General features: G+C 48.0%; 1 protein-coding gene across 1 annotated transcript; it reads left to right on the forward strand.

Moving 5' to 3' along the window:
* Nucleotides 1-10,131: 10,131 nt before the first annotated feature.
* Nucleotides 10,132-52,571, forward strand: SYT13 (synaptotagmin 13). Its single transcript, XM_090262280.1, has 6 exons — nt 10,132-10,379; nt 37,979-38,204; nt 41,239-41,373; nt 42,929-43,230; nt 46,829-46,958; nt 48,837-52,571. Exons 1-6 carry the CDS (start codon nt 10,197-10,199, stop codon nt 49,139-49,141), a joined length of 1,281 nt encoding a protein of 426 aa, XP_090118406.1. The 5' UTR covers nt 10,132-10,196; the 3' UTR covers nt 49,142-52,571.
* Nucleotides 52,572-60,948: the final 8,377 nt, after the last annotated feature.

Raw genomic sequence — 60,948 nt, forward strand, 5'->3', positions numbered from 1 at the left:
TTCTGAAAGAATCTACTTGTGGATAACACCAACCAACCCAAACGTTAAGAAAAACCTCACAATTGGAAAAACTGGAGTGATTATTCTGTCCATTTAATTGTAGAACAAACGTACTAGTTAAGGTCATGTTAACTACCTTAACAAACATATCCATGATATGTAAAGGATCGTATGTGATAGAATTTCATTTCTGGATCACATAAATTCCAAATAGTGGTTTCCTGATTGGTGATAACTCTCCTCTCATTGGTGACTCGGGGCTCCAGGGAGCTGCCACCTTGGGGCCCCACGGTGTTCAGCATGGGTGTCATGGCTGCTGGGCTCTCAAGCATCCAGCCAGTGGGATGGCAACAAGAGGAAGATCACTCACTGTGGTTTACACAGGTCAGACCAGCAAGTGCGCCCAGCACTCCGCTCACAGGCCATCATCCAGAGCACAGGTCCTTCCGATTGCAAAGGAGGTTGGGAGTGCAGTCCAGCTGTGTGCTTGTGGTGAGCAGCTATCACCAAAGGTTTTCTGGTATCAAAACAGAATGTCAATGCTTTATATAAACTTGGGCAAAATAAATAATAATAATAATATTCAGAGATAGGAAAGGAAGGTGGGGACATTATTAATGGTGCTAATTACCTCCTCTCTCTTGGAAGGGTATTAACCTAGTCTGCTTCAAATTAAAATATGCCGTTAAAAAAATAAATAAAAAAACACTATAATGATTCTCATTACTCCACACTCTCATTTTTCACCTGAAAAATTCTTTGAAATGAATATCTTAAAGAGAAGGGCATTTATTTGAAGTGCAGAAATTCACTGAGCATAGCCTCAATTTTTTCCTTCTGTTAAATTCAAGTGAAATTAAATATAGTACTTTAAACATTTTTCAAATGTATGCACCTCTTGCCCTCAAAGCTTACTTTGCACTTGCCAAAGCCTGGAGGTACCAGCTCAGACCTGTACCCCTGGAAAAGCCCAAGTGAGACCCTACTCTTAGCATGAAGATCCCCCAGATGTTACTTGGCTGGACGACACTGTGATCCGTATTGTAAAGAGGCTGATGAAAGTGTGGCTTCCAAGTCCAGCACCCCAAGTGTCTGCCTTGCACCCACCCAGTGTGCTGGGTTTCACTGCTCTATAGGAGCAGCAGGCAGTTAGAAAAAGGAGACATTGGGTGTGGGAGGACCTGGACCCTCTGCCTGCTTGGTTCCATGAAAGGGATGCTGGGCCAGAGTTAGGGGGTTGCCGGAATTTGCTGATATGGATTCTCTTCTTCTCAAATTTGCAGAAATGCTGGGAAGTACACTTTCTAGGGCAGAAAGTAATCACTTTTTTAAAAAAATATAAAGAACCAGAGTGCTATTGCTGGAATCAGCAGACTCCAGAGGATTTGCCCTAAGTGCTTTGCAAAGCAACCCAAGCATCACCTCCAGCCCCCACCAGGACGCCTCAGGATTGCTGACAACAAAGTTCTGGCTGGAAGGGGTGGAGGAGGGTACAGGGGGGATAAATGGTGATGGACGGAGACTTGCCTAGGGGTGGTGAACACGCAGTACACTGTACAGATGATATGTTGTAGGATTGTGCGCCTGAAACCTGTGTGCTTTTGTGAACCAATGTCACCCCAATAAATCCATTTTAAAAAGTAAGGCAAGAAAGGGAAACAGGGAATGATGGGGTGAAGGGCAGAAAGCTGGTCATTTTAGGTAAGGTGAGCAGAGAAGGCCTCATAGAGAAAGAAGGTGAAGCTGGAAGGAAAGAACTGGAGGGGAGAGGCCCCTTCCCTCTACATCCTCTAGGTGGCAGCATCCTGCCGGCCGCAGGGCACCCCAGGGGACCCGCTTCCCAGCCCTAGAGCTGCAACCCCAGGGAAGCTTGCTTGAGTCTGACCCTATGGGACCCGGGGCTCCTCAGCCTGTGTAAAAATTCTGGTTTAAATGGGGGCTCCTAGGAAACCATGCATGGAGAATTTCTGAGGTGTGAGTATTGTTCTGTTTCTTCATCTGGGTGCTGAATGGACAGTTGTGCTCACCCTGAAAATCGACTAGCTTTAGTGACGCTCTGTGTGTCCTTTTAATCTGTATGCCAGACTTCAGTGAAAAGTGTAAATTGACACACACATCATTTAAGACTTTCCTTTTAATCTAAATCAAATTTGCCATTATTCTCCCACCTCTTGTGGATTAGAGCTCTTTTCCATCTTTCTTAAAGTCCGTTAAACACAGTAGCGCAGGCAAAATGCTCTGAGCCTTGCCGGACGTGTAGGAAGCGCTTTATAAATGCTTCTCCTCCTGTACGCACCACGATGCACCATCTGTGACACACTTTCGCTTCCTTTACAGTGGAGGAAGAACTTGGGGACACTTACCTAGCCAGCACTCTGAGGGCAGAATCCTAGAGTTTTGTGATTCTTCTAGACCTTTCCCAGGTAACTTGCTCAGACCTATTTTAACAGACATCCTAACAGCAAGTGCTTCCCTTAGTTTTCATAGAACTGACTCTTCTATGTACTTCTTTTTCATTAGTGACATATTAGTTGATTAAAATATATAATTCAATAATGAGATTTCCTGGTACAAAAAAAAAATTGGGAGACAAACACAAGAAGCCTTGAATGGGTGCACAACTTAACTAGAAGGGGGAGAAAGGCTGAGGGCGAATAGGGAGAGGCCTGCTCTGCCGGCCACTGGGCTGCATCACGCTGTGGGCATCAGGTGGCAAGCTCTCCTGAAGAGTGGAAAGTGGGGACCAGTCTGGAAATGTGGGTTCAGTGGAGGTTGGGCCAGAGAGCAACTACAGTATTCTTCATAAGAGTTGAGGTTCCCAAGATTGATTCTTGTACAATAACTAATGGGCTGGTGTACCCATCAGGCATTACTGGAAATGCTGGCTAAGGCTGTCTTTGGGACTCAGAATGCTAACAAGGCCACTTATTGTGTGACTTCTTTGTACCAGGCCCACAGCACTAGGTGCCTTACAGACACCCTCAATAATCCTGTGACAGCTAGACTACCGTTTACCGTTTCATTAAAAAAAATTTTTATTATTGACTTTTTTTTGAGAGAGAGAGAAACATTGATAATAGAGAGAAACATCTATCGGTTGCCTCCCACACGCTCTTCAACCCGGATCACATCTGCAACCCAGGTACGTGTCCTGACCAGGATTGAACCTGTAACCTTTTGGTGCACAGGACGATGCTCCAATTAACTTAGCCACTCAGCCAGGTTGTATTTACCATTTAAATCTATCAGTCAGTTAGCTCTCAATATATAATAAACATTCCAAAATGTAGTGGCTTAAAATGACTCATGAGTTTAATTTAGCTCCCAATTCTGTGGTTAGCCCTTTGGAGGGCTCAGCTGGGTGGTCCTGCTTTCATCTGGGCTCAGTCATGTGCCTGTGATGTGCTGCCCATCAGCTGTGCTGCTCTGCTTCTTCTGGGGGTGGTAGCTGTGGGCTGGAGTGATGGAGACACTGGGCCACGTGATCTCTCGTTCTCTCGTTGGCCTGGCCCTCTTCACGTGGTGGTTGGGCAGGATTCCATGGCGGAATGCAAGCATCTAAGATCTCTTCAAGCCTAGGCTTAGAGTTGGCACAATGTCACTTGTGCCTCAGTCTACTAGCCAACTTGAGTCACAAGGCCAGTCAGATTAAGGGGTGAAGCAATGGAACCCCATCTCATTGCTAAATCATAATATTGCAAAGGATATGGACACAGGAAGGGGACAATTGCAGCCCTCTTTGCAAACAACAGAGTACAGCCTTTTTTTACAAATGAAGAAACTAAAACTCAGACAGGTTAAGCTGACTAATGTATCCAGGATCTCTCGGCTAATACACAACAGAGCTACTCTATTCACTAGACCAAGCTGCTGTATTAAAAAATTGAAGAGTCTGGTGCTAATGGGATTATTCTTCTTCTTAAGTTAACATTAGTTGAGCATCCACCATTATTTATATAGCACTATGCTTTATAAGTCATCCCCATAGTATCTCCATAAAGCAGAGTAGATTATCCGCATTTTACACATAAGAAATTAAGGCTCAGAAAAATTAAGATTACCTGCCAATGGATCATGCAGCCTTAAGCATATAACGTTCACTATTCTTTTGGTCATGCTAAAGACTCCTCACCTGAAGTCCACAAACTTCTAAAAGCCATCACATGGTTCTTGAACAATTTAGGGGTACATACAAATTTTCATATGTGTTGCTTTTAAGCTCTCTTCTGAAACAGGAAATAGCTTTTGTTAGCTTCTCATGGGGATCTATGCGCCCTACACCCCCTCCCTCACACACAAAGCTAAACATCACATCTGCACAAGCGTGGATCTTCCTCCCAACCTGGCAGGCGAGACCCCCCAAAGTCCTATAATCTTTGTCTGTTCCAGAAACCTGGTGATGAAGGGAGCCTTTAGACGAGTTCTAAGAGAAACTGGATGGAGTTGAGGGGCCATGCCGCTGAGAATCAGAATGATACGTCATCTCGTGCTGAGATGGAATGAGTTGGAATCAGGGATCTGAAGGATGATTGGGTTGTTGAAAAGGACCTGCCAGGGCAGGTGGCATCTAACTATAGTTTGCTTCAATTCTAGAATATTCCTCTACCTTTTACAGACTTGAATTTCTGTACCAGGGGCCCTGAACCCAATCCCTTTCTCCTCTCTGCCTTAAGGCGTGGCCTCAGAATTGCTCTGAGCCAGCGGCAGGAGTCCTGGGACTGGCCTCCCTCCTGGGCCTCATCTGAGCTCCTTACCTCCTCGCCCTTAAGCCAGTGTCTCAGCTCTCCTGGGTCTGCATCACTCTGCTGAGGACCCAGGATCTCCAACCCCTTATCCTGGGCAGCTTCCTCCTGCACATCCTGCCCATGGCAAGGCCCAGGACTTGGGGAACCTCCAGTTAGCCATGATCCAGACTACAGAGCCACAGTCATCAAACGAGAGAGTTAACGGCACAGAGCTGAAAAGTGGAGGTCAGCAGAGAAAGAGCATGGCCTGCCCACCACACTTGCCCTCTCCTCATGCCATCAGCAATTTCAGCTCCTCGTATGGCTATACACGTCTTGAGAAAAGCTTTGGTGTCTCTCTCCCAGATGCCCGCTCTGACCTCCTTTCTAGTCCACCAGCGTCCACTTTGTCTCTCTCCAATCCATTCACAATACTGCAGCCAGGGGCATCTTTTCAAAACACATATCTGATCACATCATGCACCCCTGTCTAAAAACACCCAGTGACTGTCCATTATGGCTACAGGCCCTGTCATCTGGCTCCTGCCTCTCCCTTCAGGCTCAGCTTGCACACTTTCTCCCAATTGTGCACTGGCGCTGGCTCCTAACAGCTCACAGCCAACTCGTAAGTATTCAGGAATGGGTTGCTAGCTGGAAATGGACCGCGGGTGTCAATTTATTTACACCAGAGAAATTAACAAATGCTGAAAATCAGTGGCAACCCCTTCCCCTTCCCCAGAGAGTTGGTTGACCAGCACACTGCTGCCCATGCCCACTGGGCAAGTTCCATGACAGGGTCCTTGCCCATTCTCCTTGTTGGCCTGGAACACTCTGTCTTCCTTCTTTGCTGAGTTAAGATTACTCTTTTAGACCTCAGTCCAATTGCAGCCTTCTCTGGAAAGTCTTCCCTGGTATGAGAACAAGTCAAATCCCAATCCTGAACCTGTTCTTCTTGGCTTGTATCACCATTGTAATTAATTTCGCATGTATTTGTGTGATGACTGATTGTTGTCCATCGTCGCCATGGGAATGTAAACTGCATGAGGGGGTGGTTTTGCCCAACATCTTTGTTTCCTCACTCAGCACAGTGCCTCATACGTGGTAGATACTCAAAAGGCATGTTGGATTAATGAATGAGTTAGAGGAACATGCACTAGGCAAGAAGTCCTAAGCTTTGGCTTATGTGGCGGAGACTGCTTTTGCCCATGTTTCTCTTCTGTATTTTCCAGTTTTTTTTGTTGCTAGATTTGTAATGTTATCAAATTCTGACCAATGCCATAGGGTGAAAACTATGTACTCTGTTTCCAGCATGGACCCTGAAATGTCACAGGTGGTCTTCAGTGCGCTCGCTCTTCTCCACTTGCATGGCTGGAAGCAGAGGGGACACAAGACAGAAAAAGCCCAGATTCCTGAGTCACTGGTTGGAGATGAGATGCCCATGTGAGTCACCTGACCCTCCTTAAACTGTGATAAGAGCAAGATACACTCTTTTTTGCATTAATCCCTGAGATTTGGAGGTTGTTACTGCAGCAGAATGGAATCTACCCTGACCTACAAGACCTCTACCATTCACTCCTTCTACCCTTTGGCAAACCACAGTCTCTTTGGTCCTCAGTTTCCCTATTAGTAAAATGAAAGGATTTCACAAAGTGATCTCTGAAATTCTTCCCATGTTAAAATTCAGTTCTGTTTGTATATTTTCCTCCTTCCTGCCTAGCATGATATGCAGATACCATAAATGTTTGCGAAATACGAGAACCTTCTATATTTGAAACACTTTTCCCTGAAAAAAGCATTTTAATACCTTAGAAATTCAGATTATTTAATCATACAATAAGTAAAATATCAATCAAAATAACAATGGTGATATTGTATAAAGAGGCCGGGGAACCTTCAGAGATCTTCAGCCCTCCAGAAGTTCCCCCAAGCTTTCTGCTCTGTTTGCCCTTGGCAATCTGGCAGCCCCAGCAATTCCAATTATTTTCAGGCCTCATCTTTAGACTGTCTGAACTGTTCTACTTGGCTGACTCTGTCAACTGCCGTTCTCACTAAAGACAATCTCATTTTTCAAAGGAACCCCCTAACGACTTTTCTTAGAGTGTTGTCATTAACGGCTACTGCCTGGATATCAATAACCAAGAAGCAAAAGTCACATCTTTGATGAGATGCAGCCAAAGTGACCTAGAGTCCTGGTGGCTTTGCCGGGTTTCGAATCTACCCTAGCCCTGCCATGGGTTCCCTGTCTGTGAAAGATGCAAACGGCAAGCTGTTCTTCTTGGCCTGGGGTCCCTCTTCCTGTTAAAGATGAAGGTCACTGCAGTCACTGTCATCCCAGTAACCATAGTAACAATGGACCACATGACAGGTTTCTGATCCCCATCAGAAAATGTCTGATATTGCGTTTTTCATCCTTCCTCTCACCCCCACCCTGAGTCCTGCTACATGGCATTGAGGTCTCCCAGGGGAGCAGCTCAGGCATGGGAGAGCTAGAATGACAGCATTAATTAAACCTCTTATTCCCCCAGAACATTTCATATTGCCAGGCCTGGGAGTCAAGAAAACCTCCCAGGGAAGCTCTTAGGAGGGAGAAAGCTAAGTCTACCACCAGGGACTGAAGCGCTTTGGCTCCACAGTTGACAGCAAATGGGGCTCAGGAGAAAAATGAGCCTGGCATACAGAAGGCACAAAATAAATACTTGGAAGAGCCAATTCAATCAAATGGAGCTGTTTAGCAAATGAGACTCCTTTCAAGTCACTAGAAGTCTTGCATGAGATGATCATATGAGTCATTCACCTTTTCAACCAAACTGAGTGCCTGCTGTATGCACCCATGAGTGGCTCCAAAGACACTTACTGAATGAAACCCCAGTCCCTGGGAGTGGCTGGGGCTCAAGGATATGTTGGGAATTGTGCAGAGGGGAGTCTGAAGGGATTGGTAGGGATCATGTCACAAAGGGCTTTGGATCTAACTGGAGGCTCTTGGGTTTACTGCTGGAGAATCTCTGAAGGCTTTTATGCATATGAGTGACAGTGTCAGCTTTGCATTTCAGAAACATCATTTTTAGATGTCCTGTAGGGAAAGGATTAGAGGAAAACTATTGCTTTGGTCGATGTTCTGCAACATTTGAACACAGGCCTGCTTTCTTCCACTTGGAACCTGGCTGCCATGCTGTGAGAAGCTCCAGCCACATGGGAGAAGCCAAGTGCACTGGATGACAACCCACTTGTGCTCCTGTGGCAGTCAGCACCACCTGCTCACCATGTGGGATGCCATCTTGGACATTCCAGCCCAGAGAACTGCAGTCCCGGATGACAACATGTGGAGCAGGAAAACCACCCAGCAGAGCCCAGTCAGCCCACAGAATCATGAGAAGAAACAAAATACAGTGGATCCATGAACAACCCAAGTTTCAACTGTGAGGGTCCACTTATGTGTGTACTTTTTTCAATAACTGTATTTTCTCTTCTTAATAACTTTCTTAATAACATTTTATTTTCTCTAGCTTACTTTATTGTAAGAATGTAGTATATAATTCATGTATTGGGTTGGCCAAAAAGTTCATTCGTTTTTTTCTGTATGATGGCTCTAGTAGTGCTGAATTGTCTTTAACTTCATTTGAGACAATTTTATTAGATTGTATTGTGACAGCTGTCATATCAGTGTGCATTTTTAAAAATTATCAAAATTAGTGAATTTTTGTGCAGCCATTTTAATATTGAAGATGGAAGAAAATACATTTTCCGTGTATTATTCTTTATTATTTCAAGAAAGGTAAAAACACAACTTAAATGCAAAAAAAGATTTGTGTAGTCTATGGAGAAGGTGCTGTGACTGATCAAACATGTCAAAATTGGTTTGTGAAGTTTCATGGTACTGTTGTCATTTTGGCCAAATAATTCTTTGCTGTGGGGCTGCCTTATGCATTGGAAGATGTTTAGCAGCACCCCTGGCCTCTACCCTCTAAAAGTCAATAGTGGGAGATAGCTGCATACTGAAAATATCCAAATCAATACAAAGTTATTAGTAAAAAAAAAAAAAAAAAAAAAAAGGTGTGTCTTTTATTTTATGGGGGGAAAAAAAGAAAGGACTTTTTGGCCAGCCCAGTAACATATAAAATATGTGTTAATTGATTGTTTATGTGAATGGTAAGGCTTCTAGTCAATAGTAGGCTATCAGTAAGTAGTTAAGTTTTGGGGGAGTCAAAAGTTATATGAGGATTTTTAACTGTGTGGGGGTGGGGGGTGGGCACCGCTAACCCTGACAGTGGGTTATTAGGCAGGGGCGGGTAACTGAAACGCTGGGAGGTACCAGGTGGAGGTCACTGCTGCAGCGTGGATTTGGGCGTCCTCAGCTTCGTGGGAAATTGAAAGCCCCGTTGTGGATGGAATCGCCCCCTCACACATGCCCTGCACGCCTACAGTACAGCCTAGGCACTACAAATGCTGGCTGAATTAAACACTTTGATAGCACTGAACATCACTGCTGTCTGATCTGAGACGATCCTCCTCACTCAGAATTCCAATTTCCCCTCTAAGCTCACCTCTGCTACCACCCAACCCGGCCTTTCCAACCAAGTGTGGACTCCTGGCTGCTGCGTTTGATACTCTTCGTGCTTCTAAGGCAAGTCCTTTTTCTGCGTGTGAGGTGTGGACTTGAACCTGCAAACCTGAATTTGGGTTCAGGGTGACTGGATTTTTCTAGCTGCCCCACATCCCCTCTGAACCTCAGCTTCCTCGTCAGTAAATGGACGTGAGAACTGCCACAGATCGAATTAGGTAATAATCTGAACTACCCGGTCAACGGGAAAGGAGACACAGGTGTAAATAGAACCACTGCCATCATTTTCACCAGGATGCGGGTGCAGCCTCAGCCGGACACACGGACACACGGGACCAGTTCCCTCCACCCTGCTGCCTGCCCCTCTCCCCTGGTAGCGAACACCTGGCAAGTTCAAGTATGGGAGGTGGGAAAACTCCAGCTTTGTGTGCTTGTGTTTGAAAAGCTCCTGGAGGAACAAATACTACACCCTGCCCAGCCAGAGCGTGCGAACAAAGGGGCAGTAGTCTGAGAAAGCGACCCTAGCTACCCAGAAGGGGCCGAAGACTTGGGTTCCAGTCCCGAGTTCCCCCTACAACAGTGTGACCTCCTGTCCTTCTTGGGCACAAGCGGCTTCATACATAAAGCCTGAGGAAAGGCCCGAGACAGTCCCAAGGCTCCTGCCACTTGAAAGGCTCCGGCTCCTGCTGTGGTGGGGGGTCCGGTCACGTGTTGTCTGGGAGGAGTGGTCGTTGACGCGGTACCGGGTGCGGGCCACCAGCCGGCGGGGTCCGCCCCCCCCCCCCTCTGACGTCCTCGCAGCCTTACCTCCCCGCCTCTCCGGTGGCGGGAGAGCTGCTGGCGCGGCGGGCCCGGCCGGGTAGGCGCTCGGCGGCTCGGCGGCGGGACCGAGCCCCGCGCAGAAAGCAGGCACCATGGTGCTCTCGGTGCCCGTGATCGCGCTGGGCGCCACGCTGGGCACGGCCACCAGCATCCTCGCGCTGTGCGGGGTCACCTGCCTGTGTCGGCACATGCACCCCAAGAAGGGGCTGCTGCAGCGGAACCGGGACCCCGACCCAGAGAAGGCGAGAGCAGGCGTCCTCCAGCCCGCCCAACAGGTGAGCCTGGCGGCGCCTTGGCCTCCCGGGAGAGGCGGGGTCTCCCTGGAGGTTGGGGGGCACGGGGTGTGGGAGCCGTCGTGGTTCTGCATGGCAGGGAAGGGGGACAGCGGCGGGGGTCGAGGACGTGGCGGAGGGGCCCGGAAAAACGGGGTGGGGGAGGGGGCTGTAATTAGGCGATGGTAGACTTTGGGGACGGAAGAGGAATGGGAACAGCGAGGGCTAAGGAGAGGGCATGGGAGAAAATGCGAAAGGGGACTTGGATAGGAATTAGGGCTGGGAGTGAAATGTGGGGGCTGGGAGAGGAGCCTGGGAGGCTGGGAGGAGTGGGGAGAGGAAGGCTGGGGTGCAGGGGAGAATGTGAGTCAGGCATACCAAGGGGACTATGAGAGGGCGCTGGGAGGAAGCTGGAAGGGGGGTTGTGAGCATTAGGGGAGACTGAGAGGAAAGCTGGAGAATGGGAAGCTTGAAGAATGGGGGTGGGGGGGCCGGGAGGAAGGGGACAGTGAAAGGGAAGGGAAGGTGTGGGGAAGAGGGACCACGGGCTGGTGCAGGGAACGCACTGACAAAGCTGAGAAGGGGAAGTCCACCCAAAAACGGAGGGGCTGCTGTACCGGGAGCTGAAGGGGGGCAGCTGGACAGGGAGTGCTGGGGTCTGGAGAGGCAGGAGAATATGGAGAGGACAGGAGCATGCCCCCTCCCCGCAGCCCTCCGCTGCAGCCAGCGAGGGGGGCTTGCTGTGGCCTCCCCAAATAAGTCTCTGAAGATGTCCCTGGAGGCAGGAGGGCTTTTATCCTGTGCATTGGCTTGTCTCCAGAGCCCCTTTGGGCAGGAAATGGGTGGTGTCCCCATTGAACAGTGCACCAGAAGGGCTCTGGGAAGAGGCTGGAAGGAGCTCCCTGCGGAGGCTGTGAACTCCAAGATGCATTTTCAAGGTGGGGAGAGCAAAATGTCCTCAGGAGAGCCAGAGGAGAAGAGGCTGGTGGGAGTATTTGAGGAAGGCTGCCCCCCACCCACTTGGCTGCAAGGCCATGTACTTAAGGACTTCCCAGGGCCCACTGGGTTCCTGACAGAGCTTAGAGTTCTGGGAATGGTGCTAAAATGCTATAATTCTACCTTCCTCCTTCAATTAATTATTCAAAAGCTCTGAGGCCCAGTTGCGTGGGGCCTGTCAGTCACTGTACAGTGGGAATAGGAGGAAATGGCTGCTGCCCTTGAGGCATTTTACAGTCCAAGAGAAGTGACATTGACACTGGCAGGAATAAAAGCCAGCTGGGCAGTGGGATGCAGGACCTGGGGTCTTCTGGAAATGGGAGTAGTGGGCTCCCTACTGAGGTTGGTTGGTGGGCGGTTGATGTGTCCTTCTCCAGGAGTTGTGGCCAGCTGCCTCTCGACCTTCTGTCCAGCCTGATGCACTTAAGGGACAGCCATTCTTCTGCCTTTACGAGTGGTGGCTGTTCAGGCACTGTCCCCTCCCCTTCGCAGAGATAACTACTGGGGAAGGTGTTGTTTGGTGTGAATGACCCCCCTGGATCCCTTCCAACTCTTTGTCTTATTGACGACCCACACAATGACCAATAATCTGTTAAAGACAAACAGATCGGTCCTCTCCCAGCTTAAAATCCTCCACAACTTCTCACTGAGTATGGAACAAATCCTAGCATACCCTTACAGGGCACCCACTGCTGTGTGCACCAGGCTCTGTACTAAGAGCTTTCCCCTTAATGCATTTAGCAACTCAATGAAGGACACACATGTTGATCCCAACTGGGGATGAGGAAGCAAAGGCTCAGAGAGGGTGAGTGACTTCCCCAAGGTCACCCAGCTAGAGAAGTCTCAGAGCCGGATTCTAGCCAGGCTGGTCTGATTCTGGAGTCTGTGCTATTAGCATTCCACTCCACTCCCTCACTTGGTCTGGCAGCCACCTCTCCAGCCAAACTCATGTCAGTTTGTCCTTTCATTGGCAGTCTCAGCCTCCCTGGATTTTTGATCCCTCTTAAAGAAACCAAGCCCTCCCATTTTCCTCCAGCTTTGCACACAGGTGACTCCTCCTTGTTATCTTTTAGTTCTCTTTTCTGTTTAAATTTCACCTTCTCAGGGAAGGTATCTGCTGTCACATGTAACAAAGCACCCCCTCCCCATGGCCCTATTCCATATGTCCCTTCCAGATTATTTTCTAGCACGTGTGACACTTGGGTGTGTGTACTCTTTCATATCTATGTACTTGTATATTTATTTCCAGCACCCACTCAGTACCTGGGACCCACTAGGTGCCTGATAGAAAACTGTAGACAAATAAAAGCATCCCAGTGTCCAGCCCAGTGTCTGAGGGATGGCTTCACATGTGCACACATGTACCAGGCCTTTGCCACCCAGGGCTAACTCAGCAGAGGCACAATAAACGCTTGTGGACACATGAGACCCAACCATTCACATTCCCTCACCTGGTTCCCTCAGTGACAAGGATTTGGGGAACCTGGGGCTGAATCTTCAGGTGTGAACGTGGCAAAGCTGAGGTTTCAGTGTTGGTTTGCCTGCTCTTGTGCTCAGACTGATTCAGCCATGACTCAGACAGAGTAAACAGAGAAAAGACAACGTAACTGACCTTTCAAAGAAAATAAAGGAGTTGGGGTTAGGGGCGGCAGGTGACAGCCGCGTGGTGGACATGGCACATGTTGACAAAGGGGGGAAGAGTTGGGGAAGGTTCTCTGAAGATATTCTTTGAAGAGACAGCATGGGGGCTATAGGAAGAAGGTTCTAGATGCCTGTTGGCACTGAGAACTGGGGTGTCCATAGGATCCAGTCTGTCGGATGTCAGTACGGTGCATGCCTGTGTCTCCCTAAGGTGGTGGCTGGGGTTGCTGAAAAATTTCCTGGGATTTGCAGGCCATGCCTGGGAATCTCTTTTTTGGCCCTGAATGGTTGGATAAAGTGGAAGTTTGTAGTGATTTTGAAAAGCATTTGGAGGTTTTCCCAGGGTTTCTTAACCTGAGGTCTGTAGACCTTCTTCCCTCCAAAGGGTCTGCAGATAGAATTTAAAAGGCTCATGGTCTTGGAGAGGGAAAAACTTACATTGTTATTTTCACTAACCTCTAACTGAAAGTTAGCATTCCCTGTAAGTAGGAATATCAACAATATATCATGGCAGTCTTAACAATATTAGTGACTTTGTCCCTGAGGGAGACCACAGACAGTTCCAGAGCATACTGCAGCTGCTACAGATACTTTACAATATCATTTATGCTCATCTCTTATTCTAAATCATGGTACTTATCAAATCTCCTGCTGGATCCTATTATTTAATGAATGAATAAGGAGGCACACGTATAACTATTTCACAAATTGATGTTATTAGGTGTTCCTCTGTTGTCTCATGCCTTTTATTTTCGGCTTTTTCAAACATTTGGAAGAAGTGTTGATAGGCTTCTCCAGACAGCTAATGGAATCCGTGGAACAAAAAAGGTCCAGACATCTCTGCTAAGTAGGAAGTAGGAGACGCTGGAAGTCCTTAGTCATGCATTGCCTTTCATTCCTTCAGCCAGCTTCAACAGTTCTTTGGTTTTCTGATTTTGGACACTTTCGCTGCCTCCTTAGACAATCCTTCACCCTCGCCCACATGCAGTCTGTTGGGGACGGAAGGAATTCAGTCTCACTATGACACACACTCATGGTCTGGCAGGATCACCTGGGAACTCCCTTACTGTTGGCAGCCCTGCTTTGGAAGCGTAGATATTATACAGTGATGTGATGGGTCAGCTTGAGCAAGGAGATGGAGCAGAGACAGAACTGTGTGTGTGTGTGTGTGTGTGTGTGTGTGTGTGTGTTCCTTCCCTTCCCTTCTGGATCTGTTAGTGAGACACAGCCATGCTCAGTGGTTCCTTCTCCCCAGATTTCCTTTTCACTCGCCACACTTCCGGGTCCCTTCAGAGGAAGCCCTCTTCTTGGCCAACCTAAGTCACTCAGAGGCGAGCAGGGAGAACTGTCCTGTTCCCACAGCTCATGACCCTGGATGCCCATCACTTCGCAGGAGTTTGGGTCCTGTTTTCAGAAAGCTTTAGTTTCAGCATCCAATGCCTTTCCCAACACAGTACTTAACCTTGTTGTACACTTAAGTGAGTCTCCTCAAATGTGTCTCAGAGGTCCCCAGGGTGACCCTAGTGCTGTCACATCGAAGCTAACATATGGTCAATGGCTTTACTCAGGCTGCGTGGCCCTTAGCAGTGGCCCCAGGCCTCTCCTGTCAACCTCCACCCCACCACCCACCACTGGACTAAAATCCTACCCTCCTTCCAGCAGAGCAGAGAAGGCCTAAGTGGCGTTCGAAGGAATACTGCTTTAGTCCATTTGGGCTGCTAAAACAGAAGACCATAGACTGGGTGGCTTATAAGCAACAGAAATCAATTTCTCATCGTTCTGGAGGCCAGTAGGTAGGGCCAAGACCAAAGCTCCTGCAGATTTAGTATCAGGTGAGACCCTGCTTTCTGGACTTTACACTGTAACCTCACATGGTGGAAGGAACAAGGGAACTCTCAGGCTGCTTTTATGAGGGCACTAATCCCATTGATGAGGGCTCTGCCCTCATGATCTAATTACCTCCTAAATGCCCCACCTCCTAACACCATCACTTGGAGGGCAGGCTTTAACATATGAATTTTAGAGGGGCACAATCATTTATACTATAGCAAACACTAATAGATTGATTCTAGGTTTTTGTGAAATAATATACATAAGTGCTGAATTTGTATTAAATAATATGCTAGGTGTATAGCGGAGTCGCCCCCACCCCCTCCCAAACTGGGGAGTGTATCTTTCACTGTTTATGTATCCCTGACAATAATATCTAGTGTAATGCTGGGCACATGGTACCTTTTCAATGTATTTGAATTAAATCATCATCATATTGTGACATATACCAAATAAGAGAGGGAAGGCACAGAGGAGTGCATGTTGTTAAATTCGCTTTTCCACAGGATTTGAAATCAAGCCCAATTTATTTGTGGTTCTATTGTAGGGGGCAGGGAACGACTGGGGTGGGAGAGGGCTTCTGGGCTTTTGTTTATAAGCTTTGACTCTCAATTACACAGGTGTGTCCACTTTGTGAAAGAAAATTCATCCACATCTACTTTTATAATTTGTGTGCTTTTTTCTTGGGAGTTGTACTTCATTAACATTTTTGTTAAAATTTATCCTGTTGTGACATAAAGTTTATGAATATTAACTTAGTATCAGTCAGTGTTTTTTATTTCTTTGTTTTGTTTTGTTTTTTAATAATTTATTTGTTTATTTATTTTCTTTTTAGAGAGAGAGGAAAGGAGAAGGAGAGGGAGAGAAGCATCACTGTGTGGTTGCCTCTCACTCATGCCCCCAACTGGGGACCTGACTTGCAACCTAGTAATGTGCCCTGACTGGGAATCGAACCAGTGACACTTGGCTCGCAGACCGTCAGTCAGTGTTTTTATTACCAGGAGGACTTTTGGGCCACAATCAGGAGATATGCCTTCCTTTTGTGGTCAGTTACACACTATCTTCCTGGCTCGGTCTGCTTTCTGCTGCTTCTCCTGTGGCCACCTCCTCCTTAGGACTGGGGCCTCAAGACCATCAGCGTGGCCCTGTCAAACCTTCTGCCTATTCACTTCTTCCTTAGACAACAGGAGCAACATTCAGATCACTTGTGTGAATTCATACTTGTCAGAGTGAGGATGGATCAGAGCCCAGATGCTGCATTTCATTAGCGAATAATTTCATTCATTAAAGGTTAATGAGCATTAAAGGCTAATGCTAGGCGCTGGGATGCAGCGATGAAAAGACAGGCATATGTTCTTTCTGATAAGTGGGGAGAGAGACGATGAAGCCAGCAGTTGCCAGGAAGCGTGTTACAGTGCTGCCATGATGGGGAGATACGGGGGGCTGGGGGAAACCCTTAGGATGGGCATCCCACCTTCAGCCCAAAGTAGACCTTTCTCCACTTCTGACTGGCTGCTCTGCTGAGGTCTCCCCTGTACCTCAGTTATCACAGGAGGCTCCATGAATTACTAACACCACTCCTGGAACTGATGTGACTCTGGGCTGCTGTAAGGTCTGACATTCATGGATTCTTACCCTTTAAAGGGTCTCATTTCTCAGCCAATCTCCTGGCTGGTAGTTTCCTGTTCATATAAACAAACAAACAAAAAATGGTTCCCATTCCCAGGGAGTAATAAATAATAGTGATAGTATAGCTAACGTTTATTGAGTTCTTTATATGTGCCAGGCAGTGTTTTAAGCACTTTAACTATATTAATTTTACACTCATGAGCTTCAGAAACCTTTCCCAAAGCTTTGGGTTGCTTGCTTTGCTGCCTTTTCTGTGCATCAGGCTGCAGGCACTGGGTGCAACCCAGGACCCTCCAGAAAGATTTACACAATAGTAGACATGTTTGGGCTGGTTGCTTGGCAACATGGAAGACAGTATGAATTTTTCATCAAGAAATTAGCATAGATTATTTCAGGGGGATAAGCACACGCCCGGTGGAAACACTAGGCTCTTAGAAACACTCCCAGTGAAGCCCCTACATCTGTGTCCATCAGTCCCTTTCCAGGGGCAGGACCTGGACTTGTCATACCTCCTTCCCTCCCGAGTCTCTCCTCTGGTACAGCATGTGGGCAATTCAGGTGCGTGGCTCTTCTCTTCATGGGACTGATGGTTCGCTGGCCCTTTTTGTTACCTCCAGCAGAAAACACTGCTGCATCCTTGGAAGTGTCCAGGCTTTCTGATTCTGACCCGAGTTAGCATCGAGTGCCTGTGGTGCAGGAAGGAATAGAGAGGCCATCGGACAGTGATGGAAGAAGCACCTGAAAGAAAAATCAGAGGGGGTTTAAAGTAACACCAGAAGGAAAGGAAGAGGCCAGGAGGGAGGGGAAGCAGCAGACCCAGAAGATGGAGGAGACAAAAAAAAAAGCAACTGACCATCCAGAGGCCGAGACCCGCAGGAAAAATCACAGTAAACAGAGACGATTCCCGTATTGTCCATGCTATTTGACTGACAATATCCCAATGATCAGCAATGGTTTATCTCCCACTTCTCCCTTAGTGTTACTGTATTTGCTACCTCTGGAGCCTGTTCCTTGCTAAACTTTGGGAAACTCTGTTCAGAGGATGGAGAATAGCTTCATAGAGACAGGTTTTTAGAACTAAGAGATTTTCCATGTTTATGTCACAGCCAACATGCATGTCCATCCAAAGAGCCCCCATAACTAATTCCATAAGAAATAATGTTGATAGATTTGCCTGGCTAGGGTGACTCCATAAAAGAAGCCATAGACACAGGTCTGTAGGAGCTGAGCTATTGAGGACAGGACAGTGTGGCTGTCACTCAGTCATGGGGTCACCAGGAGTCAGAGCCAACGCAATGGCACATAACAGGCACACATATGAGGGGCACCGACTTATGTGCTGATAACATTAGAGTTACTGCTATTTTCAAAGCTTTTTTTTAAAAATTGAGGTAAAATGCACATAAAATTAACTTCTAAACTGTACATTCACATTGTTGTACAATCACCACCTCCATGCAGATCTAAAACATTTTCATCACCCCGAAGACACCTCAGTATCCATTAGGCAGACGCTCTATTCCTCTCTCCTCCCTCAGGCCCCAGCAACTGCCAATCTGTTTTCTGTCCCTTGGATTTACCTATTCTGAACGTTTCATATCATCGCTGCCTTAAAACATGTAACCTTCGTGTCTGGCTTTTTTTCACTTGTTTTCGAGGTTCATCCATGTTGTAGTAGGTATTGTCAGGTGGCCTTGCTCTGAGTAATCACCCGGAGACCACGCTAGGGTTAAACAATGGGTTTATTGAGGAAAAGGGGAGAAGAGGGTGGCGGGAAGAGGAGACTCCTGGACCAACTCAAGGGCCCTTAGGAGCAAGGAGCAAGGAGCAAGGAGCAAGGAGCAAGGGGGAAGGAGGAAGGGGGAAGGGGGAAGGAAGGAGAAGTGGAGACTCCCGGTCACCCACACAGACCCATAGGAATCTCCTGCCTGAGCCTCTGCTGGCATGGTCTCCACACTTTGCCAAATACACATACCGGTTAGGGTGCGCCCGCATCCAGTAGGTCATTTACATCTCCTTGCTTTCCCCCCACCAGGCCAGTCAACATATGGGGCTAAGTCCCTCAACATTTCCTCTGGGAAGGAGCGAAGTCCATTATCACTTCCTATGGGAGGGGCTAGGACCAGGTTGATTAGCATATGCTTCATTTGCATCCATCAAAAGTCCAGGTGGGCATTCCAGCTGCCTCCATGTTCTGACATTAATATTTTCTTTTTATGGCTGAATGATATCCCATTGTATGTATTGACTTCATTTTGGTTATCCATTCATTTGTTCATGAACCCTTGGGTTGAGTCTCTACCTTTGGGTTATTGTGGATAGTGCTGCTGTGCATCTTCCTATCCAAGTATTTGTTTACCTGCTTTTAGTTCTTTCAAGGAACACCTAGGAGTGGAATTGCTGCGTTGTATGGTGACTGTTTAACCCTTGGAAGGACCGCCAGACTGCTCTCCGCGCAGCTGCGCCACACTACACTCCTACCAGCCGTGTAGGAGGGTTCAGTCTCTTCACATCCTTGCCAGTGGTTGTTTTTCTTCTTCTACTTTTTTATTATAGCCATCTATTGCATGCGAAGTGATATCTCGTTGTGGTATTTTCTAAGCTTCTAATAAAAAAAAAAATCCTAACTCTCATTTTAAAATATTCATTGGTATCTGGCAGGTTTTTAACAAACACTTGCCCTCTGTGTTGAGTGCCCATTACAATGAGTCTGCGCAGGCACAGCTCATGGTTCGTGAGTCTCGGAAGAGGAATGGAGTGCGTGGCAGTCCTGGCTCCCTTGTTCTCCCAGCGAATTTGTACCTGCTGCTCCGTCCTTTCTGTATGTTGCATGTTTTCACTGTCACCTTCCCCACTATTTTCTCCCTAAGCTTAGCTCCTCATGAGTACCAGTCTGCCTCCCCCAGATACCTGGGGGCCCTACAAACCCAGGTGAAACTGAGGTGACATCCACTATCCCTTCTATATATCATTTCCTCATGGACTGACATTACCAGGTCAGTACGATGCTGGGAGGAGCCTGACCCCCCCACGGCGTCAGACCTTCTGACTAAGGAGTTCCCTAAGTGCTAATTAAGTAAAAGTTGTTTTAATTGATTTATATATTTAAAAATTCCTGGGAAATGTTTACATGGCATTTCAGGGTGTTACAGGGATACACAGAGATACCTTGGGAAGCTGACTGGGGTTTGGGGGTGGACTTGGAGTGCATTGTATTTTTTCCCATTTAAAATACTAGAATACGGGTGACTGCTGTCTGAAATTCACTAGCCAGTACATTTCCATGAACAGATGAGAGTCAGATAATGAGGGGTAGTTGTATATATGAATATGAATAAGAAAAGGGGAGGGGTGTCCTATGGGAATGCTGTGAAATTGAGTTTTAGTGCATCTGTCATAGACTCTAGGGTATTTTGACGTATTTCATTGACTCCCCCACCCTCCCCTTATTAAGTCCAAGACATACTTTTTCTCTATAGAAAAACTGAGCTTGGCAGATAGCCAGAGGAGGGGAAATGTTGAATGACTGAGGAGTCAGTGAATGGAATGGATGGATGAACGGGGAAGAGGGCGTTCCTGGGGCCACCGCCTCTGCTTGCAGCCAGAATAAAAATTACAGGGACAGGAACGCAGGGGAAGGCACTGAGCTCACTGAAGAATCCCTGTGCCTGCCTCTAGTGATAGCAAGGAATGGAGACAAGCCTGGAGGGCGTGGCAGCTTCCCTTCCTATTGTTTCCCCTCCTTTGGAACCTCCCATCACTTGGCTAACACTGGAAACAGTTTAAAAACTCTTCAACTGCCAGGCCAGTGAGATATGACCCAGAGACAGTGTGTACCTCAGGAAAGCATGGTAAACCGCGCCGTGTGGGCCTTGCTGCTAAGGATGGCATAATGAGGGAGAGATAGGTTGTTGAGGCAGGAAAGTGAAGACTTTGCCTTTCAGACAGAATGAAGAAGAATGGTTTGGAGAGGATGGCATTTGAGGATGAAAGCATAAGGCTGGGGAAAGCCATTTGGTCCGGCAATTGGAAGAGTCGGTAAGAAGAGCTGCGTGTGTAGAATAACTTGAGTTAGCCCGAAGCTCGTTCTGTGGCAGACCCTCCTCCTTTCTCAACAGTGTGCCCCAACCATCTTCAAATGCATCCTCATTTCCAGCAAGTCACTTCACAAAGAAGAAAGGCAAGGCTATCAGAGAGACACACAGTGACGGCAGTGATGGTGCGTCAAGAGACAAAACTCTAGGGAAATAGCAGCATCATCTGGAAGGCTTTTTGGCACATTCCTTGCAAATGCGGCATCTGATGAGCTTTCTTCTTACTATGCAGGATGAACGGATCCGTTAAGTGGCAACATGACTGTCGCCGTTTGCACAACAGCCTTGAAACAAAACACACAAAGACAGTGCCAAAAAGGAAAGGAATGAACATGAGATTCGTAACCACAGCACGGTAGACTTGAATTTGGTTTTGGATCCCTACCAGAATAGTTCTAAGTAATAACAATCTTGTTTTTTGAGACCACTCAGAAGAGGAAATTGCCTCTTAAAATAAAAATGTTCATTGTGTGATCCAGCTACTGAGATACAATAGGAAGCAAATTAGACTTAGACCCTAAACCTGAATTTGAATTCAGCCTGCCCCACTTTCTAGCTAAGTGACCTTAACCATTGTGAACCCCACATTTCTCATCGATAAAACAGAGATGATCATAATAAGGTTCTCTAACGTAATGTTAACGTCATGTTAAAGACTACGCTTTTGAAAGCACCCAGCACACTCAGTACCTGGTTACTAATCAGAGTATATTTTAGGCACCTCTGAATCATTTTCTTATTTATCCTTTGCCAAAGCAATGACTTGACTCTAGGTTCACCATGTTGGAAAAAGAGAGTCCATATTAGAAGTATTCCAGACATGAAAAATGAAAGGTTTCTGTTAATGTGGGAAGAGGAGCACGAGCATTCCACTCCTTGAATATTCATTCATGCAAAACTTACTTCTTGATCACCTACCGTGTGCGAGGCACTGAACTGGCACGGAGAACACCACAGTGATGAGGCAGACGACATCCCTGGCCTGCTGTGGCTCACATTCTAGGGGTAGAGATGTTCTCACACAGTCGTATGAATGAATATAAATCTACAACTATGTTGGGTGTGTAAGGGAGGTCAGTGGGCCTTCCAAGAATAACTGATTAATGGTCTGATCTTCAATGTTTTTGCAGACTCCTTTCAGCAAAAGAGTTGTGAGCATGTACCCATTTTACATGTATAGTTAATTCTTTGTAGTATACATATATGCTTATATATTTTACATGTATATATTATATATATTACTCTACTGATATATTACATACATAATAAAGCATTCACAAAATGCTTTAAATGCTCCTAAAACCAATATGATAAAAACAAATTATAAAATAAAATTCTGTTATTTTTTTCCCGTACCCCAAATAGACTGCCTTGTACAGCTCTGTGGCATACAATTAATGGTATTTACTATGTAAAGGTGTTGAGGATGAGGGTTCCAAGTCTCTAGGCACAGGGCATGTGCAAAAGCCCTGTGGAACTAAGAAATATCAGTTGAGAGGGTCCGAAAGAAGGTCAAAGTGGGTAAAGCACAGAGGCACAGTAGGGAGTGATGAGAAGTGGGGTAGGTAGGCCAGGGCAGAGCCACACAGAGCCTTGGGGGCCACCCTAGGTATTTGAGTCTTTATCCAAAGAGTAGAGAGAGCTACTAAAAGGTCTTAAGCAAGATGTGACAGGGTCAGAGTGGGGTTGTGAAAAGACCCTTCTGGAAGTGGGAAGAATGGAAGGGGGGAGCAATGGAGAGCAATTGTGGTGACATGGGCCACTCTGATGATGGCTGTGGTTTGGGGAGATATTTAGGAAATAAATTGACTGGTTTTGCTTATGGGTTGGGTGTGGGCTTCAGGAAGAGGGAGGAGTTAGGGGTGACACCTGAGTTTTTCACTTTCCCGCTGGATGATGGTAGCAATTAGCAAAACAAGGGACACTCCGAAAAGGTGAGGTCATAGATTTCAAGTCATGAGTCAGTCAGTCTGCTTGTCTGCAGGGAGGGTGTGAGGAGTCTAAGCTACTTCCATGAAGATGTCAGTTGTGATGTATATGTGAGAGCTGGAGATGTGTACAGGGCAGGCATCTGTAGGTGACGGCAGCTGCAGTGGCGAGCATGGCTGAGCCTTCCTGGGAAGAGAGAACAAGGAGAGGGAAGAGGTTGCTGATGGACGCCAACATTCAATGAGACACAGAGAGGAGGCCAGAGAGAGGGGAGAAAAAACGAGAGAAAGTCATGTCGAAATAATAATAGTAATGAAAAGGCGTTTTAAGAGAAGGGCATCATCAACTAGGAAGCTTACCACTGAAAAGTCAAGTAAGAGAAGACTGAAAAAATCCATAAGAGTTAGACCTTGAAGGTCATTGACCTTGGAGACCTATGATGACCCTTGGGTTTTGAAGTGGGTAACAGTGAGGAAATGAAGGCAGCACCAAGTACAAGCAGGTTTTCTGGGCTGTGTGGCTGCAGAAGGGTGGAGAGGTGGAGAGGGTTAGGGCAGAGGCTGAGCAGGAGACAGGAAGGCAAAGGAATACTGAGCACGTAGGAAAGCTGATGGGACGGAGCCAGTGGAAAGAGAAAGAGGAATGTTCATGAGGGAGGGAGAAACTGAAAATAGCTAGTGTCAGGTTCCCATGAAGGCAGTGGGGATGGAGTGCAAGGCTCGGATGGAAAGACTGGTCTCGGAGGGAGAGACCCTCTTCCTGCTGTGTGACAGGAGGGGGTGGGATGGGCCAAAGTATCCATCCAGAGGAAGGAGGGCAGGTTTACACATCTGTTATGAGGATGCTAAGTGTCCTCCATTCCTTTGACTTCCTTTTTCTCTATGAAGGAAGTCTGAGGAGCCAGAGAAATGCCAGTCGTGAGCTCGAGGGAGGAGGACCAAGAGCCTCTTTGAGGTCGGTGACCATGAATTCCCCAACCATCCGCCCTGTTGAGTAACTCTCCCAGAGTGCAGGCCTGTCGGATGCAGGATCACAGGGTAATGCGGTCCATCCAATGTTGAGATTTTGCCATTTGGCATCAGGGAAGAGGCAGGGAGGCCAGGGGACTTTAGACTCTAAAAAGGTGTTGTTGAAATGATCAACTTTGGAATGGACTCAGGAAAGCTGCAAAGTGAAGAACGGGGAGAGAGAATAGAGGGCTCCTTGGTCTGAAGGCTTTTTTGAGTGGAAGAACAGCTGTGGAGGTCTCCGTCAGCCAGCTGTGGCCGTGGGGCCCTGGGGACAACGTGCCCACCAGGGTCAAAGTACCAGAGCCCTCCTTCTCTCTCATGAGATAGGCAGTGGTCAGGGTGAAGGGAACGTGTTAGAGTGAATAATTGATGGACTTAAAGTTCATATTATCAAGATGAGTCCTCAGCTGTTTCAGTCAGCAGTCATGTGCCACATAGTATTTCTGGAATTCTTTATTTAGGAAAATGTGAGACTCTAAAGTAGAAGCTCCTTGAACCTATAACCTCTGATGCCCACAGGAGGCTCAGGCAGGGCGCTTCTTATGAGCCTGGCTGCCCCCATGGCTTAGCGTCTGGAAAGTGGGGTTGATGCCACTGGTGTGTTTTCAGTCCCCTGGGTCATGGCCTGAAATTCAGGCAATGTCCACAGTGCACAGATTGTCCCCAGTGGAGGCACATCAGGGCCCTTGGCCTCCACAAGAACAAGAAGGGATGACTGGCTGCTGGCACTGCTAGAAAAAAACCAAGCTCCTGTGACTCCTGCAGGTAGCCTTTGGGAAGCTGCACTAATTGCAACAGTACATGAAATGGTTATTGGATTAATAAATAGCATTGACAATTAAGTTGTCATCGAAACAACTACTATCAAATGATTTGACTTTATGTGTTAGATGAGCAGAGGAGATGAAGCACCCAGGCTGTGGGCTCCAGTTTCAGCCTGCCCCGCGCTTGCTGTGTGACATTGTCACTGAACTGTTGTGGGGCTTAAACCAGATAATCCAGGTAGGGCAGTGTCTGGTCCCTTTGCGTCCAGAACTACCCTCTATATGTCCTCCTCCCCTCCCCATGACACCCGCCCAAACCTACCCCCATTAGGAGTGTGAAGAGCACCCAGCTACTCCTGGCCCCAGGATACTCTCCATTCCTGTTGTTTACTTAACCCTCTGCTTTATGAAACTTCCCTCAATCACCCACTTTGAATGTGCCATCTGCTCCTCCAAAACTCCTACTGATAGGTTACTCAATCAATGTTGGCTCATTATAAGCCCTGATAATGAACAATCATAAAGGGGGCCTCTGTGCATCAGAGAGAGCATGCACACATTGACAAAGGTCAGGGCCAGCAATAATAAAGCCCTCTGTTTGCACAAGGTTTGATGGTTTCAAAACTGCTATTGTTCTTCCGTTTGATCCAGCCTCCAGTCTGGGGCCCTGCCCACCTTGTAGCTTTTCGTACGTGCTTGCCAAACACACACACGTGCTGATAAGAAGGTTCAGTTATTATTCTCATTCCAAAAAGCTTGAAATGAGCTGAGGGAAAATCACATGTATAGTAACTTAGAACCACATACTCCGATATTACTGAACTTATGACATTTGTAAACTGTTGAAATGTCGATTCATGTGATGCAGAAGGGAAGTCCAATAGGTTTGTGTGCAGTTTAAAAGAAGGACCAGCTACATCTAGGGATGATACTCACTGGCTCTGAGTCTGCCAAAGGGACAACTGGGAGGAGAATATTAGAAGCAGCCCCTTAGTGGCCATCCTTGAAACCTCCTTGCTGACCACCCACAAAAGTCACACAGAAGACCCAGTCTGCTATCCAGACGTTGCTGGGGCTATACACATCCAGTAACGTCCAGAGATTATGCTTTTTTGGAAAAGGAGACCCAAGAGGTGATAACGGAAGTACTTTTTTCTTTTTTTATGCAGCTTTCTCTTATTCCTCCTCCCTACACATTGCTCCACCCCTAAGCACTGTCAAATCTTCCTCAGAGCAGTCCCGGGCATCGCTGCCTTTCCTTTTTCATCTTGACTGGTATTTCCTGGCCTGGTCCCTTGCTTCCTCTCACCTGGATTACTCCTACCATGTCTCCGGCTGCTCTTCTCACCTCCACTGTCCCCCACTTCAGTCCCTCCTGCATGCACCTGCTAGTTTGAATGACCGAAAACACTGTTTGCCCGTGTCACTCTCCTATCCACGAACCGTCAAGTCTCTCTTCCTTTTTTAAGATAGGATTCAAAATTGTTTGCTGGGCATCTGAGGCTACTCATGGCCTGGCCTCACCATTCCTTTGCAAATTCATTTCTCCAACTTCTCCAACCTTTCTCTTTGACTGGTTTGCCAGACACATGATGTCCTGAGTGTGCACCCTATACCCATGCTGCTGTCATTCTCTCCATTTGAGGTACCTCCTCCTCTCCTATCCATAGTTATTTTTGAATGTTGGGCTGAACCCGCTCCTCCAGGAAGCCTTCTCTGATCTCATTGACAATGAAGCGCCCCTTCTAAGTCTTCTGTAGCACACAGTCCAGACATTTGCCCTTTCAAGGCTACCTTCTATCCTTATTTGTTTTTTTATAAGTATGCATCAGGAAAAGGATATAACTTTTATCTTGCTTATTAATTCTTATTAATTGGTAGTGGCTTCCTGGAGCCCTAAGTTGAACAGGCTCTATCTGAGCACAGCAGGAAAGAATGCATTAATTGATCAGTCATGTCTGCCATGGACACAGGGTAGGAAAGTTGTAGCATAAGCACTTCATATTTCCGGTTTATGGGATGGTGTCTGTCACTGGATGGTAAACTCCCTGAGGGCAGGGCCTTAGTTATATGCCTTCCATGATGGTCTGTAGGCTGGGTGAATACAGAGTTAGCAACAAGCGTGTGCTGATTTCTGAGGGTTACTTAATTGGAGGATTTTGGTTTAAAACCAAAATATAAGAAGAATCTAATAACATAGTCATTGTCCTATTTTTAAGTCACACTTTACAACATGGCTGTTTTTCTAAACTGCCAGCTTAGAGATCAATATGCTTTCCAAGTGTCTGCACATAAGTAGGTGTTGCCTTTGTCAATGGTTTAATCAATTAGCCAAACATCAGAGTCAAAAGATCCTATGGCTGCTCTGGAAGGAGCTCCTGAATTCAGTGTCAAGGAAGCTGACATACAACCAGATATTTCAGCCTTTAGTACCAAAATGACTTTTCTACATTACAAACATATAGCCCCCACAAATGAGAAACTGAGAAAAAATGTTTAAAGTATTCAAATGGACACTGTTGGTTAAGACAGATCAATATTAAACACGTGTGTTCCCACCCGACAGAGTTATGAAGGACGCAGGGCTGAGATTTCCCTCGGATATATGGATCAGTTTCACAGAAAGATGTTTAAGGCCCTAGTAAACCAATACAGTGAGGTCAGGGGAGCAAGTGGGAAGTTTGGAAGTTAAGTCTGCCAGAGAGGCTTCGCTCTGAGTCAAATCTATTGCCAACAGCCTTGCCAAGGAGGCTGGAGGTGGGAGAATAAGGATGCGGTAGATGGCACGGGAGGCTGTGTTTGAGCCCCAGATTAATGATCAATGGGGTTGTCTGTGACCTTTTAAAGAATTCCAATTTTGAAACAATGCTCATGACGAGCGTTAATGAGGTTACAACATAATGTTGACATCTTGGCTCGTGTCACAAATGGAACATATTTTCTGCACAAAGAATGTGAAGCCCAGAATCAGAACGGAGGGCAGTAACAAGGCTGATGCCCAAACACCCGGGCTGTTCATTAAAAAAACCCAGGCAACTGGATGGGGTAAGAATGGGGTCATCGATTTAATGATGTGTGGATCCTGCCAGCAAATCAAAAACAGTGATTTGGACATTTTCATTTTTACCTGTTTATTGTTGGTATCCGGAGACATAGCCCCCCAGGGAACCAAGTGATGTAGTGTGTGTTTAACAGCACTGGCTTTGGGGTGAACTTGAGTTCCGAGCCCACAGCTGTCATACGTTAGCTGTGAGATCTTGGACTAGTTTCAAACGTTCTGAGCCTTCATTTCCTCCTTGTAAAGAAAACAATTAGGTTTTATTTATTTATTTAGATAGGGCATATCCTACCAAAAGTCAGAGCTTCTGATTTTCCTTCAAATCTCCTCCCCCAACATGCACCTCACCCTGCACCCTCCCGAAGGAAAGTTCAATGTATCCCTGTGTTCTCTGTCTTGTATTTGGCTGGTCTCCGTCGTAGCAGTTATTATACTAATCCCCCCTCTGCCCACGCCTCGCCACTCGTATAGTGCGTGAGGTCAGCGACCAGTGGCTTTCGGGCCTCCAGCGAATGACAGGTTCTCAATGTCGAATGATGGCTAAGGGGGCGGATGAATGGACAGCTGGGGGAGGAGGGTGGAGGTGGGATATCTTCTCCCAGTCCCTGCAGGCATTTCCTTAAATCTACCCAAGACCTTAGAAAGATCACAGATCATCAAATTTTTGGTTTCTTGGTCTCACTCAGGCAGGGAAGTGCATGGACAGCCTGGAAAGCCTGTAGGCTCCATAGGCACATGCCTGGGTTCAAATCCCAGCTCTGTGTCCAGTTAGCTGTGTGACTTCAGACTTAAGTCCTCTGGACCCAGCGTTCTCTTCTATAAAGTGAGGTAACAGCAGCCCCTCCCTCAGGAGGTTGTGTGGTTTCAATGGAGCCCTCTGGGTGACAGAATTACATCTGTATCTGACACATGATTAATGCTAGATAGGATTTTTCATGCAAATTTTAGGTTAACAAGCCTTTCCTGGCCCTAAAATTTTTCATGAATACAACTGTTCCTTCCACACCCCTCATTCCCATCTGTCTCTGTCTTGATAGTACTTCTATCTGAAATTACCTTTTTGAATCTACTGGGTTTTTTTTTTTTTTTTTTTTTTTTGCTTCCTGCTCCTCGGGCCATACTCAGTCTATGAGGAAACTGATTGGACAGTGTTGTCTCTGTGGGTGACCAGCATCTTAGAGATTTAATAAGTGTTGAACAAAAGGTTGGGTGAATGACTAGCAACAGAGAAAGGGTTTGCACTGGGCCAGGCTGTTATTCCCAGCTGTGTCTCATTCCTGCCTGGTTGGGGGAGGTGCATTTACCCAACTGACAACAGGGCTAACCCACCGACAAGCACCAGCTCGGGGGTAGGAATGTGGTGGGTCAACCAGAAACTAGGCCTTTTAGACTTTAAAATAGTCACAGAAGGGAAAGAGACTGGCAGGAGGTGAGTCTCCAGGGAAGGGGATTTGAGGAGGGATTGTGAGACAGATTTGTAATAACCAGAAGAGGAGGTGTTGGAAGGGATAACAAAAGATGGTGCGGTGGCTAGGTTGCCATGGAAACATTGTGGCACCTGGACCAGAAGATAAGCTGCTTCTTCAAAGTGAATTTCAACTTTGCAGCTTGAAATATGCTCTCCCCCTGGAACGTGACCCTGTGGGTTGGCAGATAAACAGCCAAGAAGTAGAGATCGTTGTCCCAGCAGCTCCCCAGGAGCGGGAGATCTACCAGACAGATGTTTGTGGGGGGCCGAGAGGACTTTGAATGAAGGATGGGGAGGTTGTGCATGTGAGCAGCTCACCATGCAAGAGGATATGTCTGTATGTACCCGACCTGGATTTCTGGGGACAGGCATTCCCACATTAGCCTCAGAGAGTGCCCACCTCATGGCCACCCTGGGGAGCTTCTTAGACAAGCAGATTCCTTGCGCTCGACCAAAGACCTCTGAGTCAAACCCCTTGGTGGGTTGCCCTGGGAATCTGAATTTTACATTTCCCCAGGTGAAATGTATAACATCAAATGTGGGAACCAATGCCTCCAAGTCTATTCCCCCATCTGAAGGGCTCGCAGGGGCAAAGTAAGGGGTGGTGGGCCAGGCAGCAGCCCAGGCATCAGTGCAGGTGGCACAAATATGTGGGTGAGTGGTAAAGTATGCCTAGTAGTGTTATGAGGCAGGTAAAGGCGCTGGGGGCACAACAGAGTGGGTCAACGCAGGGCTCGGAGTGAGTCATCCTAGGTTTGAATTAAGCCTCTACTCCTCACAAGCCGGCCATGGGTCCTCCTCTGAACAATAGAATTGATCCCAGTAGCACTTCCTGATAGAGTTATTATGAGGATTCAATGAGTTTACATCTGAACAGTGCAGGGCACAGGTGGGCAGAACCACAAGGAAGAAGAGGCCGGCACTCCAAGTTTAGAGAAAAGCCAGCAGACTCTTTTTGGACTGTGAGGAATCAACTTTTATTGTGTCCAGGCACTGAGATTTGGGGATTGTTTGTTACATAGCATTAGCCTTCCCTGACTAACACAAGGCTGTTAACAAGTGATCTGCTGGCTGTGAGGATTCAAGCAGTTGTGGGGTATGTGTGAGGATGTTCTGCAGAGGGAAAGGGCAGAGGGAATCAAGTCTTTGGGTTGGTTAAGAGTTTCTATGGCTGCACCCCAAATTTTCTCTATAAGAGTTATCTATGTTGTTGGAAGGAAAACTTGTACAGAGGGCTGTTTCCACTCAGACTCAGCTTCTAGGAGCTGATCATGCTCTGGAGGCAAAGTGACTGTTTCTCTCCATTAACTTGTAGCTTGACCTACTGCATATTGACCAACACATGGAGAGAGAGTCCTGCTTCTCCACTAGGGGAGAGTTGGGGGTGGTGAGGATGAGCAGAGGGACCGTGGAGCCAGCCAGTGTCCTGTGAAATATCCCAAGTCCCAAAATAAGCAAGGGAAACTTTTGATACTAAAACAATCGTATGGAGTCAAATACAAACAGTCACATCATTTTAAGGCAGAACTGGAAATTTCAAGACAGAGTCCCAACTGCTACAGAAGGCTTCCCGTTCTTTGGAGTAAGCATCCCCATTTTATAGATGAAGACACTGGGGGCACAGAGAGACTAATTAATCAGACCCAGGATTAGGTAGCAAGTAATCAGACTCCAACCAAGCTATATTGTTTTAGAGCTTGAACACTGCTCATCAGGCTATATTTCAAACTCTTGTACCCATGTCAGTATGTATCTTTATCAGTAGTAGAGTCCAGAGTGACAGAGGGGGCAGGTATATCTCTTCCCTGGTCCACCTCCCCTCTGAGGGGCTTCACCATGCTTAGCTGCAAGACTCCAACCACAGTGACCCGTGTTTGGCATCATATCAACACTTTTTTTTGTCCATCTCTCCCCTCTCCTTCTTTAAAGTTCAAGTATAAGGGGCAGAGCCATCTGTCTCCTTTTATAGCCGAGTCTGCCTTCCCTTCCTGTAACTTCCTGGGTACTGTGATTCTTGAAGATAGAGGCCCTGGTGTAAAAAGCCAAATCAATAAATGATCGTTAGGTGAAAAAATTAATCATGTCACCAAAGGGCTCGCCTGACATCTCTGGTAAGGTTAAGTATTTGCTTAGAGATCATTAATTACATAATTAATTTCTTTCTTCCCCAACAGAAGCCTCGTAGGAAAAGACAGCATCTGTCTTGTCACTTCTGTGTTCCTAACATTCAGTATTGGACCTCGCCTGTAGCAGGGCTCAATAAATATTTGTTCATTCAATGAAATTCTGCCCACCCCCACCCCCACTCCAATGCCATTTGCCTTAGCCTGGATTACAGGAAAGCTGAGCCTACTCAAGGCCTGTGTGCTGCTCTGCACCAAGAAGAGCTACCCAGGGATGCAGGAGGGAGGGGAGGGGAGAGGACACACACACAGCCTCGGGCCAAGTTGCTGAGCTGGCCACCAGTTAGTGTCAAGGGCGACTGCTGGATCTTCCAAAAGTCCTCTTCCAAAAGTCCACTGAACACACTCTTGGAAGGCATAGTGGGGAGGAAGGGAAAAGAGTTCAGCTTGTACTTCCAGCTTGAAGTCGTCAAGTCTCCCTCCCCCCACCCCCACCCCCTGCCATAGAGTTTTAACTTTTAAGATATGTGGGTGGCCCTGGGGTAAACAGAGTGTCCCTGCATGTCTCATACCTCAGCAGCCACTGAGAAGCCCCAGAACAGGGACATGGGTGTGACAATGAGGCTGTGTCCTCCTGAAGCTGGTTGGAGACCAATGCGGAGCTGGCCATGGTGGGGAGGAGGAGGTGGTCCAAGGCCCCGAAGGCACGTGAGACGGCGAGTCCAGGGAGACACATGGGAGGGTCTGCCACACCATCCGAGAGTGTTTCTCCTGTCTCTGCACCTGCAATGCCGAGTCTAATTGTTGAATGCCTGGAAACATTCCCTGATCCGGCCTGCATTTATGTTTCTGGGCCCTCTTCCCTGGGCTGGTGGGGCATTTAGAGAGAGAATCCCCACTTCCAGATCCTGCCACCGCTGCACCAGGGTTCTGAAATGCAATAAATAAAATTGTACAAGAGAATGAGATCCGTGATCAGCCGCTGCTCTTACCACTTGAAAAGGCTCACATAATGGTCATCAAACTGCTGGCAGCCCGGTCAAGGGCTATCAGCCACCCTCCGCCAAAGGCTGTCATTGCCACACAGGATCTTACCAAGGCAGGGCAAGGATAAAGCAAATAAGGATGCCTTTGGCTGGAGGCAGAGAGGCTCAGGGTTGGGAGAGGGAGGTGGTATCTGTCGGACCCTAGGCAGAATTTCTCTACATCAAGTTCATGATCTCTTGTGATGCTTGTTAAAAATGTAGTGTATCAGTTTAGGGTGCTCTTGGCTGCAAGTCCCTAAAACCCCCATTCAAACCAGCTTGAACAATAAGAAGAATATTGCTCCTGTAACTTGTAGAGTAGATGTAGGACAGATTTCGGGTTTGGCTGAGTCAATGGCATAATGACACTGTCGTCAGAGATACAGCTTCCTTCTCTCTCCACCCTGCTGCTACACCTTCAGCTCTGTCCTAAGTAAGACTGACTCACTCTGCAGTCACCAGACAGTGCCACATGCTTCCCATCCGGCAGGGGAGAAAATCTCTTCCACTGCTGTGGAATGTAAGTCCTTTCGTTCTGTCTGGGTTGGCTTGCCCAGGACGGGTGCTAACCCCTGGACCAGAACTAGTCCCCAGGAGAGTGCCAATAACTGATAGAATCAAACCAAATAGAACCGTCCCCCCACTTGCCCAGGAGCTGGGACTGGAGTGGAACCCAGAAAACCTAGAGGGAATGAGAGGGGAGAAGGGGTGGGTATTGGCGGACACCCAAGAAAAGCCCAACCTCCTGCTCTGGCTCTGGAGGTTATGTGGGGCACACAAAGTGAGACCCACCAAGTACAGAGGCACGTGGATCCAGGCTTTGTGGAGACTTTTGGCAACACAGAGCGAACCTCTCTTAGAACTGAGCCTGAGAATTATTTCCCCATTAAAAATGCAAAATTGGCCAAATTTGATCAAACTGGGAATTAATCAACATAGCCCTTTCCTGAAATGATTGAATTGGGATAAAACCAAGCATAAGCCCCAAAATGATCCCCCGAACAGTCAAACAGCCTTAGTTCTGGCCACCAGAAGGGACAGAACAGGATGGCTCAGAAGGGACTGTGTGGTCCAGCAGCCTGTGAAAAGCTGGGCGCTTTTGTGTTGACGAACAGGAGGGAGCAGCGGGGCCTGAGCCCCAAGATGGTGCGGTGCTACTTAAAATCCAGCATCCAAGATGAATGGGACTCTTTTTTTTTTTTTTTTTTTTTTTTTGAGAAGCAGCTGCAGGACAGTGGAAACCACATAAATTTAAAGTCACAATACCTGGAGGCTCAATTATCTGCCACCTGACAGCTGTGTGACCTTGAACTTCCTTGAGCCTCCCTTTCCTCATTGTGAATTAGTATAATAAAGGTAACTCAGGCTTGGCTGAGCTATTGGAGGCGGACAGAGGATAGAAAGACATGAGACCATCAGTCATTGTTCTGGGCGTCTCCCTCCGGGGCTCTTGGCTCCGCATGTCAGGAGCACAGACTTCCTCCCCACCCTTCTCTCTAGCCCCCCCCCCTCCCACTTCAAGGTCTAGCTCAGGCTCTGGCTTCTCCATGAAGCCCCCCTTGCCTCCCAGACTCCTCTGTGTGGCCCCCTGAATGTATTGTCTGCCCCCTCATTGGTCGTTCACACAGACTGCCTATTGCCCGCTTCTGCACTGTGGTCCTGAACTGCCAAATACACCTGTCACTTACTCTCTTGTGATTGTCTCTTCAACTCACCTGTACCTGCAAATAAAGAACTGTGTCTCCCAACTCTTTCCACCTTAAAGGAGCTCCTTTGAATGTGGGAGTGGAACAAGCCTTGAAGTCACCTGTCACTCTAGGTGACAACTCAGAGAGGTGAAATGACCTGCTGAAAGGTACTCAGCTCTGGTGGTCGGGTCAGTCCTAGAACCAGGCTTCACTGATGCCTAGTGACACTCTCAATGGGGTGGAAGTGCAAAGGGATTTTGTAAACCATGCGGTCCCTCCCGGGGCAACTAGTTACTACGTGTAATGACAAATGATTCTGGTGGGTGGGTGCTGTGCCTGGCAAAGGCTTGAAAGGAGAAAGGTTGGGAGCCACTGGCTTTGGAGCTGGGCTGATGCAGGCTTAATCCTGCCTGCACCGCCTCTGCCTGATCCCTCACAGCCTCATTCCATTTAAGGCGGAAATGTTTTTTGTGCCCCCATGCACCAGGCACAGATCAGGATGGACGTGGCCCTACTTGGGTGCATCTCAGTCTTCTGGGCAGCATTTCTGAGAGAAGGATGAAGCGTTTTCTCCCCTCTGAGCCCCTGCGGGAGTTCTGAAGAATACAGAAGTAATGCAGGGGCAGCAACTGCATGGTGACCAGCAGGAGAGGCTGGCTCCTGCCTCTCCCCACTTGGGGCCCTTCTGTGCCTCATTACTGTCCAGTTGATGAGGATGATTAGGAAGGACTGCCCCTGTCACCAAAGCCCAGCCTCCCTTAGGAAGGCCTAGAGACAGAGCGCCAACCGGGGCAGCATGTCCGGGCTTTATCCTTGCAGAGGGTGCAAACACTGTAAATGTATGTTGTAAATTTAAGCGGCCATCCCCTCATCCCCAGGGCTGCATTCACCCCAACCCCACACTCTCCAGCCGCTGGGTCACTCCTGCCACTGGGCCGAGCAGCCTTGACTCCTGGCCAGCCCCTCCAGCAGCCACAGAGAGGGAAGGGGATGGAGGACCAGCATGGAGGGCGGGATGCTTCTTGGGGGACTCTACCATGGGTCTGCACCTACCTCAATTTGAGGGCCATTTTGGGGGCTGCCCACCCAGGCTGACAGCGTTTCAAGCTCTAGATCTGGTCATCAGTCTTTGATTTCCTGGCTTGGCCCCTGGTGTTGCTACCTGCTGCATAACTTTGAATCCCTCAAGTAGGAGAGAGTTCAGTCCCTAACGGAGGCAAAGATTCCATCCCTGCGTTAGGCAGCCCCACATACACAAGTCTTGACAAGCAAGCGGACCTTAGTGTAAAGAGAAAGGTGCCCGTTCTTCCAGGTGGACTAAGCCCTTCCCCAGGGGGGCACAGCTGGGCAAGGGGTGTACAGACTGAAAATCAGCTCTTATTTGCCCCTCATCTAGGCCCCTTTGTGCAGCGCACAGACCACACAACTGAACATGGTAGCCCCAGCCCCACACAGGTATGTACTGCATGCTCCATGTGGGCAGACTCTGCCAAACACCAGAGACGGAGCAGGAGTAAGACAAGGCATAGTCACTGTGCTCATGGCTCATACACTAGTGGGAGAGACTGTCCACAAACAGGCCAACCTGTGACAAAAATAGTATAAGATGAGATCAATGCTATAAAGCAAAGAGCAGGATGTGGTGATAGAGACAGACAGACTTGGGGGAGGGACTTAATTTAGAGCACATGAAGGTGAGGGTGGGTGGTTTGGGGAAAGCCAGACCCAGAAAGAGTTTAGCCTGTTTGGGAAGCAGGGAACTCAGTGGCTGGAAGGGAGCAAAGGGGGGCTGATGTTGGGGGGGGGGGGTCTGTCAGAAAGGTGGGCAAATGCTTAGAGGTCACTGTAAGGAGTTCGTTCTTTTCTTTTTATTTTATAAGGTATTTTTTAAGTATATTTTATTGATTGTGCTGTAACAGTTGTCCCAGTTTTCCCCTTTCCACCACTCTGCCTGTATCCCCTTCCCTCCAGCAATCCTCCCCCGCTTAGTTCAAGTCCATGGGTCGTGCATATAGGTTCTTTAGCTTCTCCATTTTCTATGCTGTTCTTAACATCCCCTGTCTATTTTGTTCCTACCAATTATGCTTCTTAATTCCTAAACTATTTCCCCATTTCTCCCCCTTCCCCCTCCCAGCTGATAACCCTCCAAATGATCCCCATACCTCTGATTCTGTTCCTGTTCTGGTTGTTTGCTTAGTTTGTTTCATATTCAGTTGTTGATAGTTGTGAATTTGTTGCCTTTTTAACGTTCATAGTTTTGATCTTCTTTTTCTTAAATAAGTCCCTTTAATATTTCATATAATAATGGCTTGGTGATGATGAACTCCTTTAGCCTTACCTTGTCTGGGAAGCACTTCATCTGCCCTTCCATTCTAAATGATAGCTTTGCTGGATAGAGTAATCTTGGTTGTAGGTCCTTGCTTTTCATCACATTGAATACTGCTTGCCAGTCCCTTCTTTTCTGCAAAGTTTCTTTTGAGAAATTAGTGGATAGTTTTATGGGAACTCCTTTGTAGGTGACCCTCTGCTTTTCTCTTGCTGCTTTTAAGATTCTTTCTTTATCTTTAACCTTTGGCATCTTAATTATGATGTATCTTGGTGTGGTCCTCCTTGGATCCAACTTGTTTGGGACTCTCTTTGCTTCCTGGACTTTTATGTCTATTTCCTTCACCAAATTCGGGGTTTTCTTTCATTACTTTATCAAATAAGTTTTCAATTTCTTGCTCTTCCTTTTCTACTTCTAGCACCCCTGTGATTAGGATGTTGGCATGTTTGGAAATATCCCAGAGGGTCCTAAGCCTATCCTCATTGTTTTGAATTCTTGTTTCTTCTTTCTGTTCTGGTTGAATGTTTATTCTTCCTTATCATTGATTTGAATCCTGGCTTCCTCTCCTCCACTAATGGTTCCCTGTAGATTTTTCTTTATTTCATTTAGTGTAATCTTTATTTCTTCCTTTATGTTGTTGCCATATTCAGTGAGTTTTCTGAGCATCCTTATCACCTGTGTTTTAAACTCTACATATGATAGGTTGGCTATCTCCATTTCATTTAGTTCTTTTTCTGGAGTTTTGTTCTGTTCTTTCATTTGGGCCATGTTTCTTTGCTTCCTCAATTTGGCAGCCTCCCTGTGTTTGTTTCTGTGTATTAGGTAGAGCTTCCTTTACTCCCTGTCTTAGTAGTGTGGCCTGTGCAGCAAAGGCACCTGTAAATTGTGTGGGGTGGAGCCTTAGGTAATTGCCAGGGTGGGGCAACCCTCTTCACTGCTTTGTGGCTCTGTGGGTGGGGGGAGGACTCAGAGAGAGAATAATGCTGCCGCCTGGCGTCTGGAGGTTTGCCCAGCACTTGCCCTGTTTTCAGTCACTTCACCCACTTCCCGTGTGCAACTGGTGCCCTTCCAGCTGCTTCCCTGGTGGTGAAACTCAGAGTGGGTGGGTTTGCATATGTTCTAAGTCTACGTGGGTCCTTTAAGAAGCAGAAATCCAGCAGTTTCTTCTGCCCAACCTCCACTATTTTTTTACAGCTAGAGGTAATGGGCATTTATCTTCTTAGTGCTGGAACCCTGGGCTGTGAAGTCTGGTCTGGGGCTGGAATCACTCGCTCCCAGTGTATCCCTCCTGAGTTTTATCCACCATATGTGAATGCGGGGCCATTTGTTTCTCTGCCACCACCGCCGCCTCTTTGCACCACACGGTCTCTTTGCTTGTCTCCACAACTCCGCCCCCTGCCCATCTGGATGAATGTGGCTTCCTTAAATTCTTGCTTGTTTGACTTCTATACAGCTCACTTTTCTGATGGATCTGGGTGTTATTAGTTTTGAGATATGGTTGTGATTCTTTCTATGGTTGCACAAGGAGGCCAAACATATCTACCTACACCTACACCTTGACCGGAAGTCTCAGGAGTTTGTGCTAAGTGTGCAGGGATCACTGGCATTTCTGAGCCATTAGGTGGAGAAGGGGAGGGGGAGAAGAAATAAGAAAACAGGACCAGGGGTAGAGAAAACAAGATGCAAGTGGCACAGACAGAGCAGCAGAAGGAAGGACCACCTGTGATAGGCCCAGAGATCACGTGGAGGGACTCAGCCATAGGATGGCTGGAGGAAGGGATGATGGGATGAACAGGGACATCTCAGTGGGCCATGGAAGGACTCATGATGTTGGGGAATCCAGTGGGTTTGGCGATGACATTTTGCCTTCCCAGGTCACATACTCCTCAGAGCAGAAGGGAACCCCAGCCACCCCTTTGCCCCCCACCCCCAGGAAGGGTCAGGTCATTGCTCCTCCCTTCTTTGCTTGGAAAACAGGCAGGAGGGCCTCTGAAAGACTAACCAGAGTGATTTGTTTTCAGTTCAATGTTAAAAAATCCACGGAGCCCGTCCAGCCCCGAGCCCTCCTCAAGTTCCCAGACATCTACGGACCCAGGCCAGCTGTGACAGCCCCGGAGGTCATCAACTATGCCGACTACACGCTGAAGAGCATAGAGGAGCCTGCTGTGTCTGCCAGCCGCCAGGCCCCGAATGACAGCCGCCTCAAGAGGCAGGTCACAGAGGAGCTGTTTATCCTTCCTCAGAATGGTAGGCGTCTCCTGCCCCTCAATCTTCCATGAGCAACCCTCAGGGGGTTTGTCAGTGTCTGTGTAGACGCTGGGCATGGCCAGCCTCCCGAGTCTGTGACATTTGACACTGGGCAAGCAGTTGGGCACAGGGCCTCAGGATTACTGCCCTTTATTCCTGCTGCCATGTTGCCACATTGCATCTCCCCAAGGCCCCTAGCTTTTCCCTAGGAAATGGAGAGTTTCTTTTAAGTCACATGTCCAACTATTGAGAGGGGATAGAGTTGTGGTTAAAACCGTGGGTTCAGAGTCATGAGTTCAATTCTCTCCCCTCTTATATACTTGTTGTGTGGCCTTGGTCATGTTGCTAATTTCTTTGGGCTTCAGTTTCCTCATCTGTAAAGTGGGCTCATACCATTATCTGCTCAGTAAAGTGTATATAAAATAATGCATACAAAGTGCTTAGCTCAGTGCCTGGCACTATGATGCCAAGAATGCAACTCCTTTAGGTGGCCAGTGCTATGCTGGGCACTGGGGCAGATATGCAACGCAGAGACAGTCCTTAACTTGAAGGAGCATGCAGTCCTTCATAAGGAGGTGAACACTGCAGCTGGGAGAATGGAGTCTGTCATTTGGGATTTTGTTTTATGTGGTTGGAGACAGAGATGGAGACAGAAGCAGCATAACCAGCTTTGACACTGACCCCACTCCTAACATATGTCCTGGACTGGGTCCCACTGTACCCCATGCTGGCCAATAAATGAGTAAGTGCCCCTCCAACCTGGCTCAGAACCACGGTGATTAGCCTGGCATTACTGCAAGAACAAATTCACACAGTGCCTATGGCATGAATGAATCCTGGTTGGCTTCTAGCCTTCAGGTTTGTCAGCCCACATTTTACAAAGATTTAAACTACACCCACTGCCCTGGCTGGTGTGGCTCAGTAGATTGAGCAATGGCCTGAGAACCAAAGGGTTGCAGGCTCAATTCCCAGTCAGAGCACATGCCTGGAATGTGGGTCAGGTCCCCAGTTGGGGGTGCATGAGAGGCAACCACACGTTAATGTTTCTCTCCTTCTCTTTCTCCCTCCTTTCCCCTCTCTAAAAATAAAGAACTAAAATCTTATAAAGAATAAAAATAAACTACACCCACTGAAAACTTGTGAAAAAATTTGCTTGAGGACCCTTGGGGGTGCTAATTATAATCAATATAATGGCCTTGGCCGGTGTGGCTCAGTTGGTTAGAGCATTGTCTCATAACTGAAGGGTTGCAGGTTCGATTCCCAGTCAGGGCATATACCTAGGTTGTGGATTTGATTGTGGATTCGATCCCTGGTATGGGCACATTTGGGAGGCAACCAATCAATGCTTCTCTCTCACATCGATGTTTCTCTCCCTCCCTTCTTCTCTCTCTTCCTCTCTCTCTGAAAGCAACAAAAAAATGTCCTCAGGTGAGGATTTTAAAAAATCACAATCATGAAGGGCTCCCCTTTCTTGGAAGCTTCAGGTTTCTCAAGGCTCGGATGAAGCCACAATGGGACACTCTTTACCAGGGAGAACAGGAGAGCAAATCAGAGTCTGAAACTTAGAAAAATTCAGAACACATTAGTTTGTCTTCTCCTGTTCATGTTTCCTCATTCCTCTCTGCATTCCATAATGCAGCAACAAAGCTCTTTTTCCTCAGAAGTCTACCAAGAGTTGATTGGTTTAGCAGGCATTGACCAGAAGTAAGGAAGCACAGGGGTAGAGGATGCAAGATCCATCAGATCCTGTGTCAGGAGGTGGTCACCAGGATCTGCTCCCACAAGCTACAGTCCTCATCAGCTCCTTTGTAGACTCAAAGTCCTAATTTGTTTTTTCACTTTTATTTTGTATTGGTTTCAGGTGTACAGCTCAAATTCCCAATTCTTAAAGCTGAATCCACTCCTGCTTCTCCAAGTGGTGCTGGCTTGGTTTGGTTTTGATTTGGTTTTGATTTTGAAGGCTGAGGTGGTCTGAGGGCCGAGAGCTTGGGGTGCCCAATGAGCCCCTCTGACACTGACCTTGCTGCAGTTGTCCCTGTGGTGACCTTGGAAGCCACCTGGGTCCTTTGTGCACGTGTATCTCACTTTACACATTGCTCAGATCCTGGACAACCTGTTCCTTGTTTATATGCACCAGGGATGTTTTTTACTACATGCAGGAACCCAGTAATGACCTATTTTGGAAATCAAATACTCCTTTATATTTCTGCCCTCTCAATTAGTTCCGAAAATCAAAATTTTTTAAATTTCAATTTGCTTAACGTGGAGTCTGTAATGGTTGCTAGATTCTTTAATTCTTGTATTATATTTGAATAATAAGAGTCTTCCAGATGTTTGGCTCCTGTTCAAGGGATGGGCAGAACTAGAAATATTTGTTCTTAGGAACTTCTGAATTAAAGGTAAGGTCCATTCATTCAGCAAGTATTTATTGAACATGCACCAAAAATCAAATCCACTATCCCTGACCTTGCCCCCAGCATCTCCTGACTCATTCTTTGACATTTATATGTGGCAATGAACTCCTGGGGAGCAGACTGGACTCTGTGGGAGAGATGGAGCTGGAGATGGATTGGGGATGGTTTGTCTGAAACGGTGACCAGAACCGTACAGGCTATGACAGTTTTTCTTATTGAAAGCTCCCCATAGGCCAGGCCTTGGGCTAAGTACTTTCCCTACTTTATTTTATTTAATACTCATATTAACTCTAGGAAAAAAGTGCTGTTGTCATTCCCATAGCACAGAAAAGGGAACTGAGATTTGAAGCAATCAAGTAACTTGTTCAAGGTCACATAACTTTTGTAACAATTCATGTCTGTCACCAAAGCCCATGTCTTGACCATTGGGCTGTGATGGCCTCTTGAAATGCAAGGCCCAGGACCACAGGTATTTCTATCATGATTTTGTACCTGCCTAGGAAGCTTTGAGTTTGAGTTTGAGTTTGAATTGGTGGCATAGATGGCAGAGATGGGAAAGGTGTCATCTGGAAAGCAGGACCTCAGTGTGGGTGGCCGTGACGGCTTTACCTTCTTGACAGGTGTGGTGGAGGATGTCTGTGTCATGGAGACCTGGAACCCAGAGAAGGCTGCCAGCTGGAACCAAGCCCCCAAACTCCACTACTGCCTGGAGTATGACCAGCAGAAAGCGGAACTCTTTGTGACTCGCTTGGAAGGTATGCTCGCTGTTGACTTCCAGGGGCTTCCATGTGTCTGTCTCCCCTGGAGGGGCTGTGCAGGAGTGATGGGAGCATCCGCAGTGGGGGGACTGGTGCTAGGTCACACTCTGTAACAAACAGACCCTGAGACGCATGATTCTCAGACACATTGGGGGTCTTTCTCTCTCTCATGTAACTGTCCAAAGTGGAGATTCCTGGTAGGCAGACATCTTTCCTCCCAATGGTGATTCAGGGACCAGGCTCCTTCCATCTGCAGCTTCATAATCCTCCCAGGCCTCCTTGTCATCTGTATCTAGCAGATGGAGAGGGGAGAGGCGGGGAAGGACACAAACATTCCTTAAAAAGTATTTGCACATGGTATGCATCACTCTTGCTCATATCCCATGGACTGGAACTCAGTCCCATGGCCACTGGCTGTAAAGGAGCCTGGGAAATGTGGCCCAGCAGGTGCCCAGCAAAAAGAGGAAATGAGGTTTTGGTGAACAACTAGCCATCTCTGCCACAGGTGCCTTTGACATTGTACAGGGCTTTGTTCTGCACACAGAACAGGTTCTGAGTGGCCAGCATTCCTGGAACCAGGTAATCTTTCTGAAGGGGTCAGGTTGTCCCTGGTCTATCTACCCTGACAACTCACATTACCATCAGCAAACAAAGCTAAGATTTTGCAAAGGAATCAGGGTTAACAAGGGGCTCCTTTGTGGCTCATGGAAGCTAGAAGCCGTGGACAGGATAAATTGGACTTTCATTTTTAATTAAAAAAAATTTTTTTTAGGTAGTGTCTTTTCTTTTAATTTTTTTAAATATTCTTTTAGCATTTTTCTATACTTTATTATATCTGGCCTTGACAATGGTCCCATTGAAACTGAGGTCTAGCAATATCAGGCGACGTGTCTAAGATCACTCCAACTAACTGGTACCAGAGCCAGGACTACACCCAATTCCCTTGAAGCTCTGTGGAAAGTTCTTTCTATCAGGGCTCATGGCCTTGGTTCTTTCCTTCCTGGGAACATCAGCTACTGCGATTCATGTTATCATTCAGGAACGAGTCCTCAAATCACCACTGGTGCAAAGTTTCACATTGTGCAGCACTGAAAACACCCAGGTTTGCAGTATAAAATGACATTGATGAGGTTGAGGCCCAGTGAGTCATGTCACACGTGGTTGTATGGTAAGTATCTAAAGTACAGAACAAACAGATCGTGGTGTCACCAGCCACACAAATAAATGTCATCAGCAGTTTCTGGGCTCTGGCACCTTGGAGAAATCTCAGAGTCATGAGGTGGGAAGGGCACAGGGGAGCACCAAGTGTTGTCCTTGTGCTCTGAGGATGACCAGTATGTGCTGACACTGGCCCCCTCAGATAAGAGAACCATCTCTCATTGTCTTTCTGAAAGGCGATTCTACAAAGCAAAGGTGGGCAGCCCCGGGGTTCCCCACACACCCACCGTCATGACCTTCAAGCCAGCTTCTGCAGCTCAAGGCAGGGCCGTGCTCCTCCCCTCCTTGGGTCTCAAGAAGTTCCATGTTGGTGTTGCTTTGTCCCTGGCTGCAGCTGTGACCAGTGACCATGACGGAGGCTGTGACTGCTATGTCCAAGGCAGTGTGGCCAACAGGATGGGCTCTGTGGAGGCCCAGACGGCCCTGAAGAAGCGGGAGCTGCACACCACCTGGGAGGAAGGCCTGGCGCTCCCCCTGGCGGAGGAGGAGCTCCCCACAGCAACCCTCACGCTGACCCTGAGGACCTGCGATCGCTTCTCCCGCCACAGTGTGGCTGGGGAGCTTCGCCTTGGCCTGGATGGGGTGTCTGTACCTCTGGGGACTGCCCAGTGGGGGGAGCTGAAGACTACAAGTAAGGTAAGGCTACCTCCCTCCAGGAAAGGTAGAACCTGGTAGTGGAGCATTGCGTGACAGGCCTGGGCCGGTGCTCATGGAACAAGCTTTAGAGAATCTCCCAGCTCAGGTGTCTGTGTGTGTGAGTGCGAGTGTGTGCGTGTGTGTGTGTGTGTGTGTGTGTGTGAGAAAGGCTGGAGTCTTAACAGGGTGGAGGGCTGGAGCAGACCCATAGCCCGGGATTTGAGATGCCTGGGGTCTAATTTTGTTTTTGCCTTGCCAGGCAAGGACCTCCCCTGCCATCATGTTGAAAGTGTGTTGGCAGTATTTTCCTCATTTAAATTCATTTCTGATTCCTATGCACCTACTATGTGCCAGGCACTGCAGGAGAGATGAGCACCAGGTGGTGCTGGGACTCTGCATTTGCAGACAAGGGGACTGAGGCTTAGAGTAGTTCAGCCACCAGTGCAGGGTCGCCCATCTGAGACATGGGAAGCTCTGTGTTGAGGCCAGGCTGGCCTCTCTGGAAACCTGTGCCATGCCCTCGCCGCCATGCCACGTAAGTGCCTGACTGTGTGAGGTGCCAACAGCAGGCGTCTCTCCTGATGGACCCTGTAGGGGCGGGGAGTACACTTTCACTCCCACCTGCTCCCCATTTTGCTACAATCTCTTTCTTGCTTGATTTTTCTCCTTTTCCAAGGTTTGGAAAATTGATAGACATTGACAGCCACTCTCAGCTGGAACCAGGCTATTCCAAAGCACACTCTCTAATTAACGTGTAGTTTGGGATTTGTGTGGAATCATAGCTGGGGGCCCTGGGAAGAATAATGAACACTTTGGTTAGTTCATCTGGTAAACCAGCTTTCTCCAGAGGTAGAGGGGCTCCCCCAGGGCTCTGGAGTCTTTGGTGACACCCCTAAAAGATGGAACTTCAGCCTATCTAGGGAGACGTCTCAGGCACCAAAGTTGCATCTATCCTTCCCCCTAGAAGGGTAAAAATCATTCATTCATTCCATAAATACCTCGCTGGATTTCTACCATGTGCCAGCCACCATGCCAGGAGCTAGAGACACAGCAGTAGGTAAGACAAGGCCCCGCCTTTATGGCTCGTTCACTCTAATAATCGTCACACACGTTACAGTTGTCACTGTTGCATAAATATACTCTCACATCCACTTGGACCACTGGCCTGTTTCCCACAAATGTGAGCAGTCTCAGAGGGCAGCCTGGAGTCAGGGATAGGAGGTGGCACTCAGTGTATGCGGCAGGAGAGGGCCCCTGGCCCCCGCTGGAGGGTGTGGGCCATGTGGACAGGTAGGTGGAGCCTTCAGTCTCTGCAGCCCGGAATGGGTTAACAAAGGTGCCCACGGTGCCCTGGTTCTCACTGGAAGACACTCAGCCAAAAGTGGCATGTGCGTCACCAGGGACCATACGGCGACCCACTCCAAGGGCAGCTTGTATGATTCACTGAGAGCTTAAGAGAAAGACTCAGAGGGAGGGCAGGAAAAACCAGGCAGAGGATGGAGAAAGAAAGCAGGTTATAGACATGCTTTTTTCGTTCAGCTTTGTTTTCTTGTACTCTGCTGATATTGCATGTTTTACAAATTGAAAGCAAGACCCTCCACCTTCAAAAGATTATGACTAACTTTATTGCAATACTCACTTCACTGTGCTGACCTGGAATTGAACCCCTAGTACCTCCTACGGCATACCTGTATTTTTGTCAGCAGGCACTTGAAGCAGCAGGGCTGAGGGGCAGATGCTGTTAGACCCTTTGGGCTTGTCCAGGACTCCTGGCACTCTACACAAAGGTCCAGGCTCCTTTCACCTGGGGCGGGGGGAGTGCTGAAATCTGGGCCTCCAATAAGTGCCCTTGAATCAGGACGCTGGTGCCCATCCAGCTCTGTTGCCACCCCACTGGGTGCCTGGACAAGTCCCCGGACCTCAGTTTCCTCACTGTGAAATGAGTTTGGAGTACACTCCAAGGACACCAAAGAGCACTGGAGTTAGGACTTGGACTTTGCTCCCAGACCATACCTCCATTTAAGGCTCGGTTTTGCTGTATGTGGCTTCATGGCCTCAAGCAGTGACATGCCCTTTCTGAGCATCAGGGTCTTATGCTTCAAATGGGAATAAAATCAGCATTGCTCTTGGGGTTGTTGCCAAGATTAAATGGGATGTCTCTCCCTTCTTTCTCATAAATAGTTATTGTGTGTTAACTGTGTGCTGGCTGCTGGGGATGGCTCTGTGGAGTTTACAGCCTAGTGGGATAGATAATATAATTACACCCGGCATATAATAAGTGTTTAATTAATGTTAGCTGCTATTATTCATGTCATTGCCAAAGTTCCTGGCAGCTCCCAAATCATTCCATCATATGACTAGTCACTTGCGGCTAGTTGAATCATTGGTGTCATGTCGAAGACATTTTCCTGGATGAAAGGCAGAGGGCTGCCGAGCTCCTCCATCTAGCCTCACCCCCAAAGCCCAGACTGGCCCCCATTCATCCAGAAACTATGTTCCCACTTAATCTTAAGAAGTAGTGGTTGTCCTTCCTTAATAACTAATGGAGCTAAAGCAAACAGTTCCATGGTGCTTAGTGTGCCAAGCACTGTTCTAAGCCATTCAATATTGTCATTTAACTTCTACAGCCCCATTGGTTGAGGTTATTATTCCCATTTCTTCAAATGGAGGCCTGGGAAAGTTAAGTAACTTGCCTGAGGTCGCATAAATAGCAGATGGTAGGATTGGAACTCAGGCCCAGATAGTCTGGTCCTAGAGTCTATACTCTTAACACTACCTTTGGACTATGACAAACACCCACCTTCCGTGGTGGCTCTTTTGGTCATTTTTGTCCCTCGATGGATCTGTTGAAATCCCCAACAAATCTTTGTAGGAATTTCCTTGGGGACGCTGTAAAGCTGCAGATAGGGATAGACATGGTGGATGCTTCTCGGAGGGTTCCACACCTCCTGCAGAGCGCAGTCACTGCCTGCGGTCTCTGGTGCATTACCTAACATCATATGCCTGGATTTGTGTTGACATAGCTGGCCATTCTGTTGACTAAGCAAGGCCCTGCTGAGCATTAGTACATGGCATTATTGACTCTCTCAGCACTGTAGGGACTGGAAGAAATGATCTTTTCAGAGTAATGGATCACAATTCCCCACTGTCCCAGGAACCTGATGGGTCAAAGCAGTGGTTCTCCAACTGTGTCCTCCAACTCTGTTCCCCAGAACCCTAGCATTCTACAAAGATGTCCTAGGAACTTGGGGCAGGGGCAAGTGAAGGGTAAGAGGGAGTCCTGGCCTTCTGTCCCTGCCACATCCTGAGTGGCATCTCTTTGAGCTGCTTTATATGTTGGATTTGAATACTAGGTATTTGGAAAATCCCATTTTGTGGCAAACAAAACCAACTCGTATTGAAACAGATGCCACATATAATTCTTTTGTGCCCTCCTCCTTTCTGCAAAGGGAGGAGAATCCAGCGTTGATGGGTAAATGGTTTCTAGGATGCCTGCTGGACACAGGCAGTGTGACCCTAGCCTTGGCCTTAGACTTAGTGGCTGGGGCAGGAGCCACTTTCAATGAAGCTGTCTCTGACATCCTTCTGTCTGTTTTAGGAGCCCTCTGCTGGTACTGGAGAAGTCCTTCTCTCTGTCAGCTACCTCCCGGCTGCCAACCGCCTCCTGGTCGTGCTGATTAAGGCCAAGAACCTCCACTCTAGCCAGTCCAAGGAGCTCCTGGGGAAGGGTGAGTGAGGTGTGAGAGGAAGGAGCCAGGGCCCCTCTGGCCTCTGGGAATGTGTGCAGAGGGAAGACAATGGGGACGGGTGAGCAGGGACGTGAGGCATGAGTACATTTGTGGAGTCAGCCTCAGCTGGTAGTGTCCTCTACCCCAAGCTCACAAATTAATTTTTAAAGGGCACAGTCACTTCTTTAAGTTCATATCCATGTACTCCTTGGCCAATCCCACTCATCAGGGCTCAGGTAGGAGCTCATACCTGCCAGGGACTTCCAATCTTGGAGATCCACCGTGAGAAGAACCAGTCTTACCTTTGAGTCATAGGAAGCCAGGAGTCTGGCTTATAGCCATGGAGGAGAGTATCTGGGCTGTAGAGGAAACTTGGCCCTGACCTTGTCACCCAGACCTGGTTGGGCTTACCTTATGAACAGGCATCGACAAGCCCCGGTTCCCCTTCTGTCTCAGCTAAGCCATCCTTACGCTCCCCACACCCACCCCAGTCTCTTCTCATTTCTCGGCCTTTGCCAGCCTGCTACCCTCGCATCAGCAGAGTGTGGGTGCTGGCAGAAGGCGTGTGGGCTCCTGGGCTGAGGCGGCCTGAAGCGTAGGGCATCCATGCCCCATATACCCAAATAAACATCTCTTCAACGTTCTGGAAGCCTCGGTTTCTCCTTCTGGTACCTCAGCCCAGGCCCCCAGTCAGGGGACCGAACAAGTTTTCTTTCCAGAGCCAGAAAGCCCCCCTGTTTATCCACATGGGACCTGGACCTGTAGCCAAGTGCTCATAGCAGGATATAAATAAATAGATATTTATAGCAGGATGCAAATAAAGAATTAAGTGTTCAGAATCTTTGAGGAAAACGTTGTGGTGAATGAGATCAGAAGCACCAGCCCTGCTGACAGATCCCTGAGCCAAAAGTCAGAATCCAATGCTTTTTCCTCCTCCCCTCCAGACAGTTCTTCACCTCCTGCTCTTTTTTAATAGCTCCCGTCAGGGCAACTACAGCACAACACTTTGTCCCTCACACATCTGCTGAAATAACAAACTCACCCCCTGGGGTGGGGATTATTATAGCAATAAATGCAGAGTAATAATTATTCTCACATTAGCTTTGGAAACTTGGACTAATGAAAACATAATCTGGGTCCCGAGCCTTGTGATGTGTCATGGGAAGGCTCATCTGGTGACCTGTTTCCCTGAGGGAAGTGGGGTACAAATTTCCTGGTGGGGAGCAGCTCTATCGATACAGTGCCCCATGGGGGACAAGGCAGCCTGCCCTCACCCTCCACATGAAGTTGGGGTCCTTAAATAAAACTTTCAAAAGGACAGAGGAGAAGAACTCATCCAGCCAGCAGGTGGCCTACTATCTTAATAATAGACAAAAATGCTTGGATGGAGAACCAAGGGCATGAAGACATTGGATGGCTGAGTTTTTCTGGATTGAGTTTGCAGTCACACTGCAGAGTGTCTGAGCCTGGCTTGATGTGGGACATAAAGGCACTTGGAGAACCTACTGGCAAAGGTGGTTTCCCTGCCTGTCCCCTAGCATGACATAATCATGGGCCACCCAATGGTCAGCCTTAATGCCATTGTCTGTTTTCCATACTGGAGTATTCATTCTATTAGGCAGGAGCTTTTGCTCTATTCCCATGTCTAGACTAGTGTCTGCTATATGGCGGGCATTTTATAATTGTTGAATTAATACCTGCCCCATGAAGGGGTGGGTGGGGGTGGGGCATACAGAGAAGGAGTCTCAGTGCAGATCTTGAGCCAGAGGCTCTTTCTCTCCATCCCTAAGAGAGAGCATTGTCCTGGGCCTCACCACATCCCAGAAGCTAACTCTTGACCCTTCTCTCTGTCTCTCTTTCCCCTCTGTCCCTCCCCAGATGTCTCTGTCAAGGTGACCTTAAAGCACCAAGCTCGGAAACTGAAGAAGAAGCAGACGAAACGAGCCAAGCACAAGATCAATCCCGTGTGGAATGAGATGATCATGTTCGAGCTGCCCGATGACCTGCTGCGGGCCTCCAGCGTGGAGCTGGAGGTGCTGGGCCAGGAGGAGGAGGGGCAGAGCTGCACGCTGGGCCACTGCAGCCTGGGCTTGCACGCCCCGGGTTCCGGGCGCAGCCACTGGGAGGAGATGCTCAAAAACCCACGCCGGCAGATTGCCATGTGGCACCAGCTGCACCTGTAGGCAGCTCCGGGGCCACCTCCCTTCTCGGGCACGGGCCCTGCCCCTTCGGTCCCAGCTCTCCTCTGCGACCTCCTCTTTGTGCCATATCCTCATTCTGACACCCAGAAGACAGATGTTATTTGCAAAGGCCAGGACCCTGGTCCTCTCTCATCACACTCCCGTTTCTAAAGAATGAGCAAAGCCCACCAGGGCAGGGCAGTGTGTGGGCATTTGGGCCGCACTGAGGAATGCATTTTGCTCATCTGTGTCATTGAGGAGACACTTATCAAATACAGCCCATGGGCAGGTTTTGCAGCTGGGGGTGGGAGAGGTCAGTTCAGGTGTAGAAAAAGCTGAATCTGGGGAGTAATGGTGCAAAGAATGTGTTTTTTTTTTTTAAAGTGAGCACTTCAAAAATGATAAAGAAAATAGTGTTCTGGATCAACTCATAGAATTGGAGACTGTCGGGGTATGGAGTCATGCTCCCGAGCCAAGGCAGTAGTAACCCAGCAGTTCTCAAACCTTAGCGTGGGAAGAAGTCACCAGCGGATTCCTGGGCCCACCTGTAGACATTCCAAGTCAGTGTTCCTGGCCGGACCCCGGGGGCCTGCCTTTTTAACAAGCACATCAGGCTTGAATGTAGAGGCTGGAGCGCTGCACTTGGAGAAATCCCTTCTACGACATTCCAGACCGGTTTTCACAGTCCTTGTGGGGGTCCAGCACCCTGGGGCAGCCACTTCCACTGCCGGACATCTCAGCCGTCGGTGTGAAATTTGGAAGCCTCTGTGTTCTTTCATTTCATTATCTTAATATTTTCATTTGTGCTTTTTCAGATCCTGCTCTTGGATTGAATTTGTACTTTTTATTGAAAACTTTCTTGTTTTATTATCTCAAAACCAGTTTATATTATATTCAGGGGGACCTTCCTTGACCACATATGAGTAGGATCCCCCCTATTAGTCATTGGGCACTAGTTGTCACACCCACCAGCATCACCAAAGTGGCCCTCTGAGACAGACCCATCCCTTCCAGCAGTCCAGCCACATCAAGAAGAATTTAGTTGCGGGGAGGGGCACGTATTAATTTAGCCTTTTACATCTGGCTATGTGGAGGTGGAGAAGGAAGAGAACTTTAAATAGGAAACAAAGACTTTTACAAGTGTGCCTCCCGCTTCTATTTTCAGGGCCTATCACTTTAAAATCAGTAAACCACCAGCATCTAGGTTTCAGATTCCTACCTTATTGTTCCAAATAGCTGTCCACATCATTACTTAAACTATGAGCCTCCTGGAGTGCATGTAATAGTTGCCCATGAACCAGGCCTCCTGGGTTCTATTGTTGGTCATCTGATGCTCAGGTCTGATGACATGGCAGCTCTGTCTGTGTGAACTATGTGATACACGAAAGAGTGCTCAAAAGCTCTAGGTGCTCCCTGGCTACCAACAAACTCTGAGGCCACCAGCAGACCATCTTGAAACTTTCAGTTGGTAGCTCACAATGCCTGGCAGGTGCAGAACCACCCCAGACATTTCCAGAACCGTGAATTCTGCATTTGGACTCCTTAATACTGACGTCCGAACTCCAGGCCTTCCGATGTCACCCAAGTACTGATCTAAAAGAGATTTCCTAGACAAGATGGGTAAGGGCTCTCCTTCAACCTTCAATGAGTCAAGTCATTTTTTGGCCTCTCCCTGAGATTCTGAGCAGGGACCTTATCACCCTTAGTTATTATTTTTACTTTCTGTCCAGAAGTAGAAAAGCACAAGATCAATCCCTCCCTCCAAAGAAACAAAAAATATCTAACCCCTCTTTAATGGAAAAATCTTACAGATCATTGGAAATCTTGATCACTAAGGTTGACCACCTCCTGCCAAGTTATTTTTTTAGGTAAAACATTTGTTAATTATTTCCTTTATGTCTTTTTGAGACACCCCCTGCCCTGACCGTCATCACTTTGCTCCTCCCCGCCACCTTTATTTTTTGGTTGGCAGGGCTAAAAGAGAACAAACCATACCTTATGTAAGTTGACCAATACTCTCTTCTTGGTAATATCTGCTACTCCGATCTAGAAAAGTCTGGATTGTAGGCTTAAAATCAGGAAACAGGGTTCCGCTTCCTTGTGAATCTATGCACCTGCCTTAGAGTCACACCAAAGGATGTTTTGAGGTGGGTTGGGTAGGGTCTCTGGTCCCAGAAATATCAACTCCACCCACGGTCATTCCATCATGAAGCATTCCTTTCTTTGAATAGCAGAGGTTTAGTTTTCCAGAATTATTAAGTTAAAGGTTGCCCCTGGTAAGAGTCAAATGCCACCACAGAATATAGTGGGTGTCAGTTGTCACTTCCGTTAACAGGCATGTACAGAAACGAGACAGGTTTTATAGGGGTTTTTGTCTGTTGTGTTCACTGGTGTGTTCCAAGCACCTAGAATAAAGCTGGTGCATGGGCTCTCAATTAAATATTTGTTTAATTAATGAATAAAGAATGGATAGAGGAGTAGACAGAAAAGGACACACTGCAGGTGGCATAAAAAGGAGAGTCCTAGCTGATTTCTCAATGGTGAAGCACCAGAAATCTCAGTTGTCCTAGAAATTCATGACATTGAGTATCACCGTTCACCTAATGACAATTTGTAGTTCTCTGTGGAAATGTCATTAATGATAGAAGAGAATATAGTCACTGTGCTCTTTCACCCAAACTTTGTCTTAGTGAATTTTATATTACCCAGAGTTATCAGACTGACAAATCAAAAAACTTCAGTGATCTTTGCATCTGCTTACATTGTACCAGAAACATTGGCAATTTATAGAGTAATTGGCTCTGCATGAGCACATCTGATCTTTTTTGAAAGGAACACCTTGTACTTTGCCAGGGAGTGTTTTCTAAGATGGGTGTGAAGCAGAGGTGAAAATAAAGTAAGAAATCATCTCAGATTGGGCTGTTGCCCATAAGGTGATCTGGTTCTTTCATAGGCATGGTGATGGGGATGAGAATCGGGAGTCCACTTGCATTAATCTGTGACTCTACTTCTTACATCAAATTAATATCTATTTGTTGAGTGCCTATTGATCAAGACCTTGCATGTGTCCATCCATTTCAATATGAGGTATGACTCCTGGTGTGGGTTGAGGAACCAATCACCCCCAATGACACCATATAGAGAGCAAGGTGGGAGAATAGTTCTTCGAGGGCAATTCCTTTGGGACGTGCGGAGTCCTGGGTGGCAGGTGGCTCTAGCCTGAGCCAAATTGAGGTGAGGACCGCAAAAAGAGAACTCTAGCCCTGGTGATTTGTTTCTGCCACCCGTGTGTCCTGTTGTCAGTGCTACGTGGGTGTTCGTTTGCACTTATGAACCGAAGCACAAAAAGAAGCATGAGACATTGTGGTCATATGTCTGGTGTCACACTTTGGAGCAAAAACCTTTCAGTGGTGAATAAATAATTTCCACCTGGGTTAGCTGCCTGGTGTGTTCTTCTTTTCACTTAACATTTTGACATACAAAGTGCAGAAAAGATCATTTGAAAAATACTCATGAATCACTGCCCAGTTTTATAAAACTTAACAAATACAGTTAAAGTTCCTTCAGCCCTTTACTGAGGTGACTCACACCCTGATTTTGAGATTTCTCACCCCAAGCATTTCCTTACGGTTTTGCTGCACGTATATGTAAGCCCTGGGTACCATAGAGTACTTTTGCGCATTTTAAACCTTATTTACGTTTTATCGCACTACTTTTGCTCCACATTAAGAACCTGAGCTTTAGCCATGCAGACGTATGTAGTGCTAGCTCACTTAATTTTGGTTTCTTTATTATATTCCACTACACGGATGTACCACAATCCCATTCTGTCATTGGTGTCCATTTAGATGTTTCCTTCTCTTTCTTGCTGTTGCAGGGCTGCTATGAACATTCTTGTGCGTGTCTCCTTGTGCACATGTGATGTTTCTCAGCGATAACTACCTCGGAGGGAGTAGAGCTGCTGGATAAGAGGTCGCGCTGTGTGCGCGCATGCGCCTTGATGGTCTCCCTTGTGCACGGAATCAGAGGGGTTACATACAAACAAGTAGGGGTGCGAGTGCTCAGAGGGCTTGACTCCACCGTTGAGAAGAAAAATCAGTATCAGTTGGAAACTAGAGGCTTCTCTTTTTCTAATATTCCCCAAACAAAAACTCTGGAAGAGTCAGTGCAGCAACCAATGGTACCCTCTGCACTCCAGATGGTGGGCAGGGACAAGGGAACTCCTGGAGTCCTGTCACCCAGACCCTCCTGGTGGCCGCTGCAGCCCTGGCGGCTGGAGGAAGTGGCTCTGGCATTAAGCCAGCTACAGAGGTTGAATTTTTTTAATGAAGTTTTTATTTTTATAATAAAATAGGAGACGTGGATTTTATCCTGCATAGCCAAATATTATATAAACTATGTCTCATAGGTAACTGTGCATATGGCCCATCGGAGCCCAAAACTAATATTTTAGAGTCTGGATTTATATAAAAGAGGAGATGGGAGAGGGAAGAAGTGTTCATTAATTACTTTATACAAGGCTTTTCCGCTGAATTGCCTTAAATAAACTCTACTCTTGCACATAAGCCACGTCCAGAGCACTGCATTGAGGAGCCGAGACGCTGCAGCCCAGCTTGGCTGTGTCACAGGCCGCATCATGGCCCTGGGCAAGTCACTTGCCTCTAGACCTCAGTTTCCACATCTGTAAGATGAATTTGAACCAAATGATCACTAAGATCCCTTCTAAATTAAAATTTTAAGATTTTGTGATTCTGTGATCTGGATGGGCGCATATTTTGGCCTCCAATCTCACGCTAGCCCCACGCACATGTGCACCTGCCCTCCCTGCCCTGTGTTGGTAATACTTTCTGGCATCTTCTGACAGTCCTTTCTGACAGCCACCCACTCCTCCAGACACTGTGCAATGTCACCTAAGGCTCTGAGTCAGTCTCTTCTCATTTTCTTAACTGCTCATGGATCTGGTGGTAATTTTCCACCCAAGAATTTCTGTTTTTCGAGAGCCAATTGGAAGCACCAGCATTGCAGGAGCTCAGATCCTTAGCATCTGCTCTGTCTCCCTCCCGGGGTGGACACCTGGCAAGGAGAGAGCCACAGGACGCAGTTGTAGTTGGATTGAGAGGGTTGGGCTTCTTCTTGGCGTGAGTTTTGAGGAACTGCCCCTGTGCTCCCCTCCTTCATCTCCTGCAGGTGAGCCAGCACAGATGGTTTGGGATGGGACCATCAGCAGCTTCCCCACACCAGAGACGGAGGCAGGTGCCTACCTGGGAGGAGGTGAGAGGAAGCCAGTCTTGCAGGCTAGAAGCCAGGTATTGCCATGGAAACAGGTCTAGTGGTGGCCACCACGTGATCAGGGCCCTGTGGTGGCTCGTCCTCGGCTGGCTGTGGTCTCCTCTCAATGCAGCCCAGGCTGGAGCATGGTTTTTCTTCCCAATTTCCCATTGGCAAGTGGGGGGTGGCAGAAATCTTAGTTCAGAAACCCAGGGATACAAACCTGGGACAAGCAAGGAGAAACCTGTTTTTCCAGCCAAAAACAAACCAATCAGCCAACAAAATCTCTATGCGGTCCCTTTCCCCTCCAGAGCCAGGTGAGAGGAGCTGTTGAAGCAGAAGAAGGTGCCTGAGGATCTCTTTCTAGGCTGAAAAGGAACAGGTGCTCTCCCTTCAGACAGAGGCATCCATGTCAGCTGTCAGAATAGGTGTTAGTGGCTCTGTATTAAAAGTCACAGGCAACCTGTCACACAGGGCAGCCCCAGGAATTCTGGGTTAGAAAAGGAAACCCCACCACTTCCTAGCACCTACTTCATCCTGACCTAAGAGGTAACAATAATGATGATAATGAGAAAGAGTCAGCATGTACTAACCACTGCTCTGTGCTCAGCACTGAAGATACAGACTCAGGTAAGTGGCTGACCCAAGATCTCCCCACCTGTAAGAGGCAGAGGGGGAATTGGAATCTGGCACAGATCTAACCCTAAAGTCTAGGCTCTGACATACAGCCAGGGGCCAAGGGGTCTTTCTTAGAATGATAACAGATGCAAAGGCAGTAGCTTCAAAATACTACCTGGACCACTCTACAAATTGTCACATAGCAGCCATCAAGTCTGCCGGCAGCCCACCCCTCTCCTGAGTCTCTTTCCAAGGTGAACTCAACTGGCTCTTTGAACCTTAGAGAGGGAAGAAGGGAGCAGCTGGAGAGAAGAGGGAGGGAAGAGCATGGACTAGACCTCAGCCCCTTATCACATCCTCCAAGCCCTGCTTTGGGGAGACCAACCTCCCAAGTACAGATGGAGGAACTTTCCTTTCCTTGCTTCCTGGTGATGAAATTGTTAGCATGTTTCAGATACAGCTGCAAGAGCGGGTCAACTCCATATGGCCAGTAGTGGGACGGGGCTGACCTGGCCACCTGGGCTGGTTCGACACGGATAGCTATGCCACTTTGCTCCTTCCTCCCCTACTCCTCCTTCCGGAAGAGAAGAGAACCAGAACATTCCATGGAAACTAAGGGGTGGCTTTCACAACAGGAAGCCTTTGAGCAACATCTGTGGCGGCCTCCAGGGGCTGCAAGGGATACACCTGGGTGGAAGATGACAGGCACTAAGAAGGCAGAGGTTAAAAAAAAAGGACAAGGGAAGGCCAGCGAAGGAAGCCAGAAGGAGCAGGGGTGGGTGGAGATTTGCATCCGGGAGGAAAAAATTAAAACGCTTATCTGTCGTCACTAAACTTATGCCCATCTTCTTTCTAAAACAATTTGGATAAAACATCTCTTATCACCCACCCCAAACCAGCACCATTAGCAAACTACTGCAGAAAGACCACTCCCCAGGGACCCAGCCAGTAAGTGGAGAATCAATCACGGAAGGCCATGGAGGGAGAATCAGATCTGCGCTACGTCTGTGCATTTCCTCAAAGAGATTCTTGAGTGGGATAAATGCATTCAGGGGGAGGCAGCTTTATTTTTTAATGGTTTCAGTTACACCTCCTTTTGGCTTGACTAGCATGTAAGTTACCTGCTGGAAGTGGACTCGAATGAAGGGAAAGTGAGAGGAGCAGGAAGTAGCTCAAGGCCTTTTCTAGATCTTTCTAACCCCGCACTGAGCACAGGCCTGGGATAGAGGCAAGCAGGCAGAAATTCAACTTGGGTGAGTAAATTTAAATGCTTTTATTAACAATCTTCTTACATTACGAGGATAATATGACAAAAGGAAAGTTTCTGCATACATATTATGATAAACCAACATAGCTCTATTTGTATCCAGTGTTCTAGGTCCCGTCACACAGGTACTATAAAGCGTAGTCTGCAAAATAATAACATCAAGATTTTTTTTCTTTTTTAAGAAAGAAAGTATTAACATGTTAATATGTGTGTGATAATAGACTCCTAGGTATTTCACCCCACCCCCACTATAGTTTTCCTTTATGATTGAAATGAAATGGTTCAGCAGTGTGGGGATGGAGAGAAGGAGAGAGACAGGGGCTGAAAAAGACTGAATCAGACTGCTGGCTCTTCCCGAGAGACAAAGTGAAGACAGGGGTGCTGAGGGCGGCCTGGCCCCTGTCTTTCTGTGAGCAGTACTGTAGCCGGTTGGCTGTCCTTGGACGGAGGGCCCGGTGCCCTTGATGCCCCGTGGCTGCTCTCTCTGAGGTACAGTGCATTGTGGGATTGCTACCCAGGGTGCCCATCCCCTGGCCATGGGTCTGATCCACCGCAGCGGGAGGAAGGCTCGGGCTGGGCCTGGCCTCTCTTGAGCCAGGCCCTGGATGGTATTCCGAGACCCGGTTGGCAGCTAGCTGTGGCTCAAAGAGACCCAGGCAGACCTGGAGGGAAAGGAGGTGGGCATTGGCAGAACAGACCCACCCTGACTGTATGTATGGGGTGGGCCTACTAGAAACTGAGGTCCGTTGGTAGGATGGTGGGGAAGAGCAGGTCAGTGGCTCAGAGGGGACTTGGAGATGGGGGAGCCAAAAGGCAGCAGCTGCCCTCTGTCTCCCTTCATCTGCAACCCCATCAGCCCCTCCTCCCCCACCTCCAGGGAAAAGCAACTCCAGAGAGAAACCTGGGAGCAAAATGGGATTCTGATCCCGTCAGGGCTGCATCAGCCCTCTGTCATGGGGCATCTGGCTCAGCCTCTGCCTCGAGTCACAGAATCAGAACAGTGTATGTGAACTAAACCTGCCTGTTACGGTGGTGGTGAGGTGAGGGGTCCATGGGCGTCTGTGCAGGAGAGGGAAGAGCGTTGTCCTGAGTACAGCCAGCAGCAGCAGCTGTGCAAAGTGGGCTGGGCCAAAGCCCTGCTTCTGAACTTGAATTGCTACTGAATTTATGAGTGTGCGGGTATCTCTCTCCCACCCTTCCTGGTTTGCTGATGCCCCCTGCCATGGCCAGAAAGCCTCTGGATGGTGGGCAGCGCAGGCTGGCGATGCTCACGCTGCCCAATGCACTTCTCCAGTGCCCTGGCAGACAGTGAGGGAGAGTGTGAAGGAAGCCAGGGAGCTGCACTTCAGAGGTTTGGCCTCTAGGGGGCAGTAGAAGCACACAAAGCGGGAGGGACGGCATCTTTCCTGGACCACTCTTGGTCCAATTTGCATCTTTCCTATGGCCATCAATGCTGTTCATTTCTGGGGTGGGGGAGGGTACTTGGGGGAAATTGTGCAGTGGTCCCTACACTGTGAGTCAGTGATCATGTCTGACTGTCAAGCAGCAGTGACCACCAACCACAGGTTTGCAGGGGAATGTAGGGGACACTTGAGCTGGAGCTCAGGGGGTATCTCCTTCCAACCTCAGACCAAGCCTGTGGTGAAGGAGAGAAAGTGCACGGAGAGGGCGGGGACCCAGTTACTCTCCTCCCCACCACTCTGGGTAGGAGGCCCCATTCCCAGCAAACCCTGCCCACTTAGCTCCCTCGTCTCCCCCTGCAAAGGCTCTGCCTCCTCCCTCTTCGCATAACACAGGCTTTCCCGTTGCTCTCCCAGCTCTCTATAGACTCTATTTTTAAATCTATTTAAAACATAGAAATGTATAAATATATAGGATATTATTTATAGATATATAGACGTGATTCAATCTCTTACTCTGTGTATACGTACTGTATATGTCCATATATACAATATATATGCTGTAGCACTTGTATTATACACTGCACATACCCCTGCTTCTATGCACTCTCCTAGGGAGGCTGGATTGCATAGGTGTTTCCAGGGCAATACCACTTGAAGGGGTTGGGGTTGGGGGAGAGCCAGATGGAAGAGGAGGGCCGTACCATTTTTTCTCCCCAAAGGGCACTTTTTCTCCCTCTGGCTAACATGCACAGATCACCTCAAAGGCTCCATAAAATATCACAGCTCCACTTACTCAGCTAAAGTGCCCAGAGCAGAGAGCAGAGAGGGGCCTTCCTCCAAGCAGAAAAAGGGCCCTGCACGTCTCGACATAATCTTCCCTCAAGACCAGATAGAACCTAAGACCCAGTACAGCCTCCAGGAGGCGGGTATCTGGAATGGAACTGTTCCAAGCTCACCTGCCCTCTGAACACACCTGTCTCGTTTCAGCGGGCCTGGCCTCCCTGCTCAGGTTGTCCCAGGCAGGCTTGGCTGGGCCTGCCACTTGAAGAAGGGAGGGGGAGTGAGGTCCACTGAGTCTGGAGCCTTCTGCCCAAACTGAGTGTTAGGACCAAGAAAAAGCACGAATTCTACTTGGAAATCAACCCAGACTGTAAGCCAAAACCAGCTCTAGATACAGAATTTCTGTTCCTAGAAGGGGGTGGGAGGAAACGTGAAGAGGGAGGAACCTAGAAGAGAATTTCTATTTCAACCCCCAGGCCATCTCCTGGGCCCCCCGAGGCTCCAGACGAACAGCTACAATGAAACAACCCCAGCTCCACAGCTCGGGCTGGGCCCAGTCTGTGGTCCATTTCAGTCTCTCCATGATCATTTCCGGCATTCTACACGCTTTTCCCTGTTTGTTCCTTCCTGGTATCACTTCCAAGCACATGGAAAGTGTTTACACCTTACCTTAAATAATTACAAGGACATTCCTCCAAATCAAAGGGTCAACAGAAGCAAGTCAAAGGCAGGGGCATGGGGTGGGGGGCTGGGGAGGCTTGGCAAGATGACTCAACATGGAAACATGTAGGAGGGGCTGGGGCCAAGACCCCCAACTGCCCTGGATTCAGGGTTCAGCACCAAACCCAGCTACCCAGGGATCCTGGGGCTGGAGCCTGTTTTCATTCTCAAGTGAGGATGAGGAAATAAGGATCCGCCGGGCACTACAGGACAGTGCCGTCAGTCATCAAAAGAAGACAAAGCTGGCATTTCAATCAGATGCCTGTACTCATATTCAACCAGGCCGTCAGAACTTGGGGATGCTGACACAGCAAGAGTTGTGGACAGGGCTGGGGTCTCAGGTTTCACAGACCCTATAAATGGCAATGGTCCTTTTCCTCAACTGAGGAGACTCACACCATTCTAATCACAGGGACCTCTGGTTCCCAAGCTCTGCCTGGCACCATTGCTCCCAAACCTGACCTCACTTCCCACACCCTCCAGAAGCCAAAGAAAGCCACTAGTCAGCTAGCCCCATTAGGGCAAGTCTCAACCCCAGAGACACAAACATTTTATTCTAAACCAATGGTTGTCACTCCCAAGCCCAGAGCTGAGTTCAAGGGCCCTGTCTTGTCTGAAGCCACCCCATCTGGGATGCAAGGACCACCCAGTCAGTTTTCTATGCCCATCAAAGGGAAGTTCGGCCAGCCAAGCATGTGCTTCCTTGGACTAGACCCCAAGGGTCCCATCAATTCAAGAGTCCTTCTCAGGAAGCAAAGAGTCGAAAATGCCTGCCACAGAAATCATGGGTAATCACATGCACCATTCACAGAACAAAAGCACGGAGCCTCCTGGGAGCATCCAGGCTGAGAAAAACCCCTGTGTAAGTTGCAGTGGTGTGTCACCCCAATTATTCCCTGGGTACTCCCTGTCCCAAGGCAAAGTGGCCTTCTGAGTGTCTGACATGGCCTGGCACCCAGAGTTTGAGAGGTGATTTGCCAAACTTCAAGACCCTCCGGAGAGTCCATCCTCTCTGTGCTGGACCCTGGCTCAGCCTGCTTCCAGCCCAGAGGCCAGTCACTGGCTCCCAGCGCTCTCAGAAGGTACGGGGTTGACACTGGCATTGACCCAAGGACTTTTCCCCTCACATAAAAATTGAGCTAAGTTTGACCATGGTCTCTGGAGAGGACACATTCATAGCCCTGACCAGATGCTCAGATATTCTCTTCCTGGTTTGTAAATCAGTGGTTTAGGGGGGGTGACACTCCACAGAGGGTCCCGATGTAGCGGGCTGGGCAGGGAAGAGTGGCGGTGGGGAACGCGAAGGTGTAAGGCATCTATTGGCTAGAAGAAAGGATCCCAACCTCCTGTTTCTGCCCCTGCTGAGACCCACCTCGCCACCCACCTCTGCCTTCATCCCATCGTAGTCTGTGTGTGCGGTGGGGAGGAAGCTGGGGAGGGGAAGGTGGAACTTTGTGCTTTGCGACTGCATCCCACTTGACCACAGTTACTGACCCTGATGGGAGGAGTGGGGTGGGGGAGGAGACCTCAGCTTCAAGTGGGGAAGTGGAATGAGGCTGGGGATTTCAAAGCATTGGAGCTAGTTCCTTCTCTCTCCTTCTTCAGAGGAGGGTGGGGAAGTCTGTGCGACTGGGGAAGGGGAGGGTGTGGAATGTCACCAGGCAGGGGTGCATTGATTTGTTGAAGAAGGCAGCATATGAGGCCTGGCAGTGGGACAGTCAGAGAAAAACCAGGTTTTGTGTTTTTTTTTTGTT

Source organism: Furipterus horrens, unplaced genomic scaffold (genome assembly GCF_987537825.1).
Source record: "Furipterus horrens unplaced genomic scaffold, mFurHor1.1.pri manual_scaffold_2, whole genome shotgun sequence".
Lineage (NCBI taxonomy): Eukaryota > Metazoa > Chordata > Mammalia > Chiroptera > Furipteridae > Furipterus > Furipterus horrens.

Excerpts from the sequence above, each read along its gene's own strand:
- SYT13 (XM_090262280.1), top strand. The coding sequence starts at position 10,197 with ATGGTGCTCTCGGTGCCCGTGATCGCGCTGGGCGCCACGCTGGGCACG. Across the intron at positions 10,380-37,978 it reads TCCTCCAGCCCGCCCAACAG|TTCAATGTTAAAAAATCCAC; the intron begins GTGAGCCTGGCG and ends ATTTGTTTTCAG. Across the intron at positions 38,205-41,238 it reads GTTTATCCTTCCTCAGAATG|GTGTGGTGGAGGATGTCTGT; the intron begins GTAGGCGTCTCC and ends CCTTCTTGACAG.